Source organism: Phymastichus coffea, unplaced genomic scaffold (genome assembly GCF_024137745.1).
Source record: "Phymastichus coffea isolate CEN01 unplaced genomic scaffold, Cenicafe_Pcof_1.1 PCOF00023, whole genome shotgun sequence".
NCBI lineage: Eukaryota > Metazoa > Arthropoda > Insecta > Hymenoptera > Eulophidae > Phymastichus > Phymastichus coffea.
The window spans coordinates 1005594-1077682 of record NW_026706834.1 but is presented as its reverse complement, the minus strand read 5'-3'; positions in this window follow the sequence as shown (position 1 = coordinate 1077682).

Sequence of the window (72089 nt, the reverse complement as noted above, 5' to 3'; positions counted from 1 at the left end):
AACCATGAAAAGCAAAAGATTTTTCATCTTTATAAAATAGGATAAAAAAATTTGTCTATTCAACCACTATGAAGTTTTCTATCCGTTTCGGAGTGGTGTTATGTCTAAGCGAGGAGATGTTACTGCTAGACGTAATAATGTATAAAATACTGTCGCGTTGGTAAAAGTTGGATGTTAGTCAGGAGTTAAGCAGAGGTTGGTTAAAGGGATAGCATCTTTATTATATGTAGCGTGTTTAAGTAGATAACTTAGTTTTTTACCTTGTTAGGATTGGATTTCAGAAGAGGTTTTTACAAGCAGTCTCAGGTGTTTGCGCTTGATTTAAGATTTATTGTTTAAAGACAATTTTTATAATGCTTAGCAGAGTATAATCCCGGTTCTGAGTAGCCGGATAGCGAGACTTAAAAATAACTTAATTAGTACTGCGCGAAACGTATACTGTGCGAACTGAACTGCTCTGAACTGCTTAACTGCCTTTCACGGATCCCGATCCAGCCTTTTTATACCATAAGCTGATGTGCCCCTTCCTGAGTTTTCGCCGAATTAATATGCGGTGAGTAATATATTCGCGGAAATATTATGGAGTACGTGCTTAGACTAATCTATCCTGCTAGATAGATTTACAAATGTTCCCGGGAGGGTTGATACGATAGGAAATTAAATTACCGATACCCGGTTTGTTACCATAACCCGTTATTTACTTATCATAATTCGGCACGTACTTTTTCTTTTGTATCGACGTGACATGCCCACCCCTCGGAGTCCTTTGCCGATAAAGCAAGGGACTAGCGCTCTCCGAGCGCTACTATAACTATTTTGTTGGAGTATATATATTTTTTGTTATCTTTTTTTGTGTCTTATCATTCTACATACATATTTGTATTGTTTCGTTAAGTATTTTTGTGTTGGTTTATTTTTGTTATATATATATACCTTTTTTATATCTTGTAAAAATATTTTTTTCTTGTTTTTTTTTGTTATTATTATTATTATTTAATTATTCTAAGAATAGGAAGGACTTGGGATAGGATTACAGCAACTGCAAACGATGAACCTGCAAATTCCTCTGGACCTACATAAAACCTCCTAGCCAATACATCTGGCGCAAGGAGCATTAGTGAGCATGAAGTGTTCGGGCCGGACACATTCGGCCTCCATGGCCATTTGTTGGTCGATTGAAGCGGCTGCGACGTTTGCCCGGCAGAAGAAACACCCCTGCCAATGTGCGGTGTCTTGTCCGCACACACGGCATGGATAGAAAGGGGCTCGTCAACTCCTCTCCTCCATAGGTTTCCTCGAAGAGGAATCTTAGGTGCAGGTGTCCGTGATGGGCCTCCTGGAAAATATACTGCGTCAGCTGATGGTAGTTCCAGTCTCCATCGTCGTCCAATAGTGGCAGCTCAGAATATTGCATGCTCATCTGGGCTTCCCGGTTCTCCCATCTTGTAATTAGTCGTTTCATAGTTGCTGCCGACGTCCGGTTGTTTAATACCTGTTCCGTCGTCCAGGATCTATTGGCCTTTTTGTGCAGCGGGCCGAGTGTGGTAGTTGCTGTGCGTTTTATTGTGCTGTTTATGGAGTGTCTGACATGACAGGGGGGGGGGCGCATGTTAGTGTTTTTATACCCTTTTTTATTTTAGAAAGTGGGGAGAGTTGGAGGAGTGTCTGTTGTTTCGGATTCTTGGAGTGGGACTGCTTGCACGGCCATGGGTGGGGAGTGAGGAGTGTCGTAGTTGATTGGTAGCCTAAAATATTTTCCGTCAAGTAATGTCTGTGCAGATTTGCAGATCATTCTTTTTTGAGGAGTTAAGGGCTGATTAAGTTATTGCATTGGTATATTTTCGAACCTGCGGTCTTTGTCACTGCACACTCTATATGCGCAGAGTATGCTACTTACTGCGATTATGGATGCGGTAACGATTACAATGGTTACTCCTAACGCTAAATACGCGTGTAATAATTTCGCTCGGTCCGAGTGTTCGTATATGTTCTGATTATTATTTGTTTTTGGGCTTTTTATTACTATTTTGTTTGTAGTTATTAGAGAGATTTTCGGAATACAAAATTTTCCGCCTTTAGTTTTTTCTTAGCCCCTAAATAAATATGGTGGTTTGTTCTAAGTTCGCACAACTGGGGAATCTGTATTAATCCAGTGCCATTCAAAGGAAAGGGTTGTACTACGCCGTTACAATTCACATCAAAGGAAGTATTGAGAGTCACTGAGTATAGCAAAACATTATTTTGTAACGTCGGTATAAGATAGTAGTCAGTTTTGGAGCTACACTGCCCGTCAATCACTTTTGCCATGCTTACATCAAAATTAGGCAAACTTGAAAGTTTTGTATCTCGGTCGGAAATCATCGTATCACAAAAAACCGCAGGGCATTTTAAAGGTAATTGCAAAAGCTTCCATTTAAGACGTGCAGAGACTTAAAAATGAAAATATGTGTTTTTTACAGTAAAAAAACTGATTAAAAAAATTTCAATTTTTTTAACCTCGACTTAAATCAATGCCAATTTAGAACCAGGTGGTGGAGGGCAAATCGACCGGAGAGGTTCGGAGGGTAACGTCTTTCCTTTTAAAATTAGCCTCCGCGGGGTTCTATCCGATGTTTTTTAACCGAGTTACGGCGTTTTTTTTAAAAAATAACCTTATTTTTCAATCCTCAATTACTTCGACTTGCGTACGTTTTGGAAAAAAATGCCAAGGAGAAAAAAGTTTCATTTTGTGCCCAAGAATACGAAAATAAAGTCAAAATAAAGAAATAGAGAAAAAATTTTTTTTCGATTTTTTAGCGCATTAAAAAAATAAAGGAATTTAACTTTTTTTTTACGCTTAGTTTTAATTTTTTGTGATTTACTACGACCCTAGACATTTTAAAACGAAATTTTAATTTTTTTACAAAAAACGCTGTAACTCGGTTAAAAAACATCGGATAGAACCCCGCGGAGGCTAATTTTAAAGGGAAAGACATTACCCTCCGAACCCCTTCGGTCGATTTGCCCTCCACCACCCGGTTCTAAATTGGCATTGATTTAAGTCGAGGTTAAAAAAATTGAAATTTTTTTAATCAGTTTTTTTACTGTAAAAAACACATATTTTCATTTTTAAGTCTCTGCACGTCTTAAATGGAAGCTTTTGCAATTACCTTTAAAATGCCCTGCTGTTTTTTGTGATACGATGATTTCCGACCGAGATACAAAACTTTCAAGTTTGCCTAATTTTGAGGTAAGCATGGCAAAAGTGATTGACGGGCAGTGTAATTTCAAGTTGGCAAAATACGAGTACAAGAGTTGACTCTTCCGGTGATGTTAACAGAGTAAACTCGCAGGAATTATTGTTTAGCTTGCATGTAGTCGGGCGCGGGCACAGATAGAAGGAAAAAATACGTTTACACTCGTTATCAATTAAATCCTTGCTTACAAATGCATGGGTAGTTTCTCCCTCTGTCACAGTCAGGTAATCACTTTGTGGTCTAATGAACTTAGTGATTTGGTTAGTTTTGTTAAGATACTGAAATACTGGTAGTGAATATAATTTGAACCTCTGTGTATTACTGCTTGCGACAAGAGGAAAAATTACTTCGACAATGATGTTCTTACGAAAGTAAACTACGTTAACTTCTGCAATTTGTTGTAGTGTTATGTTATTGATTTTTGACATATGTACTGGCAACTTTGAATTAGTAATTGCCTTGATAGTTTTTATCGCGTTTAGCAAAAATTGCGGATTGAAAGAAAATTGTTTGTTTTGCAGGAGTTGACGTACTTCAGTTGATATGTAAATAAACTTATGTAAAATATCGTTAATTTCGGCTAAAATAAGGCTAATGTGTGTAGAATTATATATTGGGCTCATTGCGCTAGTAATAAAATCTGCGCGAGTTTTTCTAAAAAGCAAAAGATTTGTTTCTGATTGTAAATTATTTTCGGTAATATAAGATAAGTCATACTCGCCCATTTGTTCGGTCAAATTACTCTCGCGCATATACAAAACATCTTCAAGGGCCTTATCGGCATGTTCGAGTAAGAGGCTGTCTGGCGATGCTAGGGCATCCCGCCCCCCGTTGGGTATGTGAAAAGCGTACGCGTGGAGAGAGATGCTGACTGCTTCATTGATGTGTTGGAGATTGTTTGTTTCTTCGTAGGCTGTGTATATAGAACTTTTGATGAAATCGTTTATCTCGATTGTGTTGCAAGCTGCAGATATTTTTTCCAGTGTTTGGGTGAAATTGTAATCAGAGTTAAGCACCAAGTTGATGTCAAAAGCGGTGATAATATTCCATTTTTCTTGAATAAATTGTATGGTAGGTCCTTTTTCAAAAGCGATTCCAGGTTTACTATCATATTGCTTTGTAGTTAGCTGGTTTTGGCATATAACGGTAGTTAGTAGACTGATGAAAAGTACTTTGGGTAGGGGCATTTTGCTGGTGTTAGCTGGAAGAGTTGTTTTTTTTTTTAATTTTTGTCTAGCGTTGACAGCGATTTTGTTAAAAAGCTCAATCCATTCCCAATTGTCTATTTGGTTAAAAATGTTTATTAGTGTGGTTGGGGAGGTGTTATAGTTTCTACGGAGCAGGAACGGTGCTACTTGTGGGGGCGTGTCAGAAGGGTAATTAGTACTGGATTTGAGTAGCTCGCCGAGCATTGTATTTTTATCTTGGATGTCGCGATGATGACTAGCGGTGTAATGTGTTTGTGTAGGGGTGTTTTGGTTAGTGCATTTCTCAAAGATATCTCTTATCTCTGCTATATATTTCATGGCTATGTAAGCAGTTAGAGTAGTGTTCATGAAATTGTTTTAAAGAGCGGATGTTTTTTGTTCGGAAAGGTAAAAGGCTGTTAATGCCGGGTGTTTTAAGAATTGAGTCTATAGGTAACTCGAGTTTGGGATAGTGTAGGACGACATGATGTATGCAGTCTGTGCAATTAATGCATCGTATGGCGTACGATGGTTTGTGAGGGCCGATGATTTTGACATAGACAAGGTTATATGATAATTGTTGTTGTATGGGTAGGGTGTAATGACAATTTGTGCAAGTAGGTGAAAAGTTACTATTTACATAATAAGTAACTTCTGCTTCCATTAAATTTGATTTGTTATGCAATGTGTTTTCAGTATGAGGTACTTTGCCGGGGGGGGGGGGATTGTTCATTAGTGTTATTTTTGTACATTTTTGTGGGATTTTACGGAAGAAAATTGATAACAGGTGAGGTGTTTAGCAGCTGGTGGCTACTGCAATGTCTTATAGTTACTTGTCAGTATCCTAAAAGAGAAAATAATGCAAAACAGTTGTTTTTTTTGTGTAATGTTCAGTGTTATTATTTTCTAAAAGACTCTGATATGGGGCGGATCGAATTTCTTTTGATGCGATTGATGTCTATTAGATTTTTCTCTATTTGTACGGCATGTAAGCGTGTGTCTTGTAATTTGTCGTAAAAAGTAAAAGAGCAAACGTAACGTCTGATTTCATGTTTGAGGCCCTTAATAAAAATGTAAATAGCTAATTTTTCTCTCTGAGTTTCGTCTTCTGTAACTTCATATAAGAACATTTGCGCGGCCTTTCCCATGACAATGTATTTTTGTAAATATGTATTTATTCTGTGTCCGAATTTCATTGCGGTTTCTTCCTGCATTTGTGTTGATACACTTAGTCTCTTTTTTCTACTATTAAGTCTTCGAGTAATTTTCTTTTGGCTCTGTGATCCATGCTTTCAGACATATAGCTATTGTTGACTTTTATGTTTTGTTGATAAATGGTGGAATTTCTGGTTCTGATAATACTGGATAGATCTGTCTCTGCGTGTAGCTTGGTTTCTGGGTCAGTTGATCGTCGCGTTCGATTTTAATGATAGTAGTTCGCTCTTCGGGCTGTATTGCCGGCGGGGCTTCCTTGGTTAGCTTGTCTGGGTTTGTTTCCCTTTCAGGTTTTCTAGCTAGGTAAAGTAGCAAGTTAGTCAAAGAATTCCAGAATGCGCCAAGTAGGTGTATGCTAAAGCCATAGAGGGAATGAAGGGCATAACCATGTATAATGGTATCAAGGACAAATTTAATTGCTCTAAAGATCATAAGGATGGCCAAAACAGCGGCACTCGCTGATCCGAATGTAATGAATCGACTCCATAGCGATTCCCACGTGGAATTCGCAATACGATTCAGAGTATCTTCGTGAAGTAGTTTAGATATGGATATTCCCGGAGCTAAATTGGATTTTTCAGCAAAGCCGAGCGCGATTTAATTAAGGACCGCGTTCCATTCTGTAGGGAACATTATAAACGTACGAAGGTGTTCGATGTCGTTATATGTGTAAATTCCGCTTGTTGCCGTGTTTATGGGGCTATTATATTCCCAACTTTGCTTGGCCTGAGGTTCGATTACGTGCGGGGTTTCTTGACTAGTGACATCCGGAATAACTTTTACCCATGAGTCACCGAACTTATACATTACCGACATTTTAGTATCGCAAGCAGTTTTGGTTCCGTATTATTTTATTATATGCGTACGAGGCGTGATAAACATCGGAGTCTCGCCGCGCGTGACTGGTAATTCTTGGTAGCACGTTTCGGCCTTTCTAGCTTTGACTTCTGCAGGTACGCATTTGATAATGTGTACTACTTCACCCGCCATAATGGCCATATATCCGGGTTCTCTCATTAGATAATATGCTAAAAGGTCCGGTGATAAAGTGGCAATATTTAATGCATTCGTAATAACCTTTCTTTCTAATTCGCATTGCTGTAATAGTACGTCATGGTATAATTTTTGTAGATGATTTTTAATATGTTTTTCAACAAATAATATTTTTGAATTTACATAAGTGAAAAGATCTAGATCGTGCATATTTTTTTTTAACTCTGTTAGAAATGAAATGTTCACCGAGCCGATTTTCTAATATGAATAATCTCGGGTGTTCTGTTTTAATAATTTCAAAACCGCACTGTATCATTCTACCGAGGTCTTTGAAAGCAAAAGATATATCCTCAGAATCTAATACATAAAGTGGTCTTCGTTCATTGCCGATCTCTGTTACTTTAGTGACGGGTTCTGAATATAGATTAGTATACTTGCTGGCTCGGCACGCCTGAAGCTCGGTTCTGTCCCAGAATGCGTATCCGAATATGCTATCAATGCAACGTTCTTCAGTAAATTGACAAGAAGTTCCGGACTCGAGTTTGATTTTATTTGTTTCGAATGTTACGGAGTTAAATCTTTCTTCGAGTGATACTTTAACATAGCTGATAACTTATACATTGCCGAATGTGCCGTAAGGGTCGGAGAAACTTCCTGCGTTAGTGCAAGTGCCGTCTGGGGCAATGTATCCTACCAATTCTATTGGGTGTACGGTTGTTTGATTTATCATTAAGTTTTGTACTAGATTATCGCCGATCGTCATTATTCGATAAGAGTGCATTTTAATGCATTCTTCTCGTGTTACTTTCTTAATATATTCTATTTCGGAAAAAGGGGGGGACAATTCGTGAGAGAGCGCACCGCATGTCTTGGCTGATCGTTTGACCTCTATTTTGCAATAATGAACTTTTACAGTTGAAAAATCATTAAGTTGGAGGAGGGATATTTCAGTTACAGTAGAATTGATTATCGGATTAGGAATGTCGCATTCAGCAATATCTACAAGAGAGAAGGTAGTGAAGTTAGTAAAACGTTGAAAACAATCGTATGAGAGGAGTGACTATTTTGAAGTATTGTTGGAAAAAGACGCTGAGACTTACTGCTTTCATCTGAAACATAATTTTTCAATTACTACTTGTTTCCATGTACGATTTTTTTAAACGATTGGCGTGGACTGTTCGAGTTTCTTTTTTGTTTATTTTTATTTTAATATTTTCTTTTTCTCCCACTTCCAGGACCAAGTAGGGACCGGCAAAGTGACTGCCTGTGAGTTTATGAGGCTTTGGGCCGCTTTTTAGAAAAACCCATTGACCGACTTTGAATTTGCTATGATTTGGTTTTTTATCATATTGCATTTTGGTTTTTTTCTTTAGATGTTATTAATTTTTCTCTAGCTATTTCATGTATATTATGTAATTGTTTGACCAAGTTTTCCACGTAGCCTTCGTAGGTAGTAAATCTTGCTCTAGTAGGGGCTCTGTACTTGGTAGGCGTGGCTTGCGAGCGAACAGCAGTTTCCATGGCGAGAACTGGTGGCTGTTGTGCCAGCTTGTATTATAATTAAATATAGCAAGTTCGACATACTCGTCCCAATTTTTGGTCTTGGAAGTGAACTTTTTTAGATATTCAATTAATGATAAATGAATTTGTTCAATATTGTTAGCCTGCGGGTGATAAACCGTTGTAGTAATATGCTTATTGTGTGACGATTATTAGTGACGATTATTAGTTTCTGGGTTAACAAGCAGTGCTGCGCAATGCGCTCTAGGTACTTTTCCTCTAATAATCGAGCGGGCTGTTAATAATGCATTTAATGCATTATTAACTATATTTGGCTTTTGTAAGTTACTTTGTGATTTAATAATTGGATCGAGGTACCTATTTAGTATTTCGAGCAAGTATACGCGATCGCAATTAATTTAAGATTCTTTATTATTTAAACAATTAATAATACTGTTAGTTAATTCTTGTATTGACGGATAATTTGATTCTGATTTTTATGATTTTTTAATCATTTCTGATGCTTTGTTTGAAGCGTAGAGTAAATCGGATTCGTTTTCCAGAGTTTGCATACGCATGCCAGAAGTGACAGACACAGAGTTAATTTTTTTTGAGTTCTCGGAAAGGTAGTTAACAGACAGGTTGTATAGATTGTCGGAATCTGATTTTTTTGGTGTTTCTCGGATTTTGTTTTCAGACAGCTGAGGTATATACTCTTTAGGAGTCAGTATTTCATTTTGTTTTATGGCATCGTGACAATTTTTTTTTACATGGGTTTTGTATACTGGTGCGTTCGTCCTTCGAGTTTCGACCGCTAGGTCCAGCAGTTTTCCAGTAGGGTCGTCGACCGAATACGAGGAGTTATCGCCAGGCTGTGCCTGCCCTTCGTTTGCGAGAGGTATCTTGCTGGGTGACTAGTTAATTTTTTTTGTTACGGGAATAGCTCCAATGTAACAGGATTTACTTTCGGTGAGAATTGGGAAAAACAAGTCATTAATTTTTAAGAGATTCTTGGCGTAATCAATAAGCGCTCTGTATTTTTTTGATGACTCGCTTCCTATTACACCGTCTTCTAATATAGGAAAATTTTCCGGTACTAGGTGAAAATCTAGTACAAAGTTATGAAAGGTTAATGAAACTTTTCCTAATGTCGAGGTACTTTCTTGCGAGATCCCTCGTAGTTCGTATCTGTCTAAGATATTTATGTGGACACCATCTGGTTTGCTTGAAATTTTAAGTAGTGAGACTGCAGCCCCGATGTCTACGATGAAGCTAAATTTTTGTTTAGTTGTATTTATTTCAAGTTGAATTGTGGATGACCGACTGTTAAAATGTAAAAGGATGATTTTTTGTGCGTGCGACGTTTGAGGCGCTGTATTTACAGGGGCTCCCGGGCAGCACCGAGTGTCTGGGAACCCTTGTCTTTTTCCGCCTGTTGTAATTTTTGATTTCTGAGTTTTCGTTTTTCGCAATCACTCTTCCAGTGTCCCGTTTCTTTACAGTAATTGCAAATCGAGGAAATAGTTTGTTGCAATTTTTCTTGCGAATTTAAATTGACTGGGGCGCTTGTTTTTACTTGATTTTGGGCGGCCTAGTGTGGCTGATTGTTGGAGCGGGGACTAGTGCTATTGTTAGCCCGCCGCGGGCGGCTCCGCCCACGGCTGCTGTTTGGACTGCTGCCGTTGCTGTTGCGTAATTGGCCGAGTCTGACTTTGATTTTGCGGTATCCGATACCTACAGTCTTTAGCTGTGTGTTTTGGCCTATTGCAAATTTGGCAGGTGTTAGTATCTTCCGCTTTCATTAATCGAACTGGCTCTATTTTATGTTGGATTAGCGCTTTTCTGTTTCGGTTATTTCCTCAGGTTCCTGTACGTTGAATTCTCGTTTAATTTCTATTGCTTTAGTTGTAGCTAATTCTAAATTTTCGGCTTCTCTCATACGTGCTTTGATGACCCAATATAAACCGCGGATGAAGAAATTTACTTTGTCTTTTTCAAGTTGGCTTTTAAATCCAGCATAGTTTCGATTTTCCCTTACTGCTGCTTCAAAAAGTTCGTCAGCTACAGTTTTCACTCTATTAGAAAATGTGACTACTATAACGGCCCGGAAAATAATTAAATTATTCTCGCGGCCTGTCAACAATTTTTTCTTCGCTGCTCGGTGCGGGGCTCACCGCCGCCCCGATCAGCTAGCCGCTTCCTGGTGTTCCGCCGCGCACGGGCGGACACGTGCTGCCCTGAAGAGGGATCGCGAAAGCGCGGCCAAGCACGAGAGCGTGCGTGGATTTTAATCACGGACGTGGGAAGGGACAAAGGTGCCTTCCTGGGTACGCCCAACACAACGGCAACACTTGAGTAGGTCAAATTGGGCTTTATTTACTTAGTCAGATTTTTTTCACACAATACCACATGCCGAGATTTCGCTTCGAATTCTACTTTAGAGAGAGAGAGAGACGCTCGCTCGCGCAACTAACGCACGCTAACTTGTCGCTTACGAACACAAAGAAACTCACCAGGAAGTAGCCGCTGCAGACAGACTACTCCTTCTCGCTAATCGCCCTCGTTATCGCTCTTGCTCGGGCGGACAAGCTCTGCTCCTGCGAATCGCCCACCGGAGATGACGGTCCACGGGCTCTGGCGATCCTAGGGGATGGCGTCAAACTCTCTTGCGCACTTTCACTTTTCTTTTTCCCCGATCGTTTTCCTCTTCTCTCCTTTCCTTTTGTTCGCGCGCGCACGTGACAACAGCTCGAACTCCCAGGTCTCAGTGTCCGAAAATCGTCTCTTCTCCCTACTCTACCGCCGCGGCACGCGCCTCCTCGAGTCTCGCCCTCTCTCTCTCTGCTTCGCTTCGCGCTCGCTTGCCCGGTTGGCCATGCTCGGCCTCGTGCGCGGGCAATTTTCCGCGAAAACGGCCCCCGCCGTTATACTACATTCTCACCACGTTTTTGTTTGAAGGTTGCTAATTCGCCTGTTAATTGATTACAAGTTTTTGCTGATCCGAACAGTAGGTCTAAAAATTTAATCATTTGTTCTACATTATCAAACGTTTTTCCTTGCACGCTTTTAAGTGACTCACCGCTTAGTTTAATTTTAATTAACTTAGTGAGATCATTTTCATTGATTGTTGGGACTATGCTGCGTGCCTCTCGACAACCGTCGATAAATAAGTGTAAGGGTATGTTAAATCCATCGAATTTAGGTACGAAGTTAACAGCGTCTTTCAAGCTAAAATTTTTTATTGGCGATACTATGTTTTGTGTGGAATTCATTAGTCCTGTTTTGAAAGTCCCCGGCGTATAATACGTAGTAAACGGGCTGCTTGCAAAATTAGTTTTATTTGTAGAGGCAAAATGTCGAGTTGGAGTGAAATCAACTTTTTCCGATTTATTATGAGCCATTTCTGGTGATTTGGAAGCGGATGGTGTGTTAGTCATAGATACGTTTGTAGTGGGAGCGTTATACGTGTCTGAATTTTCAATTGCTGTCTCGTAGCCTGTTTGATTTTCAATGAGCTGAAATAATGGAATTTCAGTTTTATGTAATTTTAATTTTTCAAAGTTTATATCCGTAATAGCGTTAAGGAGGAATGCTGGATTAAAATTTTTAGTCATCATTTCAATGAGGATGTCGAATATTAGGTCATCTTTACATAGAAAGTTCAATGGGTTTGTATCAATGTAGTCTTGTAAATTATATTTTAATCTTTGTAATTCTTCGACTCGGGTAATTTGCTTTGTTTCGGTGGGAGGATATCTTTGATGCAGATATGTGAGACATTCTGTAAACGTAGGTTCCCTGTTCGTCGCAAAGTTTGGTTCTATTTCGCTAATTTTTTTAATTAGTATTTTGAGTGAAATTAGTTTTCGTTCGTAAGGTGTTTCGACCATTGTAATTTTTTTGCGATAAGATCCTAATTACCAAGAATGAGGGGCCCCTAATTGTTATGTTCAAGCGAGGAAATGTTACTGCTAGACGTATTAATGTATAATATACTGTCGCGTTGGTAAAAGTTGGATCTTAGTCAGGAGTTAAGCAGAGATTGGTTAAAGGGATAGCGCCTTTATTATACGAGGTGTGTTCAAAAAGTAAGGTGACTTTTCAAATTTCACGGGCAACGTACTTTCGATTATCGATTTTTTTGTTTTGTTATATTGGTTCACTCTTCCCGAACATCTGTACCAAGTTTCAAGTGTATAGCATTTTTTGTTTAGTTGTGAGAGGCGTAAAGGTTATAAGTGTTTTGCGTGCTCGACGATTTCTTGCTATCGAAAAATATGGATCAAAGGATTTGCATCAAATTTTGTGTAAAAAATAAAATAAAGTGCTCCGAAACACTTGAAATGTAGACGGTGGCATACGGTGAAACTGTTCTGAGTAAAAAAAATGTTTACAAGTGGTACAAACTCTTCCAAGATGAGTAGAGTTCCAATATCAAATTTTTTTCGTGCAAAATTGACAACGGCATCTAAAAAGCAATTCTTATCGTGCAAAAGCACTAACAATCTTTAGTTTATGTCTTCTTTTATCGTCAATTGAAATGTACTACTTATCAATTGGTTTATACGGCAACGCAATGAATTTCGACTATTATAATTTAAATCCCTGATCTTAGAGCATTATAACCTGTGGGGCAATAAACCTTGCCCACTTAACCCTAAATCTTTTAATCCCCGAGCCCTATGACCTTCAATGCAATAATACCCGTCCCCTTAACCCCAAATATTATAACCCAAGAAGGTTATAACAAGCTCGGCAATAAAACCTGCCAACTTAATCCCGAATTTCTTCACCTCGGAATCCTGTAACCTGCAATACAATAGCCCTAGATTCCTTGTGGCGCAAATTACTGGGCTCAGGCATTAAGGGATTTGCGTAACGGCATCGAGGGTTATAACATCACAGGTTTCAGGGCTACAGGGTTAACGGATTTAAGGCTAAGGGGGCAGTTAAAGGTTAAGGGGTCGGGGATTTTGGGTTAACGGATTTAGGGTTATGGCCACGTAGATTATAGCCTTCTAGAATATCTCGGAATACTGACGTGCTGGCGCAATTCTAAACTGGGATTATTCGAAATTCTTCGGGTGCGTTATGTATAGTTTTTCATTCTGAAGTTTGTCGGCCTGTGACAGACAGACAAATATTAGAATAAAAAATTTAAATAATTTGTTTAAATAAATTTAAATGTACAAATCTGACATTAAATTCGTGACTAGTAACCCCCAAAACCATGGAAATGTGGTGCAACTTGCAAAAATATTCTATTATACAGGAATTTGTTTAAAGAAATTTTTTAAATAAAATACATTTTGCAAATCTGATATCAGATTCATAACCAGAGACCTCAAAAATCAGCAAAAGTACGTGCAACTTGCAAAAACATTGCATAAACTATTTAAATAAATCTAAATTCACAAATCTGACATCAAACTCGTAATCAGTGACCCCTAAAACCATGGAAATGAGTTGCAACTTCAAAAATATTCAATTTTCAGAAATTTGTTTAAACAAGTGGCTCGATAAAATAAGTTTTGAAAATCTGATATCCGATACGATCAGCGGAATCAAAAACCGTGAAATCTTTCATTCGTTTTTGAAATTCTGTAGATAGATGATGTAGAATATTACGTAACTTGAAATGTATGATTGTATGCTGAAGCAGAGATAGATGAAAGCTGAGATAACTGATTTTGTGACATGCTAATCCTTCCGTGTTAGAGATCACGTTTGAGTGACGGGCTAACGGTTGAATTTCCTGTAATTGCTATTATCTTATTTTCTTCTACTTTATTTATTATAAGAATATTTATCATAAGAACATTTTTTATCCTCTTTGTTATTTATTATAAGAAAAATGAGTTCCAGAAGCCCTTTTGCAAGAAAAATTGATACATTTTGTTATGTTTGTGGGAAGTTTGAAACAACTTCTTAACGACGATCGATTAATGATTCAATCAAAACTCTATATATGAAATGTTATAAGGTTCCGATCGACAATTTAGATAAGACATGGGTACCATCTTCAATTTGTAATTCTTGCAGACTTGTTATGTTGAAGTGGGATGATAATAGCAGCAATATGACTGTTATTGAACCGACTATCTGGCGTGAGCCCAGGGACCATGAAACTGATTGTTACTTCTGCTTATGTAATACAACGGGTTTCAATAAACAAAATTCAAATAAAATCATCTACCCTGCGATAGCGAGTGTAACACCAGTCAAAGTAGGAAAAGTAAGTAAACCCGGAAAAGAAGTTGGACCGGCAAAAGTTGAACCGATGGATATTGATACAACTGAAGATGTCTCTTTTGAAGATAGTTCTGATGACGAGAGTCCTAAGCTTTTTGACCAAAGTTCGTTAGATGATTTTATTCGAGAGCTCAATCTTCCAAAGAATAAAGCTGAACTCTGTGCTTCAAGACTCCAAGAAAGGAAGCTATTATTACCTGGAACAAAAGTGTCAATTTACAGAAACCGAGAAGAGGCGTTCATAAAGTACTTTACAATGGAGGATGTGATGGTGTACTGTAATAACATCGAAGAATTGGTTAACTTGTATATCCAAGATTTGTACAAGCCAGAAAACTGGCGTCTCTTCATTGATTCTTCCACACAAAGTCTCAAAGCTGTGTTACTACACAATGGAAATGAGTATACGGCACTTCCTGTAGGTCACTCAACTGCACTAAAAGAATCATACAATAGTTTTCAATTTCTACTGGAAAAAATAAATTACGAGACTCACAATTGGCTTGTTTGTGGTGACTTTAAGATGATAAATCTTATAGTTGGCTTGCAGTCGGGAAATACCAAATTTCCATGTTTCCTCTGCCTTTGGGACAGCCGTACAAGAGATAAGCATTGGGTAACAAAAAAATGGCCCACAAGATCAGAATGGAAAATAGGTTCTCATAATGTCGCCTACGTAGGTCTTGTTGATAGAGAGAGAGTATTACTGCCACCACTTCACATCAAATTAGGTTTAATGAAACAGTTTGTGATAGCCTTTAATAAAGAAGGTAAATGTTTCAATCATTTGAAAGCCACATTTCCGAAATTGATTGATGCAAAAACGAAAATACGAAAACTCATGAAAGATGATAAATTAATCGAAACCATGACTCTCGTTGAAAAGAATGCTTGGTTGAGCTTCAAAGATGTTACAGAAAAATTTTTAGACAATAATCGAGATCCGCAGTTTGAAACTATTGTGTCCAACATGTTACAGAATTTCCGAAAAATGGGTTGTCTAATGAGCCTTAAAATACACTTCCTTCATTCTCATTTGGACTATTTCCCAGAAAATCTTGGATCATATACTGAGGAGATGGGTGAACGATTTCATCAAGACTTTAAACAAAAGGAACAACACTACCAAAGAAGGTGGGACGAAAAAATGATGGACGACTACTGCTGGTCATTGAAAAGGGATGATAATAACCCTACTAGTCACAAACGTAAATCTCTTCAACGATCCTTTGAAATGAAGCGCCAACATTTTCACAAAAAGAAAGCATAACATCACAGCTTTGGTGGTTATAGATTTAAGAATATACATTCTAAAGATTGTCAACTTTTTAGTGTAACCTCTCTAACTACATTGGTGCTTAGGTTGAAATGCTTTGGATTACAGTCCACTTAAATTAATTTGTCCTGTGCTTGACCCTCACTGTTCACTGCATTTAGTTTAACCTGTTGTGAGTTTAGCGCTCGCAGATCATAGCGAACGTAAGTTCACCTGTAGTGGTCTAGAGCTCGAAGATTACTGCGCATATAGGTTATACTGTCGTGGATTCTAGCTTGCAAGTTATATCGTACTCAATATACCTGTTGCGGATTATAGCGCGCTTAAATTAACCTGTAGCAGGTTAAAGCGAATTTAGGTTAACTTGCCGTGATTTTGAGCTTGCAGGTTATAGCGCACTTGAGTCAACCAGCCGCATATTATAACGCACTTAGCTTAACCTCTCGCGGGTCATAGAGCGCTTAGATTAACTTGTCGTGGTTTTAATCTGAGTGTAGGTTATAGCGCACTTAGGCAATCCTGTCATGGTTTTGAGCTTGCAGGTTATAGCGCACTTTAGTTAATCTGTCGCTGGTTCTAGAGTTATAGGATTTTCAGTGCATTTAGGTCATAACCATCTGCCTTAGCCTACCCTACATTTATAGCTGCCATTTTAGACTGCATCTAATAAATTGAGCTAGATTCGCCGTAAATTAGTACAATGGTAGACCTTTATATGCCAGTGTAAGTTCTTCCTACTACTGAAGATTGTAAAAAAAATCAAGATTTTTCATACTCCAGTATAAATCAATTGATAAATGGCACATTTCAATTGACGGTATCTCTGCTGGAAAATGACATAAAAAAATCGGTAATGCATTTTGTCGGCCAAGAGTTGCTCTTTCAGATGCCGTTGTCAGTTTTGCATGAAAAAATTTATTCACATGTTATAAGGTACCGAATATAGCCAAAAAAACGTGATTTTCGCACTTTTAGGTTAGCATATCTCAAAATCCTGATGTGCTGGCGCAATTCTGAGCTCGGATTTGGATTCAGCGCATCAAAATCCTTCGAATATATTATATCTGGTCTCTGGTTCTCAACCTTTGTCAAATTTTGTTGGCCTGTGTTATCTAACCATACTTAACACTCGCCGAAACTGATGGCGCGACTTCAGATACTTTTTCAATATTTTTTACAATATGATTGGAAAAATTGTGGCACTGAGATGGTAGTTAGATGAAGCAATAATTTTTCTTATTTTCTATAGTGAAAATTAATTAATAAAATCTTTCTTATAATTTAAAATAGTAAAAATTTTTTGTGATTAAAATATTAAAAAATTTATATATGTATATTTTTTCTTTTATTAACATATTTATATCGTTTTTTATAAGAAAAAATTTTAATTCTAAGCTTCTTTGCGGTAAATCGTTAACTTTTCTAATTGCTTTTTAATTTCTGTATTCATTTAATCTTGTTTATGAGTGTGATAAGCTGATTTAAGGGAGATCTAACGTAAAATGAATTAACAGTCAGAGTAATTTAAAACTCGAATCATGAGTAGTTGACATATGAAAATGAACCTGTAAAAATTTTGAGATTCAAGGTTGCCTCTGAGCTGAGATTTTTTAGGAAACATTTCTTATCAGTTAACATGCACTATTATGGAAAAACACTTTTTTGGCATTCTATTTTTTATCGATACATACTAGACATTGTAACACTGCAGGCTTACCCTGTGTTAATAGTTTATGGCGCATTATTCAAAAGAGCATGTCATATATATACTTATGTGCATGCTAGACTCGTTGTCATCTTTTTCTTTAAAAATTGAAAACTAAATTCATAAAAAAGTTATTATAGCATCGAAATATACCGTTAGAATCGTATGCTTGGATTTATTTATTTACTTGAATATATTACGTACAGTGCATTATAAGATATTTTTTCAGAATTTATTGATCATACTAATTCTTATGCGATACTTGAAAAGCTATTAATATATACACTGTAACGGGGTGGATTAGCTAGTTTAACAGGAATTTATTAAAGCACAAACTCCTACGATGAAGAGCTAACCGCCGGTCCGTTAAACACGTATGAATATACGTGTATTCACCTTTACGTTTGATACTTTCGTTTAGTTGTCTTCTTTCCAACAGAGTTGAACTCACCTTAAGTCACCTGACTTGTGACACTCGATCTATCTTAGGTGTGAATGACCTAATGCTTATTCCAACTAATCCCCTAGGTGAAATCGATGTAAGATTTAATCTGTGATAGATCTGTTAAACTAATAGTAAACAAAATGACGTAATGCGGCGAATAAAATTAATAACGTTTAATTCTAATAAACTACAGGCTTTGATGAGTCGAAAGACTAACGCACGCCAATAGGATTTACAATGATTAACAATAATACGGGGAGAGAGAGAGAGAGAGAGAGAATTCGAAATTCTGCCTCGAAATTTAACGCTCGGCGCGAATACAAAAATAACAGTCGTGATAGACAAAATATTCTCGTGAATATTTTGTCACCCAGAGTAAGGGAGGTGCACCTATCCTGCGGTGCAATTGTTTTTAGCACGTAAGAAATCTAGTTTATAAGATAGATATTTAAGTACTCTTGTAACCGTCCTACGCACAAGGGATTTGCTCTTCTGTGGGTATTACAGTTTCTGCTGTCATGTAATTATGGTTAAATAAATCAACAAATAAATATATAAATAAATAACGGTGATCAGCCGTAATTGTAGAAGCAAATCGACTGATGGTGCTCCTCAGGTATCAGCTGCGCTACCTCACTTGCTTCCAAACTGCTGTTGCTGCATTAGTTGCTGCTACTGTGATGCTGCTGCTTTTGATCAACTTCCTCTATATCTCAGGAAACTATTTTTTATGGAAAACGTCAAAACACTATGCAAAAACTATTTGGCGGTACTCTACCAAGTAACTGCTGAGGTTTAACTGAAATTTTGAACTCTCGCGCGCCCCCTCTCTCTCCTAGTCATTCGCTCTATGATCGCAAGTGCCACTGAATCGCGAACGAATCGATTGTAATGATGTGTCATCACAAGAAAAATATATACTACCTGCGCTAGCCCGCTCCGGCTAGAAAATGCGACCGAACAGCTACGGCCACATGCACCCGCCCACGCACGTCCAGATCTCGTGACCTTTGGTCCCCCGAAGTCTCCCTGACCGATGCGCATGACCTTTACGCCCGCGTACAACCCCTCGCGCACTCACGAACCGGTCCGACACTCCCTCGGGAAGCTGGAAGCCCTCAAAGTTTCCAGCCGTGATCAGCTGATGGTAAGCCCCCGTTAACTGAGGCAGACTTAGCTAGACTAAAGTAGGGGCAACCGAACGCGTGAGAGCAAGCGAGACCGCCGATACGAGACCGATCGGACGCGAGTGAGGGGAATCGGCAAGACCAACGAGCAACGGATAGACAAGGATAGGCAAATGACGCTAACTGGTCAGCCAATCGTTATCGGCTTAGGGGTAGCTAGACTAATAGGATGAAACCGATGCTACCTTTGTAACCAGTAGGCAAATTAGGCGCCAACGCACGACCAATAAACAAATTACGCGGGCTATAAATACCGGTATAGACGGCGCTGACACCCGGCTTAGCCACAAGCCAACCAATCAACTAATGAAAAACGGCGCGCCAGTACCCGTCCAGCCCTGGTGCCGACCAGTGCGCCGCTGAGCCCTGGAGCCAACCAGGGAAATTCTGCGCGAGAGCCGCAAGTGTATGAGTATTAGCAGTGAGCGAGTATTAGCAGTGAGCAATTATTAGCAGTGAGCGAGTATTAGCAGTGAGTTAGCATTAGAGCAACAGCATTAGCAACAGCATTAGCAACAGCATCAGCAACAGCATTAGCAACAGCACTAGCAACAGCATTAGCAACAGCATTAGCAACAGCATTAGCCCTAGTAAAGCAGCAGCAACAGCATTAGCAACAGCATTAGCATCAGTAATAGCAACAACGGCAGCACCAACAACGACAATTGTAGCGGTAGCTACAGCAGCCTTAGCGGCGGTGGCCGCGACCGCAATTGCCCTAAAAAAGTGTCGGAGTAAGTACGTTTCTCTACTCTTAATTATCGCGTGATTGCCGAACGTCCGCGTTACGGGAGTGCCGCACGACCCTCGCGCGTCCGATGATGTCGTTTTCGCGCATACTCTTGTCGTATGGCCTCCGCGCGCTTAAAGCTTCGCGTTTTGTCGTTGACCTTCCGAACATTCTTCTTGTTGCGCCGTCGCATTGTCCATTGTCCGGAAGATGAGATCGCCGCGTGATTGCCGAACGTCCGCGGCGCGGGAATGTCGCATGACCTTCGCGCGCCTGACTTCGCTATTATGCATGTTTTCGTCGCTGACCTTTCGAGCATATTCTTTGTTGCACCGTTATACTGTCCGATGTCCGAGAGATGAATTCTCCGAGTGCGCGTGTCTATGTATCGTAAATTAGTCGCCTAGCCTTACCGATTAGCAAACGAGCTTTTCCTTGTTGTCGTGCGGAGAGCGAAACGTCCGCGTGCGTATTTGTCACAGTTCTTTGAAGCGATTTTCCTCCGCGAGTTGATTTGACGAAGCAAGGTATGACCTTCGCGCAGACCAGGAATTCACGCGCGCGCCTATAGATTCCTTTTTCTGGAGTCGGTTGAATACATCGCGCGAGTCGCGTCCGACCTTCGTCCGACCGACAAAGTTTTCCGTGCACACATCACTAGTCCTTGTTTTTGTTACGCGATTTTTGCTGTGAGGCGCTAACAACATCGCGAGCAGTGACTAACCTTCGCGCGACCGACCGAATTTTTGCGTGTGTTTACCTCGAGCGAGCTGGAATTTTCGCCACAAGTAGACAACCCGACATCGCGTAACTGTGTTCGAAATCCGCGAGACTGTTTGCCCCAGCTATTATCCGCCTAAGTCGACTCTGCATCGTGGTACGCCATTCGCGTCCCTGTTAACCTAGATCAGGCTGACCATCGCGAGGGGTTGACTACTGGGCTGACCTGGGGAATGTTGGCCTAATAAATTCGAGTCTTATTAAAATTGGTTTTATTATTGACTATACCCACTTGATTACCTCGTCCCCCGTAGCTTTCGCGATCGGACCAAGATCAACTAACGCACATGCAAACGACTTGATTGCCGCCTAGCCAATAGCCGTTGCCGCGGGAACCACGCTACCAATCGACGAAGGAGTGGAAGGAACCTCTCCCCAAACTACTAATCCGTTAGTCAAGGCGCCTCTGTGACGCCTCCCTCGATATACCCGCTTCTGAGCTAAGAGCCACCGTGCCCCGGATCATACCTGACTAGCCGAACGAGCCGCAGCCGTGGGTGGTCTGTAAAAACCACCCGTTGTCCCTTCTCTCTTTCGTTCGGTATTCTAGGTCTCGAACGAACTCGTAGATAGGATTTCGCACTCCCACTCTCCCCTCCCATAGGTGATAGCCGCGCGAAATCGGCATACGACGACGACTTCAGCGAGGAAGGAGACAACGGGGAAACCACCCGACAATCACAGCGTCCAACAGGGCCCAGGACCCGACAGCCGATGTTGCAGCGCTACCCGCTCTCCTAACGCGAGAGCACGGTAGCTGGCGCCCAACGAACAAAAATAAAACTGCATACACATCGTCGGCTAACTGCGCCGCTGGCGGCAGTGCGAGACCGGAAAAAGAATTGTCATTTATTATTCCCCTCCCTCTCCCCCGTCGCACGATTAATCGAATCGACTACCGTTGCAATACTTTGGTTATCAAGTAATAATATATCTCATATTTTAATACTCTACTAACAAAAATTAGATCTCATCAAATCACAAGAGAATGTCATATTTTTCAAGGTAAAAATATTAATATGGCACATAAAATAAATCAATATGATATAATTGTATAAATTTTCAGTAAGTAAATTTTAGCTTCTGACAATATAGTTTATTTATTTACAACTTATATGTTACATTTGGTTTTCATTTCTTACATTACAATTGTGTCTCGTGTCCAGTTTGTGTAATTGATAATGTATGTGTTTTATGTGTGTGTGTGTGTATGTGTTTTGTGTATATGTGTACGTATGTAGGTATGTCTGCAACTCTTGCGTCCCTGTCTTCTGCTTCTGTCTGTTCAGCTTTTCTTTCCATTTTTCTGTTGATTAATCTTCTCTTCCTCTCTCTCTCTCTCCGAGATATGCCTTTTCCGCTCTTGTTTTTCTCTTTCTTGCTTATTTTCTTTTCGACTTCTTCCTTTGTTACTTCCATTTACCTTCTCACCTTTGCCTTTACTTTGCTTATGCTCTCTTTCTTGCTAATCATTTCATCTGTCTTTTCCTTATTAGGGCTTTGACACCTTTTTCTCATTTCCTAATGCTCCCCTTGCCTTTCCTTTCCTCAACCTCACTTATTTTCTTTAGTATCTTATAAGTTATCTTCTGGTTTTCTTTTTTCTTTCTCTTCTTCGGTTTTTCATCTTTTCCATTTTTGCTCCTGCATTCAATACCTGCTTGCTCTCGCTTGTGTAGTTGCTAGTACTTGTGTTGTGTGTGTGTGTGTGTGTGTGTATGTGTAAGTTTGCTTGTGTGCGTGTGTTTTGTGTGTATGTTTGCGTATGTAGATGTGTCTGCGAGTTTTGCGTCTCTGTCTTCTGTTTCCTTCTGTCCTTAGAGTCTTGAAATTTCGTCTTCTTGTTTTTTTTTCTTTCTCCTTTTCGTTTCATCTTCTTTTCCATTTCAGTTCCATCATCCACGCTATCTTTTCCTTGCTTCCTATTATTATTTTTTCCCATTCTTCCCCATCCTCTTTATTTTTTTCACATTTTTCTACTATGTGCTTCCAATATTCTTTCTCTTTCATGCACATTCTGCATCACTTATTTTCTTCTTTTTCCCAATACCTGCTTCCTCTCATTACGTTACCTAACCTAAATCTTTCCCTTATTTGTAGGCGTTTTTCTTCCCTCTCCTTAAATTTCCTTTAATCTGTACTTTTTCATTTCTTCTTTCAGTTCTTTACACTCTTTTATAAATCTTGACTTTTCTAGCTTTTCTTCTAATTCTTTTTCTTCTTTTTTCTGTAGCTCTTCTCTTATTTCTTTCCAAAACTCTTCTCTCATTTCGTCTCCCTCCTCCCTCTCTCTGTATATTTTATTTTTTTCTAGCCATTCCTCTCTCTCCTCCTTCTTACCCTTTTTATCTTGTTCATTTCTTTCCCTTTTCTTTAATTCTCTCCATGCTTCTTTTTTTTATTGAGCCATCTCTTTCTTCTCATATTTTGTTTCCATACCTCATTACTCTTTCTAATGCTGTTTCTTTCATTTCTTGTCTTCCTGTTTCCTATCGTATTAAGTAACTTGGCGTGTTTCTATCTAATCCCAATACCCACTTTATGTATTTTAGTTGTAATCTCTCTATTTCTTCATATCCCTTCCATCCCCAGATTTCTGCTCCATACATAATCACGTTTTTCGCCATTGCGTCGAACAGGTTCATCCTTAGCTCCCAATTTTTTCTAAATAGTTTTTCACCTAGCTCCCATAGTCTTCCGAATTCCATATTTATTTTCCCTTCTACCTTCTTTATCTGCTTTTTCTTTCCGTTATTTCTGCTTATCACATATCCCAAGTAATTGTACTCTTTAACCATCTCTATCTTCTCACCTTCCCATTCGAATTCTTCTTCCTTTCCCCTTCCTTCTCCTCTCCTGCATTTCATCATCTTTGATTTTCCTACATTTAGCTCTAATCTCCTTTCTTTCAGGTACCTTTTTAATTTTTTCAGCATTGTTTTCATTTCACTTTCACTCTTTGCCATCATCACTATATCATCTGCATATCCTAATGTTCATATTTTCTTCCTTCCTATCACTACTCTTCCTTCTTGCACCTGTTTGATCTTGACTTCCAGGTCGGCGAAGGCAAGATTAAATAGCGTGGTGCACAAAGGGCACCCTTGCCTTACGCCTTTGTAAGTCTCAAACTCCCCAATTATTTCACCTCCAACTTATACCTTACTCCCTGTTTTCTTATATATTTCTTCTATTCTTTTCCTAATTTTTCTATTTATCTCTTTCTCTTTCATTGTTTCCCATATTTTCTTCCTCTTTATCTTGTCATAAGCGGCCTTCATGTCGGCAAAGAATACAAATAGTTTTTCTCCTTTTTCCCTTATTTCCTTCCCTATTATTGTTTTTGATACATATATTGCGTTTATTCTTCCTCTTTTGTTCCTGAATCCCATCTGCGTATCGCTTAGCGTTTCTTTAGCTTCTAGTTCTTTCCAGCTTTTTCCTCAGTATTGCCGCATATATTTTATATCCCGTATCCATCATAGTTATTCCTCTATAGTTTTCTACTTCTCATTTCCTCCCTTTCTTATATATTGGTACTATTATTCCCTTCCTCCATTCTTCCGGATATCCTTCGTTCCATATTCCGTTTAAGCATTTTGTCATATCTTTAACAAGACTTCCATAACTTCCATTCATACTTCATTCACTATAACATCTTCTCCTGTCGCCTTTTTCTTTTTCATTTTTCTTATTACCTCTTACTTCTCTTACTTTGATCTCTTCACGTTCCTCTCCGTCGCTGTCTTCGGTTTCTTCCCCTTTGCTTTCATCCTTTTCTTTCTCTCCCAGTTGTCCCTTGAAGAGCTTTCACCATTCTTCTTTTCCTATATTTTCATCTAATCCAATTCTTTTCTTCCTATTGCTATTGACTTTATCCCAGAATTTTCTTCTCGTCTTATCTTTTCTTATTTTTTCTGCCACTCTCTTCCCCTGAGCTTCTTTCGCTTTTCTTATTTCCTCTCTGCATTCTCTCTTTGCTTCTAGGTATTTGTCTCTGTCTTCTTCTTTTCTTGCCTTATTTAACTCTACCATCACCCTAGCCCTTTTTATCCTACATTCTTCTCTCCACCAGCTTTTTTTCGATTCTTTTTTTTTCTTATCTTCTTTTTTACGCTGCGTTCCTTATTCTATTTTTTATCTCTTTCCATTTTTCCGTTCCCTCTATTGCGTCTATCCATCTCTGATACTCTCTTATACCTTTATAGGAATAAATAGCTATTTATTCGAATAGTTTACTCCTATTAGTAACAAGTCAATTGGTTAATATTGAATCGTCTGTTTATTAAGAATACAATTGACAGACTGACTATAGAAATGTTTTTTTATTAAATGAAATGAATGTTCGTTGCTATGCTCACACTTTTGTTTCTCAACCACGTTCGAATGTTGGTTCGAATGCTCGGTGCGCTCACCACACCTTCTTCGCTCCAGTCGTCTATCGTTCTTTCTTTCTCTTATTTTCTTTCTTCTGCTATTTTTTTTAAAAACTATTTTTTCTAAAACCCTCTCTTTTATTTAAACCCTTTTTATTGCCTCATCACCTTCCTCGTTACCTACTACATAGTCTATCGTTGACATTCCTCTCCCTCTTCATCTCCTTCTTTTCTCCCATTCGTTATCACTAAGACTATTTCTCCTAGATATTTTATCATTTCTTCTCCCTCTGCGTGTAACAATTTATTCTTGGCCTTTATTATTTCTAGGTTTTCTTCTGTCTCTCATTTTCTCCTTTCATTTCCTGTTCTTGCGGTGAAGTCTCCTCCTATAATTATAATTTTTCCTCTGTTCTCCTCTATCTCTTAGCTTAGGTATACATCATTTTTCTTTTTCTCATTTGCAAATACGAGGTCTGTCCGGAAAGTATCGGGCCTACCTTTATATTTGCGTGCTAGCGTTATTCTTTATCATCTGGTGGGTGTCATCCTTCAAAGTAATCCCCACTTGATTGAATAACACGGTTCCATCGATGTTTCCACTTTTCAAAATAGTCCTGGAACTCACTTTTAGGGATAGCCTTAAGTACACTTGTCACATTGTTTTCAACCGTTGTTTTGTCATCGAATCGGTGTCCTTTGAGTGGTTTTTTTAATTTTGAAAACAACCAAAAGTCACAAGGGGCTATGTCGGGACTGTATGAAGGTTGTCGAAGCAATGGGATATTGTGTTTGCTCAAAAACTGCTGCACAAGATTGGATGAATGCGCTTGCGCATTATCGTGATGGAGAAGTCAGTCACCACTTTCCCAAAAGTGCGGCCGTTTTCTTCTTACTGCATCACGTAAACGTTTCAAAATTTGAACGTAGTATTCTTTATTGATTGTCTGACCTGTTGGTGCATATTCGTGATGTACAACACCTTCACAATCGAAAAAAACAATCAACATTGACTTAACTTTGCTCCGACTTTGACGTGCTTTTTTTGGTCTTGGCGATTCAGAATGCTTCCACTGTAAAGATTGTTGTTTTGTTTCAGGATCATAACCACAAACCCATGATTTATCACCTGTAATAACTTTTTTAAGCACATTATCATCATTATTGGCCATTTCTAGATTGTCCAGAGCGATGTTTAAGCTAATGTGTTCTTCTGCTCTGCTGTGAGTAATTTTGGGATGAATTTCGCACACACGCGTATCATTCCTAAATTTTCGGTTAAAATTTCTGAAATGATAGTTTTAGGTATCCCAAGGTCTTCTTCCAGTTCTCGCACAGTCATACGACGATCTTGTTCGATTGCAAGTCGCACCCACTCAATATTATCTGCAGTTTTTGTCGTCGAAGGTCGGCCGGAACGAGAATCACTATCGACAGAAGTGTGACCATCCTTGAACCGTTTATACCACTCTTTTATTCATATTTTGCTCATACACTCGCTTTCGTAGGGCTTTTGCATCATTTCAATAGTTTCCAAACTCGTTTTTCTGAGTTGAAAGCAAAATTTGATGCAAATTCGTTAATCTTGTTTTTCAGTCATTTTTGACAATATCAAAATCCGACGAACGCGAAAAAGACACTGTAAGCAAAGACATGCTGCGCATGAACCATACGTCCGGCAGATGTCAGTAAGTAACCAATAGATTCGTGAAGCTTTACTGTTGACATTTCTGTCCGGTAGAGGTCGATCGAACACTATGGCGCGAAGATATAAACGTAGGCCCGATACTTTCCGGACACACCTCGTACACCGTTGCTATCATGTATTTCCTCCCTCCGATCTTTATTTCTCCTGCTATTACCTCACTTGTTCTTTCTTTCTTCCATTCAACCTTACTCATCCCTTTCCTCTCTCTTACCGCCATTATTCCTCCCCCTATTTCTCTCCCCCTTCTTCCTTCACTTCTTGAGTCTCTCCGCTCTATGTTATACCCTTTCAGTTGCTTCTCCACCCCAGTTTTTGCCCCTTGTCTCTTCACTCAGGTTTCGGTTAACCCTATTATATCAAATTCCCTAACATATTCCCAGTCGTCTTCCTCCATGCTCCTAATCCCCGCCACGTTCCAGAATAGTATCTTTACTGCCTCTCTTCCCTGTCTCTCTTCCATCCTCTCTCTCTGTTTTTTCCCTATTGTTTTCGAAACCCTTCCTACCATTTTTTCCTCTTTCTCGCTCCACTACCATTCTTCTTCTTCTGACTTCAACCCGTTCTGCTACATCTTTATCTCTTTACCTTTACTTTTTATTTCTCTCGCTTTCCTTCTTACTTTCTCTCTTATCTTGCTCTGCTTCCACGTCCAGTCCTGATCTATAAAGATCTTTTTCTGTCCCATCCTTCTTTTTCCTCTTCATAATTCTTTCTTTTTGTTCCCATGAAGCGCATCTAATTTGCCATATCTTTTTTCCTCTTTCTCTCCGATCATCCCTCCCCGCTGTCCCTCCTATTCTTCTCAGATTCACTATCTCCCCTTTCATTTCTAGATCCTCTCTTAACCAGTCCTCTGTCTCACCCGTCTTTTCCCATCTTAACCCACCCACTAAGTCTGTCACTATTATATTGTTTATCGTACTTTCTCTATCCATTTTTTCTCTTATATACTCTATTTCTTCCTTATGGCCTATTTCTGTTCCTCTTTGCTTCTCGTTTCCTCCTTGTATACTATCTTTTAATTTCACGAACGCTTCTTCGAACTGGTTGAGACACTCTCCCCATTTTTCCTGCAGTTTCTTTTCTCTAAGTTCTGCTTTTTCCCTTTCTTCTTTCATCTCTCTCCTTCTATCTTCTCCCTCTCTCTCTCTTGTTCTCTCCTAACTTTTCTTATTTCTTTCTTCTATCTTTCTTCTCTTCTTTTCCCCTCTGTCTCCATTCTTTCCATTTTTCCATCATTTCTTTAAACATTTCTGTCCATTATCTTCTTTCTTCCTCCCATACCTCTCTTAAACCCCTTATATCTGCCCATATCTTTTCCATTATATCTTCTGCACCACAACTTTTTCCCACTTCTCTTATCGTGTTGTCCAATCCTTCTCCCCCCTCCCCTTCCATCTTGTTTCTCTCACTTTCACTCTTGCATCTTTTTTCCTCTCTCGTTTCTCCTCTAATATTCTCTCTCAGCCCCTCTCCGCTCTCTCTCCCCCTCACCACCTTTACTCTTTTCTTCTTTTCCTCCTCTGGGCCTTTCTTATTCATCCCTTCACCTTTATCTCTTAATTTTTCTGTTGTCACAAATCTTTCCATCACTATCCTGTACGCCTTAATTCGTCTCTCTACTTCTACTCGTGATCTCACCTTAATTCCCTGTTTTACCTTTTCTATCTCCGCCTTTACTTCTTACCGCCCCTCCTGTCTCCTTACCTTTCCCGCTTCTTAATTTTCTCTCTTAACCTCAACTTTTCTTTTTTCTTTATTCCTCTCTCTCTGCTCTTTTCTGCTCTTCTCCAAGCCCCCCCCACTCTCTCTCTACTCCACTTCTCTTCCTTACTTCTCAAACACTTTTCCTCTCAAACTTTCTTACCAAACTCGCACTCACAGTCAAGACACGTCTACTCCCTTCCACGAGTCGAAACCCACTCCAGCTTCTGATAATATAATCATGGAGCTTTTTAATTACTTTTCCACTCGTAGTTACAGCAATTTTTCCACTTCCATTAACCTATTTACTCAACATATTCTTTAACCCATCTAATCCATCAGTTTTACATGTATTATTAAGCACATCAAGTGAAATGTTAGTGGCTATTAGTTTTTTTCTCATCTTGGTTGAAACGCTATCATTGATTGCACCTAACGTTTTCATTTTACTTTTTAATGTTTTCATAAACGTCTACTTCTCTTCAATTGTATCTCAGCTTACTGCTGACTACATGATTTTTCCATTAATTAATTATTTGTAATGTCTTCAAAATGTTTTCCAAGACATCAACGTCGCATATAACATTATGTGCTTCAAAAATTTTAATTTGTGACGGGTGATGCGATCGTGGAGATCGCTCGCCCTGTTCGCGACTCTCTCTTTCTTCCACATGCCTTCCTCTTTGCCTCTGCCATATCGATGTATTGATAATTCAAACCAGGTATCGACGCTCGATATGGTATTGTTTCAGTTTTTATTCCTGATCGGCGTCGGTGGTTAGAGCTACGGAGAGAAGAGGAGAAGAGAGAGAGAGAGAGAGAAATAGTGTCGTCGGCTTAACTCGCACACGCGTGCGTAGGTGGCGGCGCTTGGCCGATTTGGACGCTGAGGGAACGGGCTGAAATATGCCGCGAGCGGTAGAACGCGAGCAGTACTGGCTGGACTAGCGACGCGTGTAAGATCATGAGTGAAAGTTCACAAAAATAAAAAGAGACTATTCCAATGGACATTGGCCTTCTCTCGTGACGACGGAAAGCAGCGACGAAGCTGAGGCAGACTACCAGCCCCCTACAGTTATTTTTCCAGTCGAAAACAAGAGGACGAGAATATTTTCGATCCACCCTTCGTTTTTTTCGCTCTCGACAAATCACCAGGACGCGGATAAGTAGATGCGTCAGCGCTTAAATCGTACTGCATCTGCCGGACGGTTGAACGATCGATTGTGAGGCGATGCTTTGTCTCCGGTGCGTTTATTTGTATGGAGACGAACTCTCACGGACTTTCTTTTCCAATGCGTAATCCCGTATCGAACATTAGTAATTAGCTAAAAGTAAATAAAGATAGTGAATAGAAAAAATAAATTTCGATGATTCCTGTTTCTCTATCTGTCTCATAACTGCAGCATTCGGGATTATTGAACGACGAGAGCCCATCGAAGCCTTCTGCAGAGAAGCGAATGCGCCTTCCATACCCTCTCCTTTAGAAATAATTAGTGACGCGACGTTTTGGACTATTTTATTTGATACGCGAATTGCGAAGTCAAGTGAACGAAACGAATTTGTTACAATTTTCAAAAATTTAGTTATCGTTCCCAGAGTATTTTGACCTTTTCCGTTTTTTACCGTAATTTCTTTTATAAGTGGCATGAAATCAGCAAATCCATGAATAGCTGATTTAAAGTTTTTATTCATGAATAATTTTTCTTTTAATGTCATTAACTTGGATAGTCGAAACTACAATTATGAGCCGTAAAATACATTTCTTGTCAAAAAACTGAAGAAACTTGTAAAACAATAGCATGGTAATGGTACCTAATAGAGATATTGAAGGATCAAATTTTTCATGCAATAAAAGATTTCGATCAACAAACTGCAAACCATTGACTTGGCTAGAACGTTCAACGATTTTTTGTGATGGCTTGACATATACTGAAAATTCACTATCTTCGCAATTTGCTGCTATTTGCGGTACATTAGCATTGACATTGAAACTGCTTGTTTCCAACTCGAAAACAGCGATCATGGGTATTGAAATTTCTTCAATCTCTGATAAATGGATGTGCTTGTGTAAATCTGTAGCAAATGTTACGTTTGATTCGTAAGTTATTCCTTCTGACAATTCTTTTTTATCGGAGATCAGCTTTTTTCTTATTTTATAAATAGACGACATTTTTTAAAACCAAGGGTTATGGATTCCGTATGCCTATTTTGACTAAAAGAATCTGTGCTATTGCAATACTTTTGCGTATATTTTCCTAGAAAACATTGTACTATGGCAAAAAATGCTACGGTAAAATGTTCACTATTATTTTTTTATTTATTCCTAGATCGTGCCGTGTACCTATTAAATATGAAATAATAAAATATAAGTAATTACTTGAACAAAAATAAGAAATTCATTTTTGTGAATTAAAAAAGTTGCAAATAAAAGACCATATGATCGAAGATACAATCAAGATTTTGGTGCTTCACTGGTGAACAAAGCATTCAAGCTTTCGTTGGGATTACATGAGACTCATGTTGTATCTCTCTGTGTTATCAGCCATACTATAAAAAATTATCTTCAAAGTATCAAATAAAGTTCCTTGAAACCATCACCATTATTGAATGCCTATATGTTGTGGGATTCTCACAATAATCGTAACAATCTTCATAATTTGTGTAATTATTAAAAACATGACTAGGTACATTTCTGACAGTGGCTGCCATTTCTATTTTATCACCTTTTTTCTGTGCAACACAATAATTGAAACATTTCTGAAAATATTTAATGTTCGTGAAATTTCATTCTTTGTGCTTTTAAATTATTTTATAGAGTGAAGAAGTAACTGTATTGCATGTGTGATTAATATCATCACGTTTCAATTTCTCTTACCGCACAGCATTTCTTTCACCACATATAGCATTACTGTGATTATCTTCTACAAACATCCTCAATTCAATATTGCATTCTTTGGAAACAGGTTCATTGACTAGCAGTGCAGCAGCTTTAGGTTCCACAGTTTTGATACTGTCTTCAAAATTGAGTGAGTAAGCAATCGTGATCTTCTTCTGTATGACCGAAATCGCACATCTTACATTTGCAATTGAAAATAACTCTAGCCAAATTTTTTTTCTGTAAACCAACCAATAATACAAGCAATACCTAGGAAACTATCATAATTTCTTTCGGATCCCTTCGTCGACCAATCTGAGTCGCACGATCCAGCTACGCGTACGATGTTCTCAGGTGTCACAGTTATCATTTTCTTGTCTTTGGCAGACAAATCGGGGAATCTGAAACCATTCTGCAAGCGATCCGGCCTAACAAAAGTTAAAAAATAAAAAGATAAAAAAGGATGATCATAAAAAATGCGGCAATGTGCGTTTTCTTTTTATTTATTTGTCGAAAAATCATTCTTACAAAAATAAGATATTATGAACAAACTAAAACTAATTTCTATAAATATCGGAGATAAATGTCGTTAATGCATAATTATCTGCTTATTTAATTAATAGTATAATGCTAATGTAACGGTAAAATTTTAACTGAAACCAAAAATTTATTTAAATGGGTATTCCCCCTGTGACATCCGGGTCACTATCTCAGGTACGTCTGAGGTGGACGTAATCTCAGGCGCTCTATTTGGTTTGCGTGCGTACGCTTAAACCGGGACGAGCGATTGGAGAATTAGAGCTTTTCTACTTCGCGTTTCGCGTAAAAAGAGTGAAAAAATTAAACTGGACTACAAGCCTTCCATCAAACACCAGGGTCCAATGGAATCGGAACTTGGATGTGAAAATCCCAAACCTTGCCGGAATTATCACATAAAAAGTATTTTATTTTAGTTTAACGGCGCGACTGTCTTATTGAAAAAGTATCCCAATTCCTGCTGAAATACTTTTTCGAAGACCTATTTTTCACGAGTTTCGATCAGCTACTCTAACAAGAAGAGGAAAAGGAGAGATAGTGAATAAAATTTTGTTTCAACTTACTTTTCTTTTATTTAGTTAACTGGTACTGGAGAAGTCAATCTGGACCTGGCACTTGGTCAATGAGCTGCACTTAAAACCTTGTGTGGAGCGTGGGAGCGTGAGAGAGCGATTTTCGCTTGCGCATGCCCTTTTAAACCCTGGGGGTGGTTGGGAGGAAAATCCCTCTTTCAGTCCCTCGAAATTTGGGAAGAGTGGAAATGCCAGTGAATTGTAATTGGCCAACCGAGATTTTCCCTCCTTTTCTCTTTCGGATTTCGGGCCCTAATTGGTTCGGGGGCGTGGTGAGAATTGGGGGCGCGCGTTCAAGAGTTTGGGCCTTATCTCGCTAGATGACTCTCCAAGTACCATTTTTAGTACAGTTTCTCTTATAATTATTAAGTTATTTATTATATAAAATTATTACAATTAATTCTTAAAAATAACGCAAGTTCCTTATTATTTAATATATTTTACGCGAAAATCTGTTGATCCTACATGTTTACAATTGGTAACTTAATTAATTAACTCACTTCGTTGTTTAAATAAATTCGAACGAAAAAAGGGTATTATTTAATTGTGGACTGGAATAACTGATTTGCTAAAATTCGTTCAAGTAACTGTTTTCGACTATTTACCTCATTTTTCTAATTTGTAATTTTAAAACTTCGAGTTATTTTCAATGATTGCGCGGCAACTATATTTCTAATCAAAAAGTGTGTGGGAGGTTTCAAGAAGCTGCGAAATTTTCCTATCATGCTGTTATTTTCCCGATTCATTTATGTAAAATTAGTTATTAAGGTTTTTTTTTTATAGCAAAAGTTTTGACTTCTAAAAGTGGAAATCTTTTGGGTGAAATCGAGTAACAGGATGCAGGTGGAATTCCGCGGCTCCTTTACTCTTTATCTAAACCTACTCAAAAAACTTTATGATCGTGCGAGGTAAACATCGGAAAGCGCGCGATAAAGGGACGACTATTTTCACGTGTCCTCCAGCTGCTTCAGCTGAAGGCTCTCCTTCGCTAGTTTACCGAGTTAAAATTTAAGCTACACAAAAGTACATGAGGAAAAAAAAATTTATTTCTAATAAACGGCCCGACGTTACACCCCCCCACTTAAACGGTTACTTAAGGAGCGCAGCGAGGCAAAGTAATCGCTAATTAAGATGTGATTGTAGAGCATGGTAACCAAGATTTATTAACATTTACTGTCGAGAAAAGAAACTATTGTTAGTTTGGATTGAGGACACTGGATGTTCTTTTGGTACGTTGGCATCTCTTTCTTGAACCTGAACTGGTATGTAATGGGGTATCTGTATTGGCATAGGAACTCTACTTGGTTCTTCCTGGGATTTTTCATTTTCCTTCTGCGTTGAATGGCCTAAGTGGATAAGGAAAGTTGTGAGACTGTTCCATATGGCTCCAAAAAGTTGGTAGGACCACCCATAAATACTATGCAGAGCCATGCCGTTGATAAAGATTTCTATCACCTTTTTAATTATTTGAATAATAAAAAGGATAGCTATCACTCCTGCACTGAATGTTCCAAACGTCATGAATTTACCCCACATTCGGTTCCAAGTGGTATGAACTAAGCGTTCTAAAGTGTTCTCATTGAGCAATTTATTAATTACTCCTTCTTGATCTTTCATCGCATGACCTTTGATTTCTCGAGCAACATCATTGATGACAGCTGATTGTTCGAGAGGATACATGATTCGATTTAGAAGATCCTGCAGATCTTGTTCAGTATAAATACCACTTGTAGCGAGAGTTGGAATATCTTGATATTTCCAGGTCATTTGGGCAAAAGGCTTCAAAATCTCTGGTGTTCTGGCGTCTACAGGACGTGGCATGAATTTATACCAATTTTCGTTGACATAAAAGTGAGTGGACAGCAGAGCGTTACAATCCACTATTGTTCCTTGAGTCTTGAGAATATGTGTTTTGGGTGTCATAAATTTGGTGATATTGTTATGGACTACTTTTAATTCTTCATAACAGTTGGTCCCCGGCGAAATCTTTACGTCTACCGGGATACATTTGACGACGTGAACTACTTCGCCAGCCGTTACCGCCATATATCCAGGTCCTTTCATTAAATTGTATGCGAATTGATCAGGTGAATACGTGGCTATTGCTAAAGCATTTTTTAAAATTTCGCGTTCTTGTCTACAACGCTGTACAACTACATCTCTATACAAACTATTTATTTGATTTTTGATATAACGCTCGACGAATACAAATTTAGAATTAACGTACGCAAATATGTCTAAATTGCTTAATGATAATTTCTTTGCTACGGCAAAGGTCGAGACTCCTCTAGTGGTTTCAAAAATGAATAATTTTGGATGTTCTGTTTGAACTATTTCATATCCACAGATTTGTCTTTTTCCTTTGGCCATTAAGGCGAAGGTAATATCTTCTGTTATCAAGGAATATATACGGTTCTGGTGCTCGTCTATTATTTTGTTAGCTATGCCTTCATATAATATCCCGTAATGATTGAATTTACATATATCCCGTGGTATCTTTTTCCAGAAAGTATTACCTCCTTCCGGGTCTATACAGGTTTCTTCAGTTAATGTGCATTTGATACCTGAGCGTAGTCTTACTTGATCATTATTTAAGTCAACTGGTGCAGTATAGTCTTGCACGGTTATTTTTACTAAACCTTGAACTACAACATTCTCCCAGGTACCATATGCATCAGAATACACACCACCGTTGCAACTACCATCGATTTTTAAACTACCAGCTAGTGTTAAGGGTCGGATTATGGTTTGGTTAACTTTAATATCGCGTAGTACACGTATCTCATCGAAATATAATGTGCCGGTATTATACAAGTCTGAACAGCGTTTTTGGCTGATCTCGACCATATATTCGTGTATTCCATCTTTGACAGCCGAACTATGGGAGTGCATTCCACAATGATAAATGTGACGTTGTAGTTGTATCTTGCATTGTATCACGTGTACTTCCTCGAATTGGTTTAACTGTAATAACTGTATATGGATCTGAGTGCTATTAATTTTTCCGGGAGGTATATCGCATTCTTCTACGCCAAGCAAAGAAACAGTGGTAATGTTTAATGATCTCGCTCCGCAATCGTATCCTATTATGGCTTGGCCTTGATATGCAATGGTAGATAAGATTAATATGTAAAATCCAAATTTATTCATATCCATTTTCTGAAAAATAAATAATGTTAATTCTTATGTTAACTATTAATTGCTGGAACGGAAAACCAATGATTAATTCGGTATATTTATTTATACTTATTATTACTATCATTTTATTACTATTATTTTACTATTATTATTTTACTGGAAATGATATTGTTCATTTTATCTATGATTTATTTATAAAAAAAAAATTTATTTATTTATTTTTTTTTATTTTTTTTGTGTTTTCTAGTTTTATGCCTCTCCTCCTTTTTATGAATTATTATTATTATTAATATACGATATTCTAAGCCTATTCGCGTGAACTACTTTGGTTCCTTTTTTCATTTGTATTTTGACATTGTTTTTCGGTAAAATTCCTATTATTTTAAAAGGGCCTGAATAATGATCTTCTAATTTACCGGGTTTTGGACCACTTTTCAAAAATACAAAATCTCCAAGCTTAAAATTTTTCGGATTAAGGTGTCTGTCATAATATTTCTTTGATTTTTCTTTTGATGCTATTAAATTGTCGTATGCCAACTTTTGAATTCCTGTTATTCGGGTGACTAACTCTGTAATGTATCCTTTATAAGTGGGCAATAAATCTCCTTCTTGTAATGGATAACTTGAGGGCAGTCTAGCTAATCTGCCAAAAACGACTTCATATGGAGTGTGTTTGGTACTCTCTTGAACACAAGTATTATAATTCAATATGGCTAAGTCTAACCATTCATCCCAATTGTTATCGCTATTGGTATATTGTTTCAGAAATTCTGCTAAAACATGATGGGAGCGTTCAAGCGAACCATTAGATTGTGGATGAAAAGCTGTGGTCTTTAACTTCTTAATCTTGAAACGTTTAGCTATACGGCTCATCAAATTACTCAAGAAATTTCTTCCTTGATCAGTTAAAACGGATTTTGGACAACCAAATATACAAATGAATTTCTTTATGAATGCATCTGCGATCGTTGTGGATGAAGTGTCGACTAGAGGTACGGCTAGGCAAAACTTACTTAGTTGGTCTTGCATGGTTAAAATGTATTCATTGTTCTTCGGGGTTTTTTTCAAGGGTCCTACAATATCCATTGCTATTTTGTCAAAAGTAGCGGCACAGGTATCGGTGATTACCATAGGTTGTTTGGTCTGTAGGCGAGTTAATTTCTTTAACTGACACTCAAGGCATTGTTGTATTCGTCTTTGAATATCTTCCTTCAAATTCTCCCAATAAAAATTCTGTCGTATTCGATAAAATGTTTTAGAAACACCACGATGTCCTCCGACCGGAGATTGATGACATTCGTAAAATACTATATCACGTTTCTCTAAAGGCACATACTCAAGGCTATTCATACATATTAAAATCGTTATTCCTGTATTTCTGAAGACAGTATCCAATAAATTTACTACTTCTCCCCATTCTAGATTTCTTATCTCTTTACTTTTGGCGATACAAATTTCCGTTAGCTTTAGGCTAACCAACATATCTCTTAATACATTCAAAGTTGTAAGCATATTGTCTCTTAAATGACTCAACGACTCCGGGTGTTCTCCGCATATACAGAGTCCAAAGCGATAGTATTTTTTTCCTTTTCTTTCTTTCACAACTTCTCCTACATTAATAATCTGTTTACTTTCTATCTGATTGTTTTCGATCATCATTTTGGCGCCTTCGTCGCATGGTGCGCCATTACTATCAATAAAATAAACTACGCTGTCAGTACGCATATGGATTGAATCCTTGATCTTAACCAGTTTAGTGTGCCCAGTTGAAGATTCATCAAAGTCACTAAGAATCGATTCATCGTCAGATTGGTTAGAAGCATCGGCATGATCTGGTTCTTCTTCACTTGTCGAAGATAATTGTATCTTCTTTGGTCTGCCTCGAGGTTTTTTTGAATGGCTTTCCGGTGGTTGAAATGATTCGATTGGCGCTGGTTCTGTGTTTCCGGGAATTTGGAGTGGATTTTTGCGAGGCCTTCCTCGGGGTCGTTTCTCAGGACTTATCCTTTCGTTAACAGTCGGTGGGGTAGGTATAGCAGATGGTAAATTATCTAATCTTTGTTTTTGTCCTCGTGTCATTATATTTATCTCCGCTATTTCACGGCTTGTTTGTGGGAGTAAGTTTTTACAAGAGTTTTGATTGTCAATTCTAATATTCCGTATACGAAATGGGATAATCATATTTCCAAGGCGCATTGTTCTGGTGTTGAAATTTAGTGCCGCTTTACTCCTAATGAGATAATCAATTCCTAATAATCCTTCGGAATTTATAGGAAAGTCATTAGGTACTATGCAAAATTTATTTATTATGGAAAAGATTTCTATTTGTATGGTACCAAGTGTTTGATAGGTTTTCCCACTAATGTCTCGTAAGATAATTCGGTCGCTTTCATCTATCTTCTCTGTTTCAGTTACATATTGTTTCTTAATTATACTTTGTTCACATATTGTATTAATTGAGAGTTGTATCCGACATTCGAGATTACGAATGTATGAATCCACTAACAACAAATCATCTTTGACAATGTGTAAATCAATATTTCGCATTGCCCTAAATTCTGTTTCATTGTTTTTGCTATATACTGACTTAAGCGGTGTGACTATTCCTGAGTGTGTTAACTGTAATTTATCAAAATCTATTCTACTTCGTATTTCATATAAAAATTTGGAACCAAGGATTCCATGATACGGCAAATCATATTTATCTTCTACTGCATAAAATTCAAAAGTGCGTCCTAATATAGCCAATTCTGTATAGTGTGTTACTACGATATTATCTGAAAAAAGCCCTTGTAGTAATATTTCTTTATTCAGCTTAATTAATAATCCATTGGGTATAGAACTGATTTTGATTATATTTACACTGGAGATTGTATCGATAAGAAATTCGAATTCTTTATCGATCAGACTATTGGTGATGTTCACTACTAGATTTCCTAATTCAATTTCAGGTAAAAACTCTTGAAGAGTGGGCGCTTTTTCAATAACATTTACATCTGCTGGATTTCTTGAGAGTGCATCTGCTGCGGCATTAGATTTTCCTTTGGTGTAAATTATTTTATACTTAAATTGTGATAACCAAAATCGCCATTTTTGTACTCGCGTGTTTAAATCTGCTGTTTCAAACCAAACTAATGGCTGATGATCGGTAATAATTTGGATAGGCCGGTCATATACATAGGATTTGAAAGCTTTGACACTCTGTATGATCGCTAAGGCTTCCTTTTCATATACTTCATAGTTTAGCTCTGATCCACGCAGAACTCTAGAAAAATATGCAATAGGACGGTCGGATCCGATCGGGCCTTGGGATAATATTCCAGCGATAGCAGTGCCAGAGGCATCGGTACGTATGTTATACCCTTTGGACAAATCAGGGAATTGTAAAAGAGGTGCATTACATAACATCTCTTTCAATTCAATAAACGCCTTTTCGGCTTTCTCATTCCATTCGAACTTTATATCCTTTTGTAATAATTTAGTTAATGGTTTAGCTATCTTGGCAAAGTCTTTGATAAAGCGCCTATAGTACCCAGCTAGTCCTAAGAATTGGCGGACGTTTTTAACGGTTTTTGGTCTTGGGAATTTTTGTACGGCTTCAACCTTCTTGGGATCTACTTCTAGACCATCCTCACTTATAAGGTGCCCTAAGTAGCTGACTTTTCGCATGAGGAATTTACATTTATTAATTTGTAACTTCAGTTTTGCTTCTCTTAACCGTTCGACTAGTAACTTAAACTTCCGATCGTGTTCTTCAATATTGTTAGCATAAATGACTATGTCATCTAGGTAAACAAACAAATCGAGGCCTTGTAGTCCGCGTAATAAAGTATCCATAAGCCGTTGGAAGGTTGCAGGTGCATTCTTTAAACCAAATGGCATGCGGACAAATTCGTAATGACCAAAAGGGGTACTAAACGCTGTTTTATGAGCGTCTTTTGGGTGCATCTTAATTTGATAGAATCCCATTGCGAGATCAAGCACGGAATAAAACTTAGCTCCTCCTACTTGGTCAAATATCTGTGTGATATTTGGAATAGGATAAGAATCTGCTACGGTTTTTTCGTTAAGCCCTCTCATGTCGAGTACCATTCTGCCGTTTGGATCTGTAGCTTTTGGAACTATCCATACAGGTATATTATACGGTGAATTAGATTCTTTAATGATACCAGCTTTCAATAATTTGTCAATATGATAATTAAGCTTATCTTTCATTGCATGTGGGAACTGGTATTGTTTACAATTCACGGGTATGTCATCAACAGTATGTATTTCATGCATTACTAATTCAGTACCTGGTAGTTTGTCTCCAGGCAAGTAAAAAACATCGGCGACTTTATTAACCAAGTCTATTACATATTCTTTTTCTGTGTTATCTAAATGACTCAATTCTAGATGATCTTCTATTTTTTTCTCAACATCGTTTGTTTCTTCTTCGATGTATAACTCAGCTATGTTAAAATCGACATCGTCAAATTCTTCAATGTTAAGGTCTTGAAAGATTTCACTCTGAGATATATTAAACACATGGCGTACTGCGAAACTAGGTACTTCCATAGGGATTAATTCCTGTAATAGTTTATCGAATTCTGCCTGTGTAAGTTTCTTGTCCAATGTTTCTATGATTAATGGCGCTAGGAAATTTTTAACTTCAAAAGTATTATCTTTGAAGTTTATTCTTGCTTTACTGTCTTCAAAAAATACGGCACCTAATATTCCAGCATGAATCATTTCAAAATTATCCTCGACTACATGGAAAATTGTATCCGTATCGAAAAGCTTAATTTCGGTTATTCCCAGAGTTAGTTGCATATTTCTACCTATTCCTTTTAGGTTAATGATGAGTGAATCGTCAATACTATTACCAGGTGGTAATAATCCTTTTTTAATCAAATTACATTCTGATCCTGTGTCTATTAAGAAATATTCCTTCGAGCCAGTGGGTGGATTCTTTACCTCGATTCTTGGAATAACTCGGTCTATTTTTGATTCATCTTTAACATTATACATGCAGCAAATACCAGTATAAACTAAATCTTTGATTTCTTTGAAATTTATTGTTCTATCTGGTAGGATAAACTGTCTGGTTTCGAAATCAAGAATTATTTTGTTGGATGACAGATAACTTGCTCCTATCACTATATCACAGGGAATTGGGAAATCATTCTCAACTATTAAAAATTCAGTTTCCCTTCCATACACATAGAGAGTAATTACTCCCATGGTTTGGAAACTTTCTAGACCAATACCTTTCAATGTGTGTCGCTTAGTCATGTCTACGTATTCTAAATATTGTTGTAATACTTCAATCTTCATAATATTAACTTCTGATCCGCTGTCTAACATTGTATCATATATAGTTCCAAAAAAACTGACACTTATTATGGGTACTTTGGCGGCAAATCGAGGTTGATTTTTTATGGGAATAGTCGAACATCCTCTGATTCTTCGCTGTTGTCTATCCGAGTCATATTCGTCCTCTGTGTCGGAATTACAGAGGACGGCTTGTCGTTTCCCTGGTTCTGACCATCGACCCATTTCTTCCTATAGCAATCAGCCATTATGTGCCCGCGTTTTTTACAAAAAAGGCATTCTATTTTGGATTTATCAAATCTATTAAAAGAAGGTTGACTAGCTAGAAATTGATTATTGTTAAAATTGGGAGTTTTTGTTTTACAGTCTTTTGCAGTATGTCCTCTGTTATTGCAAAGTTGACATACGATTTCGCTATTTACTTGTGTCCTTTCTATATCTCGACAACTTTGAGCACTGTGCCCCAAATTATTGCATAATTGGCATTTTATTTCATGTATAGCCTGTGTCCTAATTCTATTCCTACACTCTTTAGCAGCGTGTCCCATCTTTTTGCAAATTTGGCATTGTAATCTCGATTTACATTCGCGTGCATTATGTCCTTTTTTTCCGCATATTTGGCAAGTTAGGTTATCTAACCTAATTTTAGCAAAGCAATTATTTGTATCGTGACCTGTTTTATTACAGAAATTACATAATTTTTGTTTGTTCACGAGCGTGTTGCAGTTTAAAGCTTCATGTCCGTGTTCTTCACAAATTTGGCATATTCTTACATTTTTCTTTGGTTGTAGATAATCTGAAGTGTAGTTAATTTTTCCTCTTAGATTTCTTTGTAATTCTAATTCTTTTTCTACTTTGATGGCTTCCTTTAAGGCATTAGTGGCAGTAATTCCTGGTGGGAGATTTATTTTTATTTCTGGCTTTAATCCTCGTTTAAAGCATATAAATGCATTTTCTTCTAAGGCATTTTTCTCATCGATGTTTATAGAATCGGTATTGTCTTGTCTCTTTTTTGCATCTATTATCCTAGTGGTTAATAGGCGAATTCTATTAGCGTACGTTAAGACTTTTTCATTATCTTTCTGATATTCATTTCCTAATTCTCCTAATAATTGATTCATGGTTTGAGGTGGCGCAAAGATATCAGCTAAATGAGATATAAGTTCGTTAATGGTTTTAAAATTGATGCCAACCATTGTTGATCTGGCCTCTCCTTCTAGTTTACCTTTTATTAATTTTACTAGATCTTCTTCGCATTTTGAAGGCAGCATATTTAAAGCTTCCCTACAACCTTCTGTAAATGGTACCCATTGGTTAGGGTTTCCATTGAAGTTGGGTACAACGTTTAAGGCATCTTTCAATTGGATGGTTTGCTTCATGGTCCTTTGAATTTCTTGATCCATTTTAGCCGAGTTTGATTTTATGCCGTGATTTTCGCGTATGGACTTATTTAAAACCTCGTCGCTGATCTCTATAGTGACGTTGTCTAAATCTTCACTAGATCCTAATTGACTATTTGGAGCTGACCTCCCTATTAGCCCTTCCAATTCGTTATTTATTTTTAGACTATCTAATTCTTCGTTAAATTTTTTTAACTTATCTAGGTCAGGGTATACGTTATCGCCTATGTTAGATTTTGGGTTTATGGATCCTTTCTCGTCAGATTTCTCCTGTTGAAATTCGTCGGAATGCCTAAGCCGCCCAGAACCAATACCTACCGTCCAAGATGTAGACGGATTTCGGGCTTGGCTACGCGTCAATCGTTTATCACCCGGTTCTTTATTATTCATTAAGAGAGGAAAAAATATTTTATAATTTTATAGGGGAATAGAGAGAGAAAAAAAAAATAACACCAATTTATTATTTTAACTAAAATATATTTTTTAAAAAAAAGACAAAATAAGTTATAAATTTTTTAAAATTGCTTTTATTTCTTTTTCTTTTAATTTTATTTTCTTTTCTAGCTCTTCTATTTCCTTCGCTCTATCTTCTTCCCTTTTTCTGTTTTCTTCTGTTTTCTTCCTTTCTTCTTTGTGTTGATTTATTTTTTTCAATATTTTTTTATCTGGAGCAAATAGTTTTTTATATAACCTGTTTGGGTCCCTTTTTCCACAATTTTGTTTATTAATTTGTTCCGGCTCTTGCAGACTCGGTGGGGTTATTACTTTCTTAGGGATAGGCCCTAATTTTTCGAACGTCTGCACGCAAAGCCTGCAGTAATACGGGTCGTTCCCGTGTTTGCAGCTGAATGGTTTGTTGTCGGCTAACAAGGTCTTTATCCGCAGGTCTAAGTCTCTTCTTTCCCTATTTATTTGAAACTGTTTTTTTCTTTCGGCCTCATAAATGTGTTTTGGTAGAGCGTCGGGATGTTTTTGGATCTCCCTCGCTAACCTTCTGCGTTGACACTTAGTCAATTTCTTTCTAATGGGCCGGTTTTCTGCGTTCACTAAAATTGAACAGGCAAAAGAAAGGAAAAAAAAAAAAATTATTAATTATCACGCTTAGTCAAAATACAAACGAAAAACTAACACTATCTTAAGTTTCCTTATTTTTTTCAGGTTTAACTAATAAGATTACTATGTTAAAAATATTTTAAATTAATTAATTAATAATATTATTTTATAATTTTAAATTTTCTAATTTTAAGGTTAACTTCGCGATTTTTGCGGTTAAAACTTTATTCGAAATTGCGGTTTTGGAGATTAATTTATCTTTAATTCCTGATCGCTTCCTAAGTTTTTTTATTTCCTTTTTTAAGGCTGTGTTAGATTCAATAAGGTTGACGCAGAGATGTCCTAAACTAGCTATCTGGTAAATTCTATTCTTATTTTCTAGCTCTAATTCCGTAACACGTGCACTTAAACTACGACCGTTCTGATTTATTTTCGCGATATCGTTACTATGATTATTTACCCGACTTATTACCGCGTCCTGACTTTCTCTAATTGTTGAAATATCTTCTACAACTTGGTCTACCGTTTCTATTAAATCGTACGAAACACCGCTAAATTCTACAAAGGGAGGCATAACAGGAGGCAGAAGAGAAAAAAAAAGGTTAGATTTCACTAAAAAATTTTTTATTTTATTTATTACGTGATTATTTTCTCTAATTTTTCGCTTTTGATTTATTTTATTAATTAAATCTTTGCAACTTCTCAATTTTTGCTACCTCGTTATTTTATATATTTTTCAAATTCGTTACTTTATTTCGAAATTTTTTTTTTTTTATATTTTTCAAATTCGTTATTTTATTTCAAATTTGTTATATTTTTCAAATTCATTACTTTATTTCGAATTTTTTTTTTTTATATTTTTATCAAATTCGTTATTTTATTTCAAAAAATTTTTTATATTTTTATCAAATTCGTTATTTTATTTCAAAAATTTTTCAAATTTTTCAAATTCGTTATTTTATTTCAAATTTTTTATATTTTTATCAAATTCGTTATTTTATTTCAAAAATTTTTTTTTTTAAATTTTTCAAATTCGTTAATTTGTATTAAATCCGTTACTTTTTCAAATCCGTAATTTTCTATACAAGAAAAAGAAGACAGGAAAGTATGAGGTTGTTAGTACCCTATAAAGCTCTTTTTCTCCAACTTATCCCTCCGGGGCCTCCAAAAATTTTATGTGACATCCGGGTCACTATCTCAGGTACGTCTGAGGTGGACGTAATCTCAGGCGCTCTATTTGGTTTGCGTGCGTACGCTTAAACCGGGACGAGCGATTGGAGAATTAGAGCTTTTCTACTTCGCGTTTCGCGTAAAAAGAGTGAAAAAATTAAACTGGACTACAAGCCTTCCATCAAACACCAGGGTCCAATGGAATCGGAACTTGGATGTGAAAATCCCAAACCTTGCCGGAATTATCACATAAAAAGTATTTTATTTTAGTTTAACGGCGCGACTGTCTTATTGAAAAAGTATCCCAATTCCTGCTGAAATACTTTTTCGAAGACCTATTTTTCACGAGTTTCGATCAGCTACTCTAACAAGAAGAGGAAAAGGAGAGATAGTGAATAAAATTTTGTTTCAACTTACTTTTCTTTTATTTAGTTAACTGGTACTGGAGAAGTCAATCTGGACCTGGCACTTGGTCAATGAGCTGCACTTAAAACCTTGTGTGGAGCGTGGGAGCGTGAGAGAGCGATTTTCGCTTGCGCATGCCCTTTTAAACCCTGGGGGTGGTTGGGAGGAAAATCCCTCTTTCAGTCCCTCGAAATTTGGGAAGAGTGGAAATGCCAGTGAATTGTAATTGGCCAACCGAGATTTTCCCTCCTTTTCTCTTTCGGATTTCGGGCCCTAATTGGTTCGGGGGCGTGGTGAGAATTGGGGGCGCGCGTTCAAGAGTTTGGGCCTTATCTCGCTAGATGACTCTCCAAGTACCATTTTTAGTACAGTTTCTCTTATAATTATTAAGTTATTTATTATATAAAATTATTACAATTAATTCTTAAAAATAACGCAAGTTCCTTATTATTTAATATATTTTACGCGAAAATCTGTTGATCCTACATGTTTACAATTGGTAACTTAATTAATTAACTCACTTCGTTGTTTAAATAAATTCGAACGAAAAAAGGGTATTATTTAATTGTGGACTGGAATAACTGATTTGCTAAAATTCGTTCAAGTAACTGTTTTCGACTATTTACCTCATTTTTCTAATTTGTAATTTTAAAACTTCGAGTTATTTTCAATGATTGCGCGGCAACTATATTTCTAATCAAAAAGTGTGTGGGAGGTTTCAAGAAGCTGCGAAATTTTCCTATCATGCTGTTATTTTCCCGATTCATTTATGTAAAATTAGTTATTAAGGTTTTTTTTTTATAGCAAAAGTTTTGACTTCTAAAAGTGGAAATCTTTTGGGTGAAATCGAGTAACAGGATGCAGGTGGAATTCCGCGGCTCCTTTACTCTTTATCTAAACCTACTCAAAAAACTTTATGATCGTGCGAGGTAAACATCGGAAAGCGCGCGATAAAGGGACGACTATTTTCACGTGTCCTCCAGCTGCTTCAGCTGAAGGCTCTCCTTCGCTAGTTTACCGAGTTAAAATTTAAGCTACACAAAAGTACATGAGGAAAAAAAAATTTATTTCTAATAAACGGCCCGACGTTACACCCCATATCTGTATTCAAAACACCTGTATAAAAAGCATATTATGAGTATTATTTTATCTACTAATATAATATCTACTAGTATAATTTGTTAGTGTCATTTTTTAATGCAACTTATCCATCGCTGCTTTTGTGTTTACATCAGCATAAAACAGTTTGTTATTTTATTTTGATTTTTATTTAAACGAAAAATATCGGTAACGGTTGTTTAGAGATTTTTCGTATGTTGTTTTTTATTCTTATTACTTCATGTTTAAACAATTCAATTTTATTTTTTAGTTCATCTGATTTATGGTTGCATATTTTTTAGAACCGTTCTATAAGATTTGTTTTCTTTTTGTTGGCAAGTATCAAAATTAGTTTTTTTTCTTTCTAATTCTGTCATAGTTCAAGTGAATAGTAATCAATGTATGTTCTGGATCTCTTTGATCTCGGTGAAAGTGAGCCAGAACATACCCATGTTTTGGCTTATGAGGGCCACGTGGTTGAGAAAATCCTTAGGGCTTAGGGACGCTAGTGCTTTCAGTCTTGTGTTCTGAGTCGGCAGCTCAATGCTCTACCATTAAAGCCACTATCACAAGTACGTTGGAGAATCCTTATTATGCATATTAACTACATATTTGGTATAGGGCCCAAGTGCGCCGACGAGGGGAACTTGTACTCTCTCTCTCTCTCTCTCTCTCTCTCTCTCTCTCTTTCGGCGAGTAGCGGCGCACTGGTTTTTGAGGCGCTCTTCTTTTGCTGACGTTTTCTTTACTCTTGCCACTTCCTCGAGCGGCATACTTTCGCAGGCGAGTTCGTCTAGCTGGCCTCTGCACTTCCTGCTTAAAATTCTTGGCTTCCAGTCAATTTCTTGGCCAGTGGATGAATTATTTGCTTTCCTCGTTACAACATAACCTTCACCAAATCACCGACTTTTACGAGTTTCGAGCTACACATCTCTGCTAACAACGCTAACAACAACACAGCCTCCACACCAGGACCGCTACACTCTTACCATTACACACTGCACACTTTACTGATTGTAACACTTCTAAATTTTTGCTGCTAAGTACCTGTGTCAACAATTTTACCGTTACTCCACACATTACAATCTACTCGGTGAGACTCCTCATTGCCGGTGTTATTTTTTGCTGCACTACATCTCATCACATTTAATTGTCTCGCGTTTAGTTATCGCGATGGCTATTTTATTTTTATTTTATGTTATCTTGTTTTGTTTTTTTAATTTTAATTTTTGTTGTATTTTGCATCTAGTGCTCTCTCCACGCTAGCCAATTTTAATTTTAATTTTAATTTTAATTTTAATTTTATTTTATCAACAACGTCAAATTGTGTTTTTTTTCTACAATTAATTTCATTTCAAATGTAATTTCTGCGTTCATTTTCATCAATCATTGTGTTTTTTTTTTCAACTACATTTTCTCATTTCATTTGCGTATGTGCTATTTGTTTGTTTGGCGTAATAGTCGTTTTAGGTTAACTTGCGAATCCCTACTCTGTCTCCTGTAAAAAGTACCATTTTACTCCCGAATCTCCCGCCAATTTTAATCTTTAACTAACAGAGTTCAAATCCTATAAATTCTGACTTTTCTTAGCTCCTGTTGATGATTGGTCAGTGACCCAAATTTTGACGCGAAATTCGAACATTTAAATTTGCCGAATCAATCTGTCCTTTACAAATTACCTCTTGTATTTTTTTACAAATTCTTTACAAATTACCTTTTGTACAGTTTTCTTGTGAAGTTTTGAGACCCGAGGGGGAGAAATGGAAAAAATTGATATAATCTATGAATTTCTATTCTTTGTCATAATTTGTTCTTAATTTCCAAACTACTCACTTTTATCCAACGGTCTTGTCTTTATGCGCCGAGTGTGGTGAAGCACTGAGTTACCGGGGTGGCAATATCTCGCAGTCCGAAACTTGTACTAGATTTTTCCATCAGTACTGTACTGATATAATCTCAAACCCTGATCTCGCAATCTTTATTTGCTGTACCTGTTCTTTTGAGATTGTGGTCTCGGTTAACGCTCGTCAAACCGGTGGCGCGTTTTTACCACTTTCCACTCAAATCAACCCTTCTTCAGCTGGCACCTTTTCTCTTGTCGAAACATCAGGCCGAAAGAGACAAGCGTCACCCTACGAACTTTTTCCGTCGAAGACGTTAAAGGTGGAAACGCAGAGTGATTCCTTGAACACTGCCCGATCGGTTGCCCTTCCCATTGTTTTTTCCCCCAGTGCGGACCAAATCCTCTTGCTCAATAGTATGGCTCCTACTATGGGCAACAAACCGCCAGCATGGTTTTCGGGTTTCGTAAATAACGAATTTACCGAGTTTCGCAACGAGATTAGAGTCACCCAAACTTCTATTCTAACCAAAGTCGATCGTGTCGCCGATAAGGTGAACAGCCTTAAATCTGCAATGGGTCTCAAGGATCGCCCCGAGCTCTGTATTCTGAGCCGTCCGCAGGAATTCCAGGGTTCGTTGGAGGATGCTGCCGGTATGCTCTTTGAAGCGATTGGCTACGCTCGGGGTCGCATAGCGGCCACCAGATAATGGACTGCCACTCGCTCACGTCTAAATCCGACTGAGAATGCCCTGCGAGGTCAGACGCACGCTACTACGTCCGCTTTCGTCGTACGCATCGACTCAACGATGGTGCGTGACATTATTTTGGAGCGTTCTGGAAAGCTCGCTGGGAAGACGGTGAGGGACGTCTTTAAGTGTGGTTTTGGTAATCCCGTCTTCATCCGCTAGCTGTTACCCCAGCCGATCCACAATCTATTTTTGAAGGTGCTCGCATGTAGTCGCGAGCTGGGTTTCGCGCGCCCTTTCGTCTTGGGCATGGTCATTCACATGCGGGAAAACACGCGTTCCACTCCTATTCCCATAATGTTGGAGAGTGACCTTTATGTCTCTACGCTTTTGCCTCCCGTGCAGCGTCCTGTTCTGTCTGCTCAGCACTCTGGTGCCATGTCAGTGACTGGCACCCCGATCGGCACTTGAAGACACGCGTCGCTCTACCTCAATTTTGCTCCCCAGGTTACTAAACAGCGATCCACTACCGTCAACCCAAAAATCTCCGCTCCGCCACTTAAAATAACCGGCGGTTGTTTTAGCCTGACAATATCTATTTTTCCAGCTCAGCTATCTGAAGCGGTGTCAATTCTATTTCCTCCAGTTTTTGGTCCATAATGCCAGCTAACCCAGGATCATACTCCACCCTCCGCTTTCTTTGTTATCGGCTACATTAAATAGACTAAATTATAAATAGACTAAATTTCCCATGTCACTTTACTCTTCTCGAAGCACAAGCCCATTCTACTCATTTTGACTTCATAGCCATTACAGAAACCTTCCTCTCACCTGACATCTGACTCACACCTCTCTCTCCGCGATTTCAAATTTTTCAGGTTTGACTGAATTGGAAAGTGCGGTAGCGGGATGGGCTTGTACGTCAGATCTCACCTTAAATTTAGTTTTCTAGCCACTTCAGATCCAGCCTTTGATATCACATCTGAATTCATTCTTGGCAAAATAAAGTCCGACAAGATCAAGCTTTTGATGGTGGTGGTATACAGATGTCCTTCAACATGCTCTCCCACACATTTCTTCAACTGCCGGTCCACTTATCTCCCCTGTATGGAAATGTCATTATGACCGGCGACTTTAACGTCGACCTAAATTCGAGCTCTCTGCAGGATGCTCAAGCTTTGAACTCTCTTGTCAATTTACACAACCTCACATCTACTGATCCCACACACCACTGTTTCGACATTAATCCCCCTTCCTATACTTGACCTTTTTATAGTGAAAGATCCAACTGCCATCCACAGCTTTGGAAAATCCGATATCCCTTTATTGCTGGTCACGATTTTATCACGCTCACCTATCGTTTTAACACGAATAAGAACGTCACCAGTTTCATTAGGTCTCTCGAATTAAATCGGGTGGACGAACTGGCCTTGAATGAAACCCTTAGCAGCTTTTTCTCGTGTCTTATCGACAAATCTCCAGTACGATTGGAACGCTCTTCGGACCCGCCGATGGATGCTGACTTGCATTCCCTTGACGACTCGGTGCACTCTCGTACTGAAGTCCTCATAAAGTCCTTTTAAGCGGTAGCCCCTCTCAGGTGCATCAAGTTATCTTCTAGGCGTAAACCCTGGGTAACTCCGAGCATTTTCACTCTCATGAAAAGGTGTGACGCTGCCTATAAACTGGTATCCTCTTCTCACTCGGTCACTGATGTCGCTGGGTATCGAAGACTTCGAAATGACGTCTCAAATACCCTCGACTCAGCAAAAAACTCCTGTATCTCAAGCAAGTTATCCTCCGTAAAAACTGGTAACGCCTGATGAAGCGAGTTACGAAACTTGGCAGTCACCAAACGCGCTCTTCCATCCCCGTTTCGATTTTTTCCTCCAGCCGCATTAAACACCCACTTTGTCAACATAATCAACTCGTCTCCTCCCATAACATGGGACTTTTTTAACGTCCTTTTAGCCCGTTCCCCAAACGTTCCTCACGCCTACTCCCCATTCGAATTTCGTGAAGTTACTAGCCAGGAGGTTATGGATGCACTAAACTCGTTCTCATCTAGAACATTTGGTTCCGATGGTTTTTCTGCAAGATGCTCAAACTCGTCTGTAACGGTCCAGTCTGATTTGTCCCTTTTCCTACTGCAAAATAGCAACCCGTCGTGCACGAGAAAACCAAATAAAAGCGGTAATTGAGCGAAGGCGCTCTTCTCACATATATGTAAATGTGTTAGGGCAATTCGGCGAAAACAAGACCATATAAGGAGCGTAACGTCACGAGCGTGAGAAATTTATTGTTTACAATGCAAAATCGACAATTGCAAAGTTTTTTCAAATGAACAAAAGCATTTTTTAGTTAATTTTGATGCGTTGATATTGAATTTCATGTTATTGTAGTCATTAAATATGTATTTGTTAGTTTAATTTAATTTACAAGTTAATAGTGTTAGTGATTTTGCAACAAATAATTATATTGCTAATTCGAATATGCAATTGCGTTCGTAATGTATTGAAACAGAGAAGCAAGAATTTGACATTTTGGTAACTAATTTTTCACTGAGTTAAAATCAAAAAATAAAAAATTTATAATTTATTTAAACAATAAAAATTGCGTTGTTAGATAGCGATTCGATTGTATATATCAGTAAAATTAATGATAATGATTGTCACCAATTTGCTGATTTTTAAATGGCTAAAAAAGAAATTTGCAAATTCGTTTTTTAATTATTATTCAAAATTGGATAGTTATATTAATCGTTTTTAATTTGAATGATGTTCTACTAATCACAAGCGATTTTTTTATGTAAAAATTTTCCGTAAATTTATTGAAAATTAGGTGTTATTTGATTATTGAATTGTATAACTTATAACTAAAAGGCGATTTTTCCTCGAGAAGCGATTTATGTTAAAAAATTCGTTATTTCATATTTAATTTTTTAAATCATAAAATTGCAATCTTGATCGAGCTATTTTGCGACAAAATATATGCAAAGTTTATATCAATTTCAACAAAAGCGTTGTAGGGGCTACCAAGCGTAGAAAGGAGCCCATTTCGCAAATATAAATTCGGTCGTCGCTGCGGCAAAAGGATTCACTATCCTACCTTGCTTAGCAGCGCGAACATTGTTTAGAAATAAAGCCTCAGCAATTTCCTGAGATAAATTTCTTTAGTCAGTGGTTAGCCTGCTAATTCCTCTCCTTTCGATATCTAAGTGGTCAACTCATAAGACTATCTCTCTTATGAGAAAAAAGATATCTCCCTACCTCAAATATAATAATTGTTGAGAAATTAAATTGAGTATTGGTTGCGACGCTGTCGGGCCTCTCCCTGATAGATGCAATCACGCTCAATTGCATTTCAAGACGATTCATCGAGTTAGAAAACTTTGGGTTTACTACTCGAAAAATTTTCATATTTCATTTAGAATATACACGCGTCAACTTCTTGCTACTCTCGGAAACGCGATTACGAATACAACAGAAAGAGTCCGAACTATTGTTTTGAGAACGTGGCAAAGATTCAAACGTTACAGATGGTCATTGTCCACGAATATAATAATTATTATTTTCAGTGTCCCCACTCTACTAAGTCACTCTATTGAAGATAAGAGGGACAGAATACGTGCTCTACCTCACACTCTCGAAGCGTATCCTGAAATGCCTTACTTTGATAAGCTTTCGCGTTATCACTAACTAGGTACTCGAGCGTCTCCCATCTGATCAGGATCAATTCCTCGAAAGCGCACGCGAGTGACTTTCCATCCACGGAGCTGAATGGTTTCAGTTCCACCCATTTTGTAAAGAGGTCCTGGAACACTATCATGTATCTAAATCGATTCTTGCTTTGCGGCAACACCAGTACGTCCGTTTCTACTACTACCCAGGGGCACTCAACCACACGTTTTCCTAGCAACCCTTTTGATGTTCTCTGTTCTATTTTATACTTTTGGCAAACCTGACACTGACTAACAAGGCTGCACATCATATCGCATGCCCGTCCAATAATACTTTCTTGTTACCCGATCACATGACTTGTCCTGTTCAAAGTGTCATGTCGTCGGCACACAATATGTGTCTTGCAGAACCCTCTCTCTATATTCAAGTGGAACAACCAACCGCCATCATTCTTCGCAATTCTTGACTGGATCGAGTAGATGATTTTTCATATACCCATATAACAGATTGTTCTCTACTTTCCAATTAGTATACTCGTATTTCTTTGGCTAGATGCGGACTTCTTGGCGTCTTTGCAGGTACCAAGAGTCCTTGACCGTCTCGAATTCACCGACTTCTACGACGTCTTCAAACTCGCGCGAGAGTGCATCCACGACGTGGTGCAGAGCACCTTTCCTATGCATTATCTCGCAGTCAAGCTGTTGGAAATCCAGCACCCACCGGTCGAGTCCTGTTAAATCTCGTTTGCTTAGCAGTCTCGTTAGCGTGCTATGGTTCATCACTATAACTAAGTGAGATTCCTCGATATATATATATATATATATATACGACTCGCGTAACAAATTGGATGCTCCCCGACATCAAATATCTGCACTAGATATACTTCTACCGTATGCGATGGACCGTTGCAAATAAAACGTCTGTTCAAAGTCCGGCCTTGCCGGTACCAGGGTTTTGGTGAGCGCTCTTTTAAGTTGTTTAAAGGCCTCTTACTACTTTTTGCCCTAAATCCATGGTTAATTCTTCCTTATCAGTTTCATGAACGATACCTTAATATCGCTCTCTTTTACAATAAATCGAGCGTACCATCCCATCATACCTAAGAATCTCCGCAGCTGCTATATACGAGGTGTGATCAAAAAGTAAGGTGAATTTTTATTTTTCTCAAAAAATATTTATTTATTCATCAATTTTTATTTTATCTCCTTCAAAGTAATCCCCCTCGGATATAATGCCCTTGTGCCAACGCTTTTTCCAATCCTCAAAGCATTTCAAAAAATCATTTTTTGTGATCTTGTTTAGTTCATCCTTCGATGCCGTCTTTATCTCCTCAATCGTGGCAAAACGCCATCCTTTCATGGGCCTCTTCAGTTTTGGGAACAAGAAGAAGTCACAGGGGGCCAGATCTGGGGAATACGGTGCCTGTGGCATCGTTACTGTGTTGGTTTTAGCCAAAAATTCGCGCACAAGCAACGATGTGTGAGCAGGGGCGTTATCATGGTGCAAAAACCAATTTTTATTTTTCCACAAATTCGGACGTTTCTGGCGGATTGCTTCGCGCAAATTGCGCATAACTTGCAGGTAATATTCCTTATTTACTGTTCTATCCTGTGGCAAGAACTCATGATGCACCACGCTCCTGCAGTCAAAGAAAACTGTAAGCAAAACCTTTACATTTGATCGAACTTGGCGTGCTTTTTTTGGTCTTGGTGATCCAGAATGCCTCCACTGGGACGATTGAGTCTTAGTCTCGACGTCATAACCGTATACCCATGTTTCGTCACCTGTTATAACCCTGTTGAGTAAATCTGGATCATCGTTGACGTCATTCAGTAGCTCTTGGGCGATGCTCATGCGACGTTTCTTTTGGTCGAAATTGAGCAATTTCGGAACAAACTTCGCTGACACACGTCTCATGTCTAAAACACTCGTCAAAATTGATTGGCACGAACCAAATGAGATGCCAATATCATCAGCAATTTCTCTAATGGTAATTCGACGATTTCCCAACACTATTTTCTTCACTTCTTCAACATTCTCATCAGTTGTTGATGTGCTGGGGCGTCCAGAACGAGGTTCGTCGTCGGTGTCTTCTCGGCCTTCTTGGAAGAGTTTATACCACTTGTAAACATTTTTTTGGCTTAAAGTAGACTCACCGTATGCCACTTTCAGCATTTCAAGTGTTTTGGAACATTTGATTCCATTTTTCACACAAAATTTAATGCAAACTCTTTGATCCATGTTTTTAGACAGCAGCAAATCTTGGAGCACGCAAAACACTTCTAACCTTGATGCCTTTCACAAACAAACCAAACATACTACAAAGCTGAAATTTGGAACGTATGTTCTAGACAAGTGTACCGACATAACCAAATAAAAAAGTCGAAGATCGAACGGACGTAGCCAGCTAAATTTCATAATTCACCTTACTTTTTAATCACACCTCGTAGATCGGGGCGCCGGGTAGTCCATAAGCGACTGAATCCGGTTCGGGTCTAGGCGCAAGCTTTCGCAGTCTAATATATAGCAGAGATACATTACTTCAGTGCAAAAGAAGTTCGATTTTTCAAGGTTGATCTCCAGGCTTACCTCAATATATTCTCTAGCCACCGCAAGTAGTCCTCGAAATTCACGCTCTCCACTAACTAATCCTCTATATACCAGAATACATTCTGCGAAAATCCTGTCCAAACAGCGCATCCATAAAGCGCAGGAATGTCGCGGACGTGTTTACTAGGCTGAATGGCATTCTTTCGAATTTCCACAGTCTTAACCCTAGAATTACAAACACGGTATACTATTCGCTTCCTTCATGCAAGTAAATTTACCAAAATACCACTCTGAGTCAACCTTTGTCAAAAATACAGCACCGCGCAGTCTATCCAAAATTGAATCCAGACTAGGCATTGGGCATGCATCGATCTTTGTTACTTTGTTTACTGATTGAAAATCTAAACAAAATCGTTCTTCTGCTTTAATATCAGGTACCTTTGAATGCGCGCCTCCAATTATACGCTTTTGTCTGCTCACGACGCCTTTCCTACTCGGATTGCGCGACTCAGCTGCGAGTACTGATGCAGCCTTGCCAAGCTCAACTTCTTTTCAGTCGTTTCTTTCTTCTAATCTGGTCAACATTGCACGAGTCACCCTGCTTCGATGTATTTCGAGCGCCAGCAATGCTCGCCCGAGTGAACTCAAGCAGGGGTCGACGAGTGAGCTTCGGCCTACGACTGTGCATTTCCCTGCTACACGATGTTACTTGCGCATGTGGGACAGTTCTGGAACACAAACCCTATCGTTCCGTAACTTGGCAGCTGACCGTCGCACTCGGACACGCATTCGCGAACTGACGGGGTTGCTTGCATCTGTAACATGTGAGGAACGGCCTACTTCCCTCATGATTCACGCGGCTTGGACATTGCTAGTTTCTATGCCCTCGTTTTCCGCACGAAAATCCATTTCCTCCGAACACGCGTGAGCTCATACGCGCACCTTCGGCGTTCTGCTGCGTGCTCCACTGTTGAGGAACTAAACTCGGCGGAACCGAAGTTTGCGCCTGCACTGAACTCGTATCTGCTGAGGCGACCACAGGTGCAGCATTATTCGCATTTATACCTCCGCCAGCTCTTGCATCCGAGTTCGGCTTGTTGTTCTTGTCCCGTTGTTTCGCGGCCGTCAACACTTCATTCTCCGACGCGTCGCTGCACTTTCTTTTGGACCGTCTCTTGGAACGCCGATTCGTCTTTTCCACCGGTGCCACCTCCGCGTTCTATTCCGCCTCTATCACCGCGTCTGGGATGAGCATGCTGTCGGCCACCGGCGGCGGTCACATCTCTTTTCACTTGCGCGCTGGCGCTCGAATTCGTAGTTCACCCTCTTCAACTCTCGTAGAATGGTGAATGATTTCCCGTATAAATACATAAATACGTATAAATAAGGTGTGTACATCTTTACAAATTGCCATCTGCCTTTTCTGCGAAAGAGGCCTATCGAAACGACGAATTATGCATGGAAATACGGTCAGGTAGTCGCTCAACGTTTCTCCCTCTGCTTGTATCCGCAACCGCAGTTCCTGGTATAAGTCCTCTCTTTTAAAATATCTCCCGAACACTTCCTTTAAGTTTGTGGAAAAGTATACGAGAGTTTACCAATTGTATTCTTTACTCCTATACCAGAGCGCAGCCTTTCCCGTGAGTACAATACCCACCACCTTGAGTACCTCGTCGTCCTCTAAGTTGTATAAATCCTGATACTTCACAACATTATTAATAAAACCGTTCACGTCCGCTCCCCCTTCGCCCAGAAACTTTAGCGACTAAATACGAAAAGCCTTCACCGTATCTACCGGTTTATCGCCTATATAACGTCTTTGCGGACACAGATCTGGGCGTCCATGGATTCTCAGGCACCTCGGCCTGGGACTTGTCGGCTTAGTTGCGTCTCATGCATGTCCCTCTGAGTCCGACGACTCACTCTGGCTATCATCCCACTCATTCTTTAACAGATTTCTCAACCTATCTTTTCCCTTTGGTTTCTCCGTACGACCAGACTGCAGCCTGACACGTGGTTCTGCCTTCTCAATTTTCACGGCGTGGTTCTCTCGAGTGCAGTTTCTCAATACATTCTGAATCAATTTCTCCCAATTCTTCATGGCTTCTCCAACCACGCGCGATATGGCTAGGGTACTCATCCCCCAACCCGACAATCTCGAAGCCTCTATCGCTGTGGCACCGCTTTCTCTATCCGAGAAAAATTCGTTCTCTATGATCAGTGTGTGAGGATTGTCTTCCAACCGCCAATGCGATTCCGAATAAGATAATCGCTCTCCCGGGACTTGCCTACGCGGTGTCCGATTTGCCGTCATGCCTTAATTCCGCATCTCGTCCCGTTCATCCGCATGCATTTCCAGTGTTGCTTCTTCCACACGATATAAATTATTAGCGCTTTTAGTTAACGCCGCTCGCACTTCCCTGCGCATTATTAATTCGGGCAGACTCGCCAAAACGTTCCATACCTAGCCGAAAACGTTTGGTTCACTCTCAATGTCACGAAACGTTACCTCCGCGTGAGATGTCACTTCCTTTTTTGCCTTGGCAGGAGCCGTCGCGTCCTGAGCATTCTTCCGTCTATCCAACGCGTTGAGCTCCGTCGCGCTTATTTGCGTTGCAATCGGTTGCGATCGCTCGTTCGCGGCTGCAGCGCTGTCTTGCCTGCGTATTAACGCAGGCTCGGTCTAACTCTCTGCTCATCCTTTACTCTTCTCGCTTCTACTGGAGTACGGGTCCATATTGACCTCGCGCGATCGCTCGGTCACCAAATGAGTTCAAAACCAGTTTCAAAATTCTTTTTTCCAAAGCATCAAGCTTTATTTCTTCTGAACCGAAAATACTTCCAGCAATGAAATTGTGCCCTATCTCTCTCTTTTTGCAGTTATTAGGACCTCACAATGGATACCATGTGATTCTAGTTTTTATTTCTTGAGCGAACTCACAGTGTGTATTAAGAATCAGCCCAAATAACGTCGCGTCACTAATTATTTCAAAGGGAAAGGTATGGAAGGCTCATTCGGTTCACCGTGAAAGGTGCTGATAAGCTTTCGTCACCCGACAATCTTGATAACCGTAATTAGTTAACACCGGGAGAGAGGACAGGAATTATGAGAAATAATGTTTCTTTCTATCGTTTCTTTATTCACACTCAGCTTCCGGTTTACAATGCCCCTGAAACGGCTTTACGTATCGGAAGAAAAGGGCGTGCAAGCTTGTATCCGTGTGAGTAGACGCATCGAGGACAAGGCATTTCCTCACAATCACTCGTAATATGGCCCGGCAGATGTGGTGCGATTCAAACGTATTCACATCCACTCGTCCACGTCCCATTGATTTTCGCCGAGAAAGAGAAACAAAGGGCGCGAGAAAGACGAGATGGTATCTGACCTAACGGAGAGGGCATCGCTGAAGACTTGGTGTTCTTAACACATACTACGCAATAGAAGGAATGGAAGAACAAATTAACTAATATTAATCGCGTTTACAAAATCTCAATAAACCCGTAACGTGTCGCCCGGCAGATTACTGCCTTGACGATAAACCGACTTAGCCTACTTATACTAAGAGAAAACCGTCCGGCGAAGGACCGCCTTGACGGTACGCTACCTTAACAAATAATGTCGGCCGTGTAATCACAAGCAGGTAGCCGTCTTGACCTTAGCTGTGCAGAAACGGCTCCCCGGCCTGGCTGCGCCCTGCGGATGGTGATGCTGGCCGTCACTGGGTGACTCCTAGCCGGCTTCTTCCGGGTAGCGTCCCTTGCAAAAATGCTGGTAAAAGGGTATCAATCCTTTTTCTCTCTTGGCTTCTCGTCTCAGCTTCTTGGGTGGCGTGTGCATATTCGGCTGACTTCTACCTCTGCACTCTGCACTGACTGCACCGCTGACCGACTTAGAACCGTCTCACCGCTCGCTTGCTTCCGTAATCGACAGTTTCCTCGCTTTATTTTTCTCTCCCCACTTGACCTACTTATTAGGCGGCGCGCGACCAAAGCGCTAATTGGTTACGTGTCGCGTGCCTGCCTAATCCTGCGTGGGGCACGCACGCCCCTCTCTCTCTCTCTCTCTCTTTTTAACGCTTAGCGTCGTCCACTTTTCGGCTTCGAGCCGACTCGGCCTCGCTTGGCAATCTTCGTCGGCTAAAACAAAGACCATGCATTAGGCGCATTCTTAAATGCGCCGAACGTTCGCCACCATGCCTTGCCGAGAGAGGGGGAAATGGGGAAAAATACCGACGAGAACAAGCGCAACGCTTGCTCTCGTCACACTCTAACCACAGTCCATAAGCTTCTGGTAGCAAAGGTGGCCGTTGTTTGTCGTAGCCTTTCTTGACGCTTCCAATCCTGCACGTTTCCAGGCAAGAGAATGGCAGATAGCTGTAAATGTCACACTTTTTTGGTGTCTTGACGCCTCACTCGTGATTCTTTTCTCTCTCACTCCTAAATACGTCGCAACGCTGGTCAGACCAGTACTTTTCGCGTTCTCTCGCTTTTCACAGCATATCTCTCGCTCCTCCCTATAGGCCTCAAAAACGGTAGAGCGCCGCCGGCTACGCACACATGTGCGGATCATGCCAGGCGATAGCACTTTTCTCTCTCTCTCTTTCTCTCTTGTTCTCACTTGTAACCCTCTTCCTGCTCCAGCCGCTCCGACCATCGACTTCAATCAGAAGTTATACCTGAAACAAAGCCACATTGAGCGTTGATACTCGGTTCGAACGACCAAGATACCGATACAGCAGTGGCGAATGTGATGGCACGCTGAAGAGAGAGAGAGAGAGAGAGAGAGAGGTGAATAGGGTGAACAATCTCAAGGATCGCTTCACCCGTCACATCCGGATAACGAAGATTAAATCAAGCGCCAAGAAATTGAGGTAGGTCGGATACTTTTGGGATAGTCCTCGTATTTCTGGTCAAAGTAAATTTTGATTTATAATTTTTATAAACGTCATTATTTTAAATGCGTGAACTTAAATTTTGGTGAATGTTATTATCGTAATTACTGAATTTTATTGAAATGGCTATATTTAGAATAAAAAAAGATGCAATAAATTTTTTGAAAAAATAATTATATATACATTTTTTAAGAAAACACAATACTTTTACGAAAAAATTTATATGAATTAATGAATTTTTTTTATTTGACGGAAGCTCGAAAGCAATGGAGCCTGATTTAGCGATAGAAATAATGAACAACAATGATGTTTTGAAAAGAAATAACGCTCTTTTAGCTAAACTTCTAGAATATGAAAATGCATGTTATATGACTTCGATTAGAAAAACGTGCGAAGAACCCATCGACAAGAACTTGGATTTTAATCGTGTGAAGAAACTAGTCAATAGGATCTCAAGCCCTCTCTGCAGACAGAAATTGTTTGATTATTTGAGTAAATCTTTTAGTATTTAAAAACCAATATTGGTAATGCACATGAAGTTGTAAAAGATCATCGTAATATAGTTCCGCAAGCCTATGGAAAGTATGAAAAAATTCACATTTATCACATAATCAACCATTAATTTACCTTTAACTACGAGTATATTGCAAAGAAAGATTTTTCATATTGTGTAGTTATTGAATAATTGTGACGTTCAAATACCATTCAAAGGCTTGAAAAAGTCACAATAGGAAATAACTATCTCACTATCTATTATAAATCAAGCAATAAAATGTATTCAATAATGTAATATAATAGAATGTGGAAAATAAATATATGTAGATAACGTGAATCTTCAGAACAGTTAACAATAAAAATAATTCACGTCCGAATGACTTTAGAATTTAAAAAGTTGATCAGTGCGTTGGTTTTCTCTATTGTGAACTTCCTCATCTAGATTTCAATCTTCTGACCATCGACGCTTTTCTCTGTCTCACGTATCAGTTCTTTTCTCATAGTATTTATGATTTTCGTCATCTTACATATTTTGTCTCAACAATATTTTTTGTTACCTCTTCTTGATTATCTTTATTTCTTGTTTTCTGATCATTGCATTTTGTCTTTTCACTGCATTTTCCTTCTTCTTTATAGCTGCTGGTCTCTGTTTTGTCTATCTCTTCATCTTTGTTCTTTATCACGTCATTGTTTTTCCCTTAATTTGCTTTGATAGCACGCTTTTATTTATTATCTTTACGTTTCTTTGCCTTTTTACGTTGCGTTTCCTCCTAGTACTCTCTTTTCTCTCTCTCTCTCTTCGTCATCTTTACGTCTTTTCATATCTCTTCGCTGCATTTTATCTTTGTGCTCTCTCTTCTCTCTTCCTTCATCTTCATATCTTTTCGCGTCTTTTCGCTACTTTTCCTTCTCACGCTCTCTTTTCTCTCTCTTCTTCATCTTCATATCTTTTCATCTCTCTTTGCTGTTTTTCCTCCTCGCACCTATGGTTCTTCGTCTCTCTTCGCTGCTTTTTCTCCTCGCGCACCATCCCCTCTTTTTCTCGTCATTCTTGTTCATCTTTAATTTCTTTGCCTACCGACTCTTTGTTTATCCTTCGTGCTCTTTTTCGGATCGTTGTTTTTCGACAAATTTGTCTTCCTCGTAGCTACTACTGTAGTTACTGTAGTTACTGGCTACTCTACTTTTTATACTATTATCTCCTTTGGCACTGTATCTATATTCTTTACTGCATCTGTAGTACTCAAAATTATCGTTTTTGTCACGTTGCTCGCTTTCGTCACTTTTTATCTGGTTTTCCTGATCGGTTGATAGGTGATTATGATTTTTCGTTGTCCCTTTAAAATACAATTATAGATTCAATTTTATAGTTGTGGGTATCGCACTACATTACCTTTTTTGGTTTCTTTTTCATAAATGCTTTTTTGTCGGATTCCATAGTTCGCGTTGGTCGCGCGTTTCTTTCTTAGTGGTTCGGGTCACGATTCACGCACCAATTTTCTTTTTCAACGCGATAATGTCGTTAGCGTATAAAGATAAAATATTTATGTGCAGATTATTATGCAATACTCACGCGAAAAATGTATAACACAAAATTGATACAACAGAACCGGCAGAACAAAGGTCACGGCTATGAGCGGTACTGGTGAGCTTGCCGATGATGGTTTTGTTGAGTGAAGGTTCGGTCGTTGGTACCGACGCATCGTCCGTTTCGGTGAGGGAAGAATCTGAGGATAGCTCAAGACTCTCTAGACAAACGGTAAATGAATCGATTGCAGCATTAATCACGGTAGTAGATAACAGGTTCTTTATTAAAGTTGACATAGGCGGACAGGTCTATGAAGCGCTGCTAGATTCAGGTGCACCGATATCAGTGTCAGAGGCGAATCTTGGCTTACGGTTTAGGGATCGGTTAAGGCTGTCCACGATATTCGTACAGGGTATTTCAGATGAGAAACCGCGAACGTGGGGCGAATTAAAGCTAAGTATGGAAATTGATGGTAGAACTAATTGGTTAATTCTGATAATAGTATCTACGCGTATACACGACTTGATATTAGGTGCGCACTTTTGGAATAAGTGGAACATAAATATCAGTTATAGTAATCGCGCATGGCGGGCAGGCGACCAAGGTGATTGGTATCAGCTAGTAGAGCAAGATAGTAAAGTGGTAGATGTCTTTGCAGAATGTGTAGGTTTGAGTAGGTATGAGGAGGCTCAGCGAGAGACGCACCTTGTGTATGCACTTTTCGGTCCAGAGTATGAGCCTCACGTTTACTGGTATCTTGACAACTTGTTAGCGTAGATTTCGACAGTCATGTGCTTTGGCTTGAAAAGGTTGTAAAGCATTTGGTCGGTGTAGAGGTAGAAATCAATTTGGAAAAGTCTGATTTCTTTTGTACTGAGGTAATTTATTTAGGGTACAGGTTAGACAGTGAGGGCTTGCTTACAGACGAAGATAAGGTAAAGCCGATAGGCGACTATCCTGCTCCGAATAATCTAGCTCAATTGCTCCGTTTCCTAGGTATAGTAGGATGTTACGCACGCTTGCTCGAACACGAGAGTGAGATCAAAGTCCCGCTGATCAAGTTTATGCAGATGGATCCACCGTGAAAATGGAAGAAGAAACAGCAGGTAGCATTTGAATGATTGAAGCGCGTATTAACAGGGGCACTCGTACTTGTGCGCCCTAATTTTTTGCGTCCCTTTTACCTGCACTTTGAAGGCTTCTCTTTTGTGGTCAACGTGTATTTGGTACAGATATTCGATGACAGCGAGCATCCAATATGTTACGCCAGTTGAATGCTAAATATGCACAAGCAAAATTATACGGTAAACGAAATCGAGTTTTTGGTGGTACTCTTCACAGTAAAGAAATTTAGGCTTTATATAAAAGGTTTACATTTCGTTACAGTTATAAATCATAGCACACTCACTAGAATTATGAATAATCGGGAATTCACAGATCGTTTGAAAAGGTGATTGTTCTAATTTTAGCAGTTATTGCGAAATCGTGTATTGAAAAGGAGCGCTACATCATGTGTCAGATGGGCTTTCGCGAGAGTTTGAAAACGATCTGAAAGTATCTGCGTTGACAAGATTTAGAATAAATGGTATCTTCAATGCGTTAATGACGTTCTTCACAGACCAACGAAATTTGAGAATTAGATAGTAGAACGTAATATTCGGAATTTAGATCGGGCGCACCTACCTAAGAGATGAAGGTGGTAGGTGTAGGGAAGGTCGCGGTGGTGCCACCGGCCCCACGGAGAGTAGAGCCGATTGCTCCGCAGTGACCAGCCTTTTTGTTGGCACAACCTACCTTATCTCCCTAGGCGGCAGGCACAACCTCACCCACCAAAATACCGTGCTAGGTGGACAAGACATGCAAGAGTTTGGTGTGGAGAGCCTTTCTCCATGAGATGTCTCCGATTCCTTGGCATCGGAAGTTGGGTGTGCCTTCATTCCGCTGCATTAACTGCAGAACGGGGGCATACCCACGATCGGCCAGCAAAAATTCACCTTTTCTCGTCAGATTTGTAAGAATTTTGGACGCCTCAACGTTCTTGTTCACTGCTGCCCATGTTGCCGTGACGCCTATGTGGCCAATCTGGCGAAGGTAAGGGTAATAATATAATCGCATCCGTATCCGCGGTTATGTTGAACCGAGAAGTACCCGAGATTTCTCTACCTAGGGTGGCTGAGGTGTTGGGTCATAGGTTCTCCGATAAAAACGCAATCATCTTTAACGACGGAAGAACTTCGGGCACTCAGGCTCCAGCATTTGGAGCGCTAAAGTAGCAGCAGTAAATCGTAGAGTGGCTCTTTTTGGTTGTTTGTTTTATTTATTATTTCAATTCTAGTTGGTTGCAATTATAACGTACCGGGGTGTTCGATTCTTCCGTTAAGAAAAATTTATTTTATTTTATAAGGTGTAACGAAAGCTCGTTCGTTAACTATTATTTAGATATGGGCACGTGAGGCGCACTCGCTCATAGCAATTGAGGCGGGAAGGGGGAAGAAGCAAAGAGATGAAATGGTTAATAAATTTACACACAAACACATTCGCACTTAAACAAATATAAATTCAATCAATTCAAGGTCACATTACACTTAAATTTCGCAATTACCGCACATTAATACAGCATAATAATAAGCCACATTACACACACTTTAATCGAATAAACACAACTACGTTCTTAACAATTATTATAAAGGAGAACAAATTAACTAACTCATCGCGCTTATAAATCTGTAGAAAACACAAAGCGAGTCGCCCGGCAGATGACCGCCTTGACGACAAATCGACTTAAGCTATTTAGCTAAAAGAGAAAGTCGCCCGGCGAGGGATCGCCTGGACGATTTCTCTTTGCGCGATTTATTACCCGACCTTCATCAGGGCAGGTAGTCGGCGTGTACACACCTTGCTACCCACCTAATATTAAAAATTACGTACAGTGCCGTCGATGAAGAGAGAGAAAAAGAGAGAGAATAAATTGCAAACTTGACCTTTAGTTCTGGAGCGGGAGTCCTGGCTGCGCCCTGCGCACGGTGTAGTAGGTCATCGCTGGGCAAAGCCTGCCGGCTTTCTGGGTAGCGTCCCGGGCAGTTGCAGGACCAAGTCGTCTTCTCTCGGTTTCTTCTCGGTCCTCTGTCCTCAGCTGAACTTCTGTCACCGCTGGCCGTCCACCGTCTAGCTCCGGTCGACTCACAAAACTTTCTGAGTCCCTCCTTGACTTACTACCGTCTGTGTGTCGCTCGTTTTTCTTCGCGATCTACAGCTTCTTCCTCGTTCATTCTCTTCCCACTTGACCTTCTTATTAGGTGGCGCGCGACCAATGCGCTAATTGGTTCGCAACGCGCGCCTGCCTATTCTTGCGTGGGGCACGCGCGCCCCTAATTCTCTCTCTCTTTCTAACATCGCTATACTCTGTCGTCAGCGTAACAGCTTCGGGCTGGCTCGGCCTCGCTTGGCAATCTCCGTCGGCTGAAACAAAGACCATGCATTGGGCGCATTTTTCAATGCGCTTAACGCTGGTCACCGTGCTTTGCCGACAGAGAGGGGGAATTGGGGAAAATTCCGACGAAAACAAGAGCAACGCTTGCTCTTGCTTTCGTCGGAATTTTCCCCAATGTGACAACGCTCATACCGAAATAAACAACTTAAACATAGCTTAATTAAACTTAAGTCTAGGTTGGTAACGACCAAATTAGACTAAGGGCAAAAATTTATCGTTTTACCCGAAACGTCAAATCGAAGTACCAAGCCCGTCATCGCGGAGAATCGACCAATCCACGATGCCCCAAAGATCGTGACTTAACCAAAATTTAAACTGGTCAAAAGGAACATACCACTATTGTTGTCGCCCAAGCGACTCCAAATACCGGACCCTGAGTGTTCGGAGCCCTTCCACTGTAAGTAGAGGTGAGCTCAATCCGGATAGCCGCCTCGGGCACAGTTACCCTGGCGTCACGATCCACCGGCAGACACGCGGATACAAGCGCCTGTTTTGTCCGCGCCGTGATCTCTACTCGCGCGGTACTGGTCGTACAGGCTCCAGCTTGATTTCCCTCTGCGGTAAGTGTTCTACACGCGAGCCTCTCCCTGTGCTTCTTACCGTACCTGTATCGGGGTTTCTTTGCCTTTGGCTCCCCGACGAAAGACTCGGGGCTGGCTGTCTCTGGCCTCGCCTCAGGGACATTGACTCCGGCTCCACGGTTTCTGACCGCGAAGTCTGGAGTCCTACAGGATCACTGGAGTGTTCCCGAGCTCTTTCCTCCTCCATGAGCATCCTGCGCACCTGGTCCGCCCTAAAGGCATCGCGGCAGCGCGGACAGTCATGGACGAGGACGTCGAGTTGCCCGCAATTCCGGCATACCGGACGCGGATTAAACAGTTCCCTGCAGGCCAAACTGGGATGTGACCCCGTTCTGCAATTAAAGCAGCGGAACGACGGCACGTCCAACTACGAGTCCCAGGGTACACGGGCCAGACCCTGCAGGAAACTACCTCGGACGAGGCGAAACTCTGTCTCATCTGCCCAACAAGGAGGCGCTGAGGGGAAGGCTGAGCTTGCCGCCTGGGAAAACGTAAGGGATCGTACCGGCCTAAGGACTGGTCGCATCGATGCTACCGGGTCCTCTTTGTCATTCTGGCAGCAGTGCTCGTACCAAATCTTGAGGTCCTGCCTCCATCAGCCGCCGAAGCAACCAGTGGCTGGAGAGTGCTTGTAACAACAGCTCTCTCCTCCGCCCGGGATGCTATCGACGTCTGACTGGAGGACGGCCTCTCGAAATTGTATGCGGAGAGGTTGAATCGCATGGAGCGCTTCCTTTTCCTCGCATTCTGCCGAGCCTCAGTCTCCTTTTTCCGCTCATACTCCAAATAACCGGCTGGAGGAAATCGCGCGGGCCCACCCCTGCGAACAAACTGGTACACGGGGTCCGACCTCTGATACGCGAGCGGCTTGTATGGGAGAGGAGCATGGACGTGCGGCGTTGGAGCTAGTCGAGGCAGCTCGCGAGCCGGTATCGTCTCTTCCTCGGAGTAGCTCGAGCTCAGCACCACCTCCAATATACCATTGGTGGCACCTTGCAGCGAGGGACTCTTACTCCCTCTACCAATCGAAGCCCTCGTGCTTCGGCCCCTGTTCGTTGCTCTAACGGCGAGGTGGCCAGCCGCGGCGACTCAAGAGCCCGGCGATCTCTCGCCTTGGCTGTTCGATTCCTCCTGCGGAAAGACAATTAACGCTTAATTTCAGAGACATGTACTCGACTAGTACGAGGTTTATTGTCTGTCGCTAACTCGTAGATCTCGGGCGAAATCACTGAAATAATTTCAAATGCTCCGTCGAATTTCGGATCGAGTTTCGCGTTTTTACCATCCGCTGCGCTCGAAAGCGTATGCACCTTGCGCAAAACCAAATCACCTACCTGGAAAAGCACCTGACGCCTACCCTTATCGTAGTGTTTCTTTTGCTTTTCCTGAGCTTCATCAATATGCTTCGCTACCAGTTCGCGTAATGCATTTAAACGTGATAGTCTGTCTTCCCATTCGTATTTATCTTAACAACAAGGGCTTTTACCTCCATCTCGCGCCTTAAACTCTTAACCGGGCGCGGATCCCTACCAAAGTTTAGAAACGCCGGCAATACCTTTGTAGACGCCTGAGTCGCCGTATTAATAGCATGACGAAATTCATGCAAGTACTTATCCAAGCTCCTGTGACCGGCATCTACAAAGATCGCTATCATCGTTTTTAGCGTTCGATTTACACGCTCAACCGGATTATTTTGCTGATGATACGCAGGGCAGAATACATGTTCGATACCGTATTCTCGCAACCTGTCTTGAAATACTTTGCTCCTATATGCCTTCGTATTATCACTAACGATATATTCCGGAGTTTCCCACCTAAACAGCATTAACTCCTCAAGCGCGGCAACAAGAGCAGGACCGTCCGCCGAACGTAGCGGTTTTAACTCGACTCACTTGGTAAATAAGTCTTGAAAAACCACCAGGTATTTAAACCTATTTTTGCTACGGGGCAGCTCTACCACGTCAGTCGCTACCACGGCCCATGGCCTTTCTACTACGCGTTTACCCATTAGGCCTTGAGGCGCCTGCTGGACTACCTTGTACTTCTGACATTGAGAGCACTCATCTACGAACGTCCTTACATCATACCTTTTTTTTTTTTTTTTTTTTTTTTTTATTTTAACGTCGCTCTATTTATGCTCCATCAGTGCTAATTAGCGACGGAGGCTTGCAATGTGTTTGAGAACAAAGCACATGAAACTTTTTTCAGAGGTGCTTGTATCAGCAGGAACTGGGAATCGAACCCGGGCCTACCGGGTGCGAGTCCGTCGCCCTACCGGCCGAGCCATTGCAGGCCTCTTACATCATACCTTTTGTAAAAATATATATTTTTATTCGAGTATCGAATTATTTTTTATAGCAGAAAAAAAAATAACCTCCTTAATATATCATATTAGTAAAACTATCCCAATTTAACACAGAAATTAAATAACACAGAAGGTACAAAAATAAGTTTATTTATATGCATAAGCGGGGTGTTCAAAAGGTAAGGTGACTTTTCCATTTTCGCGGGCTACGTGCATTCAAGTTTTGAAGTTTTGTTGTTGTTGTGTTGGTACACTCGCCACGATCATATATTTATAGTTTTTACTATATAGCACGTGTTGTTTTTCTGGCAGAAGCGTCAAAGGTTAGAAGTGTTTGCTGTGCTCGGCGATTTTCCTCTTTCGAAAAGAATGGTGCAAAGAAATTGCATAAAATTTTGTGTAAAAAATGGAATCTAGTACTTTAAAGCTCTTGAAATGTTGACAATTGCATATGGTGAGTCTACTTTGAATAAGAAAAATATGTATAAGTGGTATAAGATGTTCCAAGAAGGCCGAGAGATTGTGAAAGCCGTACCTCGCCTTGAACGTCCCAGCACATCAACGACAGATGAAAACGTTGAAGCAGTGAAAGAAATTGTGTTAAAAAATCGTCGAATAACCATCAGAGAAGTTGCAAAGGATGTTGGTATATCGGTTGGCTCATGCCATGATATTCTTTTGGATGTTTTGGACATGAGACGTGTGTCAGCGAAGTAGATAAGCAATTTATATTCTGGGATACAAAGGAGCCAACAAAGGATGCCGCCAATGTATAAGGTATATGTGTATGTCCTGAGACAGAAGCTAGTGGGCCCTTCGATAGAGTGCCCCCCCCCCCACCCATTCACCCACTCACCCACCCATTCACCCACTCACCCACCCACCTACAGAGGTTGTTAACCTGTTAACCGAGCGGGACGTATAAATACGTCAAAAGTAAACAATATTGGGTACGGGTAGGACATATGAATACGTCCTCGATATTTATATTGCGCCCTGGAACGGGCGGGACGTATATTTTACTACTACTATGGTAATACGTCATTCATACATATCTTACAATTAGTGGAGAAGGACGCGCCCGTTATATGTTGCGTAATTAGAAAGGGATTTCCCTGGTTAACAGGTTAAGGTAGGTTACTGTAGAAGTCGTTGCTAAGAGTCTAAAGCACAATCGATGTTCCTTTTTAAATAAAGATGCGTTCTAGCAGCGTGCACTATCCTTTTTCAGGGTCACATTTAATTTTAGGAAACTTTCGACCACTCACACCACCTTATACACTCTCTCCAATAACGCTTTACCTCAAGCTGAGGGTTAAAACGCATTCGATGTTCCTTTTTCAATGAAGGTGCGTCCGAAAGTACGTATTACGCAGCAGGTAATTGGAGATAGAGTAATCTTAATGACGAATCATCTCTTAATCATTTTATTGCTTTTTGCCTTAGAGATGAGGTTTTTGAGTTAGCCTTGTTTAGTTGCGTTAGTATCCCCCACATGCTGAGCGTCTAAGCTTTTTGCCTTAGAGATAAGGTTTTTAAGTTAGCCTTGTTTAGTTGCGTTAACATCTGTCACATGCTGAGCGTCTAAAGCGAAATCAATGTTCTTCTTCCTTTCAAGATTTTTATCAATTTGACTAGAGTTTCTTTTGGAGAGTAGGAATCATCCTGATTTTTCCGAAAATCTTTTCCGGTGTCAATCGTTCGATAGTGCTCAAGAAGAATACATCGACGAAGCATTTAGTATTTTTTAGTAACTGTTCTTTGTTTTTTATAAAAAAAAATTCAAAGAAATGGATAGTACACAAATAATTAGTACTATAAATGCCATGATTATTTTCATAGTTAATGTAAGTATTTTATGTATATATTCTATTAATTATTCAAGATAGTTTTTATAATAAATTTTTTATTTTTTTTTAGACTCCGCCGATCCTGCTAGCTAGTTTACCGACTAGCATATTTTATTATTTATTGATTGATATTTTAAGAGTGGTAAGCATTTTTTATATAATATAAAATATATTTATTTTTAATCATTTTATTTTTTTTTTTCAGCTAAATATAATCGTGACGGATCCGTCGCATAGACGACATATTCGACATATATTAGAAGTAGTTATAAAGATATGTATGTATATATATATATAAATAATTATATTTAAATAAGTATATTTAAATATGTATATATATTTTTTTTTGTTCTTAGTTACAGAGCGATGTTGAGAGAATAGAAAGGGCTGCGGCCGAAAGAGCTGCGACCAAAAGAGCTGCGGTCGAAAGAGCTGCGGCCGAAAGAGCTGCAGCCGAAAGGGCTGCATCCGAAAGAGCTGGAGCCGAAAGGGCCGTAAGCGAAAGGGCCGCTGCGCTTGAAAGGGCCGCAAGCGAGAGGGCCGCTGAGCTTGAAAGGGCCGCAAGCGAGAGGGCTGCTGCGCTAGAAAGGGCTGCAGCTGAAAGGACAGCAAAGGCCACAAAATATATAGCTGAAAGAGCTGCTAAACCTGCAGCCAAGAAGACGGCGAGGGCTGCAAAGTCTGCAGCCGAAAAGGCTGCGAGGACTGCGACCGAAACAACAGCCGTAAAAGCAGCCAAAAAAAGATGTGTAAACGCTGTTCCCTTAGCACCGTTTACATCTCTTCCATCAAAGAAGAAATTTCTTAAGGTAAGATTATTTATTATTATAGATAAATACATTTTTTTAAATAAAAATTTAGTTATTAAATAATAACTAAATTTTTAAAAATGAATATTATTTTTTAGATGAATGATGCTACTGATGCTGTGGATAGACGTTCCATGAGTAGCATCGAAAATGTCCTTCCAACGGCAATCATCGCTACCAGCAGCAGCAGCAGCAGCATGATTTTTACTACCACTAATACCACGAGCATGCAGAAACTGGTACCAAAGGTGAAATCTATTGAAAGCATCACGGACCCTAGTGTATTTTCTTGTTTCAATAGGAAACCTACATGACCTACCAAATCATGTGGTAGGAAAAACAATTAAAAAAATTTAAAAAAAAATTTTTGTAATTTAATAAAATTGTATATTTAATAAAATGTATTAATATTAGTTAAATAAATTGATTTAAATTAAAAAAAAAGTAACTCTCTCTCTCTCTCTCCCTCCCTCCCTTCCTCTCTCACTCTCCTTCAGCAGTAGGATACTCAGTAAACATGCTGACTAGGTGTAAGTCCTAAGAGAGGGGGTAGCGTCTCCAGCTGCTTGCTATGAGCGTGCGTTGTATAGCCCTTGGAGATGGGGTAGCGTCTCTAGCTGCTTGCTAGGAGCGTGCACCGTATAGCCCTTGGAGAGGGGGTAGCGTATCCAGCTTGCTAGGTGCATATGCTGTATAGCGTGGATGCTGCTTTCTCTCGCCCCCCCCCCCCCTCTCTATCTCTTTGTCTCTAAGCAAGCGCTATAGTAGTTTCATTAGATTTCGGGAACCTTTCAACATCACAGTTGATTTTATTTGAATATTAATTAATAAAACTTATAGAATTTTCGTTTAATTATTAATTTATTGTTCATTCAACTTTACATTAAATATAATACAGTCTGTCTATAATCTTTATTTTCAGTAGTTGACATCGCTATATCGAAAAATTGAGTTAAATTTTTATTTGTAATATTGTCAACTGCATCAATACCTTCCATTTCAGATTGCTTCCGACTAGCTTTTATCTATAGAAACAATCTGTGCATCTGTAACGGCAAATAAAAAATTAGCTGGTCTATTATAATGCTATGTACATATTGTTTCTAATGGATAAGGTAATGCGCTCATTGTGGACATCTCATCTCGCTTTCAAGTTCTAAAATTTTTCTAAAAAATGAAAAAAATTTTTAATTAATAATGAATTTAATTTCTAACAAAAAATAAAAATGCTTACTTTTCAGGTAAAATTTTTTGTAACCATTGTGTCCTTTTTAATTCTTTTACATAAATATTTCTAGAATTATTTAAATGATTGTTTAGTACACGTGATAAATTTTTATATGGAATAAGGCCGGATCTCCATAATAAACCATGATAACACGTTTCTAAGAAATGATTCACTTTTCAACACTTGAAAGGAAGTTGAAACGAATGATATGGTGGTTCGAAGAAAAACACAGTTGGAACAGTATCTACATCTAATGGTAGATATGCGAGTTCTTTACAAACAAAAGTTTCGTTTAAA